Source organism: Mauremys mutica, unplaced genomic scaffold (genome assembly GCF_020497125.1).
Source record: "Mauremys mutica isolate MM-2020 ecotype Southern unplaced genomic scaffold, ASM2049712v1 Super-Scaffold_100098, whole genome shotgun sequence".
Lineage (NCBI taxonomy): Eukaryota > Metazoa > Chordata > Testudines > Geoemydidae > Mauremys > Mauremys mutica.
In genome coordinates this window covers 570,026-621,349 of record NW_025423265.1, presented here as the reverse complement: position 1 = coordinate 621,349, position 51,324 = coordinate 570,026, and the positions used below count along the sequence as shown (strand labels likewise).

The 51,324-nt window shown below is 50.1% G+C and overlaps 2 protein-coding genes across 2 annotated transcripts in view; one reads left to right on the top strand and one right to left on the bottom strand.

Moving 5' to 3' along the window:
• Window positions 1-1,622: 1,622 nt before the first annotated feature.
• On the bottom strand, window positions 1,623-23,031 carry LOC123358861 (kinesin-like protein KIF17). The gene is made up of 6 exons (XM_045001016.1): window positions 22,583-23,031; window positions 18,620-18,766; window positions 17,480-17,581; window positions 12,047-12,236; window positions 3,920-4,372; window positions 1,623-1,711 (listed from the first exon to the last, which is right to left on the bottom strand). The coding sequence occupies exons 1-6, from the start codon at window positions 22,811-22,813 to the stop codon at window positions 1,623-1,625; spliced, it is 1,212 nt and encodes a 403-aa protein (XP_044856951.1). The 5' UTR covers window positions 22,814-23,031.
• Window positions 23,032-45,194: 22,163 nt separating this feature from the next.
• The window catches only part of LOC123358860 (kelch-like protein 40), a 38,799-nt gene continuing 32,669 nt past the window's right edge, over window positions 45,195-51,324 (top strand). Inside the window, exons 1-5 of the mRNA XM_045001015.1 lie at window positions 45,195-45,394; window positions 45,797-45,876; window positions 46,192-46,292; window positions 46,782-48,439; window positions 49,255-49,325. The gene's annotated coding sequence lies outside the window, so the exon portion shown is untranslated. The remainder of the gene's footprint in view (window positions 45,395-45,796; window positions 45,877-46,191; window positions 46,293-46,781; window positions 48,440-49,254; window positions 49,326-51,324) is intronic.

The window sequence follows — 51,324 nt, the reverse complement described above, 5'->3', positions numbered from 1 at the left end:
CGCACCGGCGGTGCCGGTGGGCGGATGGCAGCATCGACTCTGTCATCAAAATCAGATCCCTCGCCGTTGAGAACCGTCTCCGGCGTTGGACGGGTATTAAGCTCTACCACAGGTCTAGCCGAGGTGAGCTGACAGGCCACCAGACTCGATGGCCCTTGTTAGGGACCGGAATCGACGGTGCAGACGTCGTCGGTGCCGTGCTGCGGGTGTCGGTGGCCGGGCCGGTCCGATCTTGGATGAGCTCTCTGGCTGCGGGTACTTGCAGGTGGCACGGGAAGCAGCAGGAAGTCTTAGACTTTCTCAACCTCGGGGAGAAGGGGGCATGCAGGCGTCGAGCTAGGCTCGGGGTGCCAGCGACGGGTTGGTGCCGAGGAGGCCTTGGGCCGTACCAGGCACGGTTTCCGGTGCCAAGGAGGTGATTCTGTTCGAAGAGTGACCAGCGCTCGGTTGCTGAAGGCCTGAGGCTGTGAGCCGCCTCCATGAGGAGCATGCTTTAGCCTATAATTGTCCCGCTCCTTTATTTGTTCCGTGGCTTAAATAGCCTTGCAAATGTGGCACTTTGCTATCAGGTGCGAACTCCCCAACGGACACTTCAGGACAGGAGTCAAGTAGTGTGGGTCTCCATGTCGGGCATGGACCTGCCGGCAGGCCAAGCACGGTTTGTCCACCTGGTGACCCGGGCATGGGCCCCGACACCGCGGCATGTTCGGGGAAGGGGCTATTCCCCAAAACCCTTCTTCATAACTAATAATTATACTAAAATTATTACTATAAAAGTAATAAACTAAATAAGTATTATATAAATAAGTTTTTAACATCTCTATACACAACAAGGGAAACAAGAGAAACTACGAGTAGCTAGGGAAGTGGAGGTCAGCTAAGCCGCGCTCCACTGTTCCAACGAACCGTCGAAACGGTGCTTGGTATGATGGATACTGAGGGACGGTACTGGCGTCGGCAGGGGTATGTATCCTCAAGTGCACATAGCGGCGCCAACTCCAGGGGGTGCCTAGCTGATTTCCCACCGAAGTGTTGTAGGTGTTCAAATTATTCTTCCGTCGAACGTGCACGCGGCGCGTCGCCGCACACCTAAACTGGAAATCGATATGAAGCAAAGAAGCCACTCTAAAGAAGAACCGAAAGGTTTATTCTATATCTCGATTATATGATCACCTAAGCAACCAGCAGCACTGACGTCACATGGGAGATTTAGTCTAACTAACGAAGCTAGTTAGCGAGGCTCACGGAGTTTGGGCTCAATAGTTGGTCAGATCAGATTCACTGAACCCTTGACTGACAGGAGATTCCACACTAGAATAGAGGGAGTGTGCTGAAAGCTAAGGCACTTCTACAATGCAAATGGACCCAAGCTGGGAACCCAGTTCCATCCATCTCCAAAGCAATATGAAACAATGTTGGGAAACGGTGGTATTGTAACATGGTCTCCAACAACACAGGTTTTGTCTATGGTACAAGACCAAAGATTGAGGTGCGTGGGGAGAGGTGTACCAAGAAGGTCACACAGTACCCCCTTGCAATACAGTTGTGCTGAGGATTGTAAAGGTGGACAACCCCCAGCAGGAAGTAACTTGGGGGTCACGCTCCCTGGCTTACTTCTCTGATCAGCTGCTTCTCTGCTCGACATCTGGCTGGGGTTCAGGTAGGAGAGCTGGCTTCACTTCCAGCTGAGCAGTCTCAGCAGGTAACAGACCTAAGGAAAGGAGAAAGATTACTCACACATACAACAGAGGACTGTCCACAGATCATTTGGCAACTAACCAACAGAAAGAGGCTAACAGTTGATAGGGAATGTGTCAGCTAGACCAGGGGTCTCAAACTCAAATGACCACGAGGGCCACATGAGGATTAGTACATTGGCGCCCGAGGGCTGCATTACTGACACCTCCCCCACTGCTGTCCTCGGGCCCCGCCCCCACTCACCCCTTCCATGAGGCCCCGCCTCTGCCTCACCTCTTCCCACCCCTTCCCTGGGCTCCATTCCAACCCCTTCTCCGAAATCCCACTCCAAACTCCGCCCCCTCCCTGCCCCCCAGGGAGTGCAGGAGGGGTGGTGTGGGGTGTGGCAGGGGCTCAGGGCAGCGGATCGGGGTGCAGGGGGGTGCGGCAGGGGGCTCAGGACAGTGGGTTAGGGTGCAGGAGGGGTGTGGCAGGGGATCAGGGCAGGGGAATCGAGGTGCAGGAGGGGTGCGGCAGGGGGCTCAGGGCAGTGGGTCGGGTGCACGGTGCAGCAGGAGGCTCAGGGCAGTGGGCTGGGGTGCAGGAGGGGTGTGGCAAGGGGCTCAGGGTGTGGCAAGGGGCTCAGGGCAGGGGGTTCGACTGCAGGAGGGGCTTGGGGAGTGGGCTCTGGCCGGCACGCACCAGGGGGGCCTGCCCTGCCCCCATGCTGCTCCGCTTCCGGGAAGCGGCTGGAATGTGGGGGAACAAGGGCCAGGAATGGGGAACTGCAGCCAATGGGGGCTGCTGGGGGCGGTGCCTGAAGTAACATCAACACCCCCCCCCGCACCTCTCTTCCCCCACATTCCTTCCGCTTCCCGGAGCGGCGTGGGGGCCAGGCAGGCAGGCAGGGAGCCAACCCTGCCCCCCGGTGCACGTCGGGCTGGAGCCGCTCTAGCTAAACACTGAGGGAGGGCGGGGGGGGGGGGCTGCGAGGACCTCGCGGGCTGCAGAAAATAACCTTGGGGCCGCATGCGGCCCACGGGCTGCATGTTTGAGACCTCTGGCCTAGACATTCCTTTAAATTGTGCTAATAGGATACAGTCCACACTGATAGAGAATGCTCTGTGCTGGGGCTGCACCTGAGAGAAAGTCACTGCTGTGTGGAAGGACAGAGTTTTAAACAGCTTGGTTCCAGGTATGTAAAAGGCTGAAGATAATTCTAGTCTAGTCTAGATATTATTACTATTATTTTCCAGGATGTAACTGAGGGCTACAATGGTATGATCTTTGCCTGTGGCCAGACTGGCAGTGGGAAGTAGTTTACCGCGTAGGACACTCTAAACCCTTCAACACAGAAAGACATTGTTCCCTGGACACTGGATCACATTTCTGAGAGCAGTACAGATCTGCAGTGATGTGAAAGGGTTATGGCAGTAAATGCAAGAGTGAGAGATGCTTGGAATACAGTGCTAATTGGAGTCTTCCTGTCCCTGGTTTTCATCTAGCTATTCACTCAGGGCGGGGGATCATTCTCACCCCCATTTTACAGATGAGGATATTGAGGCACACAAATGTTATGCAACTTGCCCTAGGTCAGACAGAGCTGAGAACAGAACCTAAGAGTCTTGATGCCTAGTCCTCTGCTCTAACGGCTGGAGTGCTGCCTCTTCACCCAAGCCTAAAGCTACAGGATGCAGGCAAGATGTCTGGTTAAATGGAGCAGTGATCTTGTGAACTTGTGCTTCTCAAGCTTCATAGCCCCTATGCAGCTCCCTTCCCTTACTTATCCTCAGAGAGAAAAGGCAGGAGTACCACTTAATGTGGCCACCTAACATAACCTCAGGCCCAGGAGGGGAGGATCAACAGTAGGGAGGCAAAGCGGGCATGGACATTGCCTGCTCTCTTGAAGGTTGGTGCTGGCTGGGGCAGGGGAAGGAAGAAAGGCCATAGAGTCTTAGCCCCTACATGAAAGGCTGCTCCTATCCAGGAGTATGGAGGATGGGTCCTAGAGGCTGCTCCCCTCCCTAAAGTCTCCCCCCATCTGAAAACAGACTGCTCCCATCCTACCCCTCCCCCTCCCACCCAACTCAAAGGCCAAAGCTGCTGGTGCTGGGCTGAAGAGAGCCTTCCCCAATAGGCAGAAGGGAGGTCGGGAGAAATGCCAATGTGCACTCTGTATATTTAAGGTGTAATTTTCTGGCCAATGATAAAGCAACTCTGGAGCAGTTCAAGGGCATCATACCTGACAAGTTATTTGTGTTCATCTGTTCAGCCAAAATGGCCTTCAGCTTCCTGATCTCCTCCTGATACTCCCTCAGCAGAGCATCTTTGGGATCCTCATTGATACGGGGCTTGTTCTTGATGTTCTTTGCCCGGTTGGCGTAGCGCAAAGTGCTGAGGCTCTCGTCGTAGTTGTTATCAGCAGGAGACAGGCAGGCCACCATGAGGGTCTTGGTGTTTCCTCCAAGGGAGTCCTGCAGCAACCGGGTCAGCTTTGAGTCTCGATAGGGGATGTGTTTGCACCTGCCATCTACCAGGGCTGAGATGACATTGCCCAGAGCTGAGAGAGAGAGATTAATTTTGGTGGCTTCTTTGAGACGCTCCCCTGTGGCTCCGGTTTTGGACTGCCTCTCGCTTCCAGCCAGATCCACCAGGTTGAGTTTTGCAGCCCTCAGGTGATCCTGCCCTCTCTCATCTGCAAGAAAACAATGTGGGATTGGGTTCTTTTAAGAAGAAGCAACTTCACCAGACAAGGACCAGGCCTTTTGCCCTTAGGCATTACATATCAATTTGGGCCCTAGACTTCGTATGCACATAGGCCCCGATTCAGAAGAGCACATATACTCATGCATAACTTCTAACACAGGCTTGAGTCCCATTGAAATCATGTGCTTACCTATTTTGCTGAATCAGGGCCTTGGTTCCCAGAATACACAGCAAAACTTCTTGAACCGCTTTAGATTCTGATCCCGTGAGCACTCTCACCTCCCATAGGCTTTAATGGAAGATGAGGATACACAGAATTTTGCAGAAGACACTCAGCACCGTGCAGGATTGGGACTCTTACCTTGTACAGGTTCTTTCATACAAACTATGTCCCCCAGGATGTTTCATGGAGTTAAATGATCAATGCCAGGCAGGGAGAGAGAAGTTAAAGGGGTGGAGATAAGGGAGAATGGAAATGAGAGTCAAGAGTCAATGGGGTAGGAATTCAGCATGGCTGGAAGAAACACATGGGCAGTACAAGCAGCAGAGGATGTGAATGGCCAGAGAGGAGGATCCGCTCAAGTGGACTACCGGAAAAGGCTTGGGGGAACCAAGAAGCCTGGAAGCAATGTTTAGTTCAATTTCCAGCCTACAGCTTCTCTCTAGGCCTGAATCAAAGCTGCCTCAGTGTATGGTGATGCTCATAGGGCTGCCTGTGGTGCACAGACACAGGAAGTGCCCCTCACCAGGGAAACAAGCACTATCAAGACGTCACCATGTGGGTTCCTGGCATCCCAAGGGGGGCTGCAAACACTCTCCAAGGTTCAAGTTTCACTGCTTAGAAGCTGGTGAAATGACTCAGCAGGAGGAGAGACGTGCACTGTCAAAGTCTGCTCCTCCTCAACGGACAATGGAAAGTATAAGCAGAAAACAAGAAAACTCCCCAGATTGGGATTCAGCCCAGTCCCTTGAGCCTGGGTGCGGAGCCTGACCTTCCTAAAAGGATTCTGCCCCCTTTGCCTCCTAAGCAACTAATTTACAGCTCTCCCCCTGAGTACCACTGCATGAGGAAGCCAAGAGCTAAGCTGAAGTTAACACCTTGTTTACCAGGGACCAGGAAGTGACCCTCCCCTCTGTAACATTTCCTTCCTACCTTTCACCCCACAATAATGCTAAGTGTAATGGGCTCAGGAAGGAATTCCTCCCCCCACGCCCATGTATTCTGTATTTTTTTTTTTTTTGGAGGGGAGGGATCACCTTCCTCTAAAGCTTCAGCAGCAATGTCCATAGCTAGAGGTGGGATAGTGGACAGGGTGGGCCAGGACTCTGAGGTGACTGTGATGTTGCACTCCATATGATTTTATGAAAATATGCTAATGAGTGTGAATATAATGTAGCTGGAATATGCTTCATGTAAAAGGTCTCTTGTAGGTATCATTACAAAGCTTATAATCTACTGAGTGTAGCTTATAATCTACAGTTTGTATAAATGTATCATTCTTGTATCTGAAACTAGAAATATGAAACATAACTCTGAGGTCCTATTGTAAGTATGCAAAGTGTGGGCCATTAATGGTGGTTTGGAATCTGATGGCTCCCATCAACTAGAACAATTGGTTGTAAATAGCTCTGCTTACTTGCAAGCCTTCCTGTGAGTCAGGCCAGGAACAATGAAGGCTTGGGGTCTCCCAAGACATGTGACCATGTCACCTGGTACCGGAATCCATCTTAAACCTGATGCTTTTCCATTTAGAAGGATGGCTGGGGACCCAAAGAGACAAAAGATTCCTGCCTTGTGCCAAAGCTATATAAGGGGGGTGGAACAGAACAAAGGGGCTGCAGTCATGAGAAATTCCTTAGCTACCACCTAAGCTGGAACAAGAACTGTACCAGGGGAAAGGATTGGGCCCAGACTAGACAGGAGTCTAGTCTGTGAAAGAAGCTTATTGGAACATCTCTGAGTGTGAGATTTATCTGTAAGCAGTTTCTTAATGTCTTAGGCTTAGACTTGCGTGTTTTTGTTTTATTTTGTTTGGTAACTTACTTTGTTCTGTCTGTTATTACTTGGAACCACTTAAATCCTACTTTTTCTATTTAAAAGAATCACTTTTGCTTATAAATTAACCCAGAGTAAGTAAGTAATTCCTGGGGGAGCAAACAGCTGAGCATATCTCTCTATCAGTGTAATAGAGGGTGGACAATTTATGAATTTACCCTGTATAAGCTTTATACAGAGTAAAATGGATTTAGGATCCCAATGGGAGCTCGATGTATGGGTGCTAGAGACAGAAGCACGTCTTAAGCTGTTTTCAGTTAAGTCTGCAGCTATTTGGAGGACTTGGTTCAGACCTGGGTCTGTGTTTGCAGGAGGCTAGTGTGTCTGGCTCAACAAGACAGCGTACTGAAGTCCCAAGCTGGCAGGGAAAACGGGTTCAGAGGAAGTCTCAGCACATCAGGTGGGGTCTCAGGGGGAGTCTCTGTGACCGAACCTGTCATGGTGGCGAAATCAAGCAGGATCTGTGCACAGCTGATTGATTTGAAATGCTGGTAGTGATTTTAAGTGAGTTTTAAATGTGCTGGCTGGAGAACAAAGTGGTTATCAGTTTGTTATTTTCTGTTTGCTTATTTTGGGTAAGGGAAATAGGGACAGAAAAGTCGGCAAAAATAAGTAGAGTGAAGATCAAAAGAAGCTGAAACTGCACAAGTTGCAAATTGCCCAGAAAGTCTGAACACTGGGCACTGGGCAAGTCTCTGTTAATTAAGAAGCCCCTGAGCTGAGTGGGTCTCTCTCACTTAATCATTATCCTGCCATTGTGGGGCCTCAGGCACTGGTGCAGCTCAGTCCCGTGGAATCTACACCTGTGGCATAGAACAGGCTAGTCTCCTGTGGGCTGTAATAATTTGGTGTAATTTCAGATGATGGGTTTAGTGTGCTGGTGCCAAGTGGTGTTGAGGGCCTGTGATATACAGGTCAGAGTAGATGATCTGGTGATCTTTTCTGGCCTTAAACTCTAGGACTATCCTCATGACTGAGAAAAGCTGCAAGCAGTTCCCTGCAGAACCTATCAGCTTTGCTGCCAGTCTGGCCAGGGGGATTTCTCTCCAATGTGAGCCACTCCTTCCCCATCCAGGGCACGGGAATGCTGCCCACCCCTGCTAACTAGGGACTGAAGGATAAAGGTGCAGGGTGAAAACCTGGCCCCAAAGACTTCAGTGGGCCAGAATTTCACCCCAGAACTCCAATGTGCTCGGATTCATTCGGGGTGTATTGAACCATTTGACTCTCAGCACCTCCATAAATTACCCCACTCTCGGGAGCATACAGAGCACTCTGAGCCAGAAGGAAGGTGTTTTTAAAGGTACACATTTGTCTCTTTTTCAAGTAACTCACTAGGTGGAAAACAACTGTCTTAGTCCCTCCCTAAGCCCCATTCTGCCAGTCAGCATCTGAGGTGCTAGATAAATAGCAAATAATCATTCAATGAACTAAGGAAAATAAAACAAAAGGAGGGTGATTCTCCAGTGAATAAAAAGTAGGCTAGGAAGTCAGACTTTGCAAACTCTACCTATGGTAGATAATGTAGCCCCTATTATCACAGTATCTCAGCACCTCATGATTTTTCATGGATTCATTCTCACCACCATGAAGCTGAGCAGGGCTAGTATCCCACTGTACAGATGGGGAACTGTGGTCCAGAGAGACTAAATGACCTGTCCAAGGCCACATAAGAAGTCTGTGACGGAGCAGACAATTGAATCCAGGTCTCCCATGTGCCAGGTTACCACCTAAGTGCTGGATCATCCTTAATTTCAAACATCCCTTTCCCTGCTATTCCCAGCCATCACAAACCCAGGTTTAAGAGTAAAACTGGCCACAAGCCACTAGAACAGCATGAGGCTGACAATGGAGTGCATCAAGGGTTCGACAGGGTCAGCACTACTGTGATGGCCCCATCAATATCTGCAAAATCTAAACTTTCATTTCAAAAAATTAGTCTCTAGCCATTAAGGCTGTGAAGAAAACCTTCCAAATGTCAACAAAGCATAAACTGATGCACCCTGTGAAAGCTGACTTCTCAGTTAGACAGACAGAAACAACAGCTCCAAGAAGTTAACTGCCTATTCATCACAGTGGAGTGTTGACACTGAACCCTAATGATTATGACATAAAGCACTGCTAGCTATTTCATCACTGATCATTCTGGCAGAAACATCTGGCAGCTCAGGGATTGTGGGTGAAACTGGGGAAAATAGGTGGAGTTTGAATATAGTGCCACCCCTTCTGACTGTCCTTTCTGAGCCCTGGGGCAAATGGACTCTCTGAAGAGTGGGGGTTTGTAAGTAGCAACCGGCAATTAAAATTTAAGTAGTTGTTTTGGCTCCTGCCAGTAATTGTACCCAAGGAGCTTGTTTGTTTCAATCAATACAACTACTGGGTTAGTTTCCCTGGTTAACAAGTCCCCAGACTCTTGCTAAAATGCCTGCAAGCAGGTTGGAAAGTCAGGCTGTCACTGTCTAATTCTCTTCTAGTCCATCAACTAGTTCTGGCAGCAGAAGCATGAGACAAGTCTATAACTTCTTCCCTCCCACCAAATCAAGGGGGAAAGCACCCGTTCCTTTGAAGGCTCAGAGAGGACTAATGCAGTGTTTCTCAAACTGGGGTCGCCGCTTGTGTAGGGAAAGCCCCTGGAGGGCCGGGCCAGTTTGTTTACCTGTCACATCCACAGGTCCGGCCGATTGCGGCTCCCACTGGCCACGGTTTGCCGCTGCAGGCCAATGGGGGCTGCTGGAAGCGGCAGCCAGTAAGTCCCTCGGCCTGCGCCGCTTCCAGCAGCTCCCATTGGCCTGCAGTGGCAAACCGTGGCCAGTGGGAGCCGCAATTGGCCGGACCTGCTGACAGGACAGGTAAACAAACTGGCCCGGCCCTCCAGGGGCTTTTCCTACACAAGCGGCGACCCCAGTTTGAGAAACACTGGACTAATGGGAAGGGACCTGTGTATTTCATAAATCTGCAGCCACAGAATCTACTATTTGCTGCATATTTTCACTCTGGAATCTAAACGTGCATTAAAAAGTCTTTGTAGATCTCATGGTTGTGAAGGGAATCTTAAAAATATGAACTATAAGTAAGTGATGCTGTGTTTCTTCCCAAGACTGCAGACAGTTTGATCTTCCCCATTCATCTTAATGGGGGTCCAATCTGAAACCTAAAGATGACAGTTTAAATATCAACTTTGTTAACTATTTGACTGACGGTCATTTAAGTAGAAACATCCAGCTAATGTGCTTATTCCACAATCCCAAATTTGCTCCTACACCTCCCCAATTGCCCCAAACTCAGACTGTCCAATATACAGCTGCCAAAATATCATATTTCACCCTCCTCTCTCCTCCATCTTCTACTATGCTGCTCTGGATCGCCAATAACAAATCTTGAGGCATAAAAACTGAAAACATGAGCAAAGTGTAAAACAAATGTAATTTAATTTCAAAATAAATAGCAGAGGCCACTATACTGTTTGGATTATGACTGTCGTGTTAAAGCCAGTAAAAACATCCAATCTCAAATGTAAATGAAACGGATGCAGAATTTCCAGTCTGCTGCACTACAGCACTGCAAAATCCAGAGACACTGAAACAGAATTTAGGCCCAGCTTGCCATGGAATGCAGGGGGCTTCCCTAATAAGTTAATTAAATGACAAGCCATTCTCACCCTGTTAGTTTGGGCTGCAAAAACAGAGGTACCACTTTTTGAAAGCCTCTAAACAAGACAAATAATTCCAACTTAGACTGCAACCCCAGCCCTATCTGGAACACGAGAGGAGAGTAAGCATTTACTTTTGATTCTTAGGCTAATGTCAGGATTTGAGGGTCCCATATTATAGAAGTTGGTGAAGCAGGATCTGGTTCAGCAAATCAAGGCACGGTTAACACCCACGTGATAGCTAATTGGGTTATTCTGAGGGTCACTCCTCATTCCCCCATTTTCAGTAAATGTTTGGTGAGTAAATTCTCTATACATGGAAATGAGGGACTATCAGCAGCATCTGCAATTACAGTTGGAAGACATTGTGCAAATTTCCCATGAATGGAGAACAGATGAAGGAAATAAAACCAGACTATTAGCACTCAGCAGAGGCCAAGGACTGAATGGAGCATGGGAGACTGAACTCCTCTCTCACTCCTAAAGGTGGCCCTTCAGGTGTGTCAGGTTGAGACACACTGGCATGGTGATATCTAGGGGCAACTTGCCCTGTTTCTAGCCATACTTTATTGAGTAAAGAAAGTCCAGTGGCTAGAAGCCGAAGTCAGGAAAATCCAAACCGGAAATAAAATGCACCTTTTTTGGACAGTGAAAGTAATTCGCCACTGGATTAGACTACCTAGGGATTCTCTTTCCCTGGGATCTTTTAACTGAGATTAGGTATCTGTCTAAAAGATATGCTGTAGTTCAATCAAAAGTTCGTAGGTTCAGTGCAGGAAGAACTGGGTGAAGTTCTCTGGCCAGTGTTAAGCAGGAGGTCAGACTAGTTAGAGGTGTGCATGCGTACTGCAGTGGAGCACTCATAAGGACAAAACATCTCGAAGAACTCAAGTTACAGAAAGGTAAGTAACCTCTCCTTCTCCATGTCCAGTGAAGGCAGGACAAGAAGTAATTAGATTAATCTGCAGCAAAGGAGATTAGATTAGATATTAGGAAAAACTTTCTAACTATAAGGATAGTTAAGTACTGGAGCAGGCTTCCAAGGCAGATTGTGGAATCCCCATCATGGGAGCTTTTTAAGAACAGGTTGGACAAACACCTGTCAGGGACAGTCTAGGTTTTTTTGGTCTTGCCTCAGGACAGGGGGCTGGACTTGATGACCTCTCCAGGTCCTGTCCAACTCTACATTTCTATGATTCTGATTCTATGAGAATAATGGCCCCTTCCAGCTTTACAATCTATGAATTCCAAGTGCAAGTGTGGCCTTCAGGCACCGGGGCTGTCAGTCCAGCAGCTCTCAACAGCATCAAATAAGGATTTTAGAAGAAAAACAGAGGGAAATATGCTCCCAAACAATGTGTAGGACACTTGTCCCCCTCCCTCCACAGGTGAGCAAGGGAAAAGACATTTAAAAAATACTCAGTCACTTTGCATTGTAGTGAATGTTGGTGCCAAGGCACAGCTCTCATTCTAGACCTAAAATCATTCAAGACTAGAACTGGGAAAATTTTCAGCAAATAATACAGTCACTGAAAAATGCATTTTTCAAGGGCTCTGAAACCGTTTGCAAATGTTGGTCAAATTTAACAAATTGTTTTGGCCAAAAAAACCAGACAACAACATTTTTGAAAAGGTCAAAATACCTTAGAAAAAATCAAAACAAAACATTTTGAAAATGTCCATTTGAACAGACATTCAAAACATTTAATTTGGACCCACATGGAATGTTTTCAGTTTTTGTTTTGGTGAAAAAAACTCAAAAAAACCATTCAGTTTCATTTAGAAACAAACCGATTTTTTCCCCACAGATACTGTGGTTCAGCAATAGAACAGAAAAATCAACGATTTGCTCAGCTGTATTCAAGCACCAGTTTTTATTCTGGGATTATCCACCAGATTGCACAGGCTGGTTCTATGCTCAGTCTCCCAAAGGCCTGACCCAGGAATCTGGCACCTACCTACAGCATAGATCTCCATGTTGATGGTGAAGATGGAGTGGGAGCGGGAAGAATCCTTGTTCATCAGGGTGTAGCCCACTGCTCGGTTTCTCCAACCCGTCTCCATGATGCGCTCGCACTGGGCCACGCTGTGCACGGTGTGCAGGGAGAGTCCTTTCACATACACCCCCTTCTCTGGGTGCTCCTTCAACTGCAAGCAGGAAGAGCACAACACAATGATCAGAACGGTCCCTTCTGGCCTTAAAATCTATGGATCCATGAACACAGGTTACAGTAGGACCACTAGACTCTGAAACTCCACAGACCACTCTGGAAACTTTCCAGGAGCCCGAGGACTGCACACGCTTTGCATATGAAAAGAGGAAAAAGCAGTTATGTGCATAATGGGACACTACAGCAAAAATCTCATTGCCAGCTACAGAACAGCACTCTGAAGCAACTCCTGAGGGGTGCTGTGCACCTGCTGAGCACCCACATCTCCCACCAACTTGGAGGTTGCACCGTGCTCAGTAGGTGCTCAATAATTAGGCTTTGCCCCATCCCATTACACAGCTGTAATGTAGCAGGCAGCTGTATTTGGCTGTAACCAGGAAACAGACTATATGGAACAGGAACTAAAGTCAAGAGTTTGTTGCTTAGCTCAGGCATCTCCAGTGTCACATGGTGCCCTGCTCCCCTACTCTGAGCTGCCCCATAGCTGCGTCTTCAACTTCACAAACATTAAGAAGATATGTCAAGGTTTTCATCTGCCACAGCAAATGGCTCGTGTCTCTGGTTATAGGGAGTTGACTACATCAAGAGTTTGAGGGCTTGTCTTCACTACCGTGCTGCAGCGGTGCTGATGTAGCACATCTGGTAAAGATGCATTACGTTGACAGGAAAGTACTTTCCCATCAACAAAATTACTCCACCACAATGAGAGGCAGAAGCTATGTTGTTGGGAGAGTGTCTCATGGTGACATAGCGAAGCGTACACACAGCTTTAAGTCAATGTAACTTATGTTGCTCGGGGGGGGGGTTCACACCCATAAACAACATAGCTTACATCGACTTAAGTGGTATGTTGTCATAAACATACAGCTAAGGGTAGCATAAAATCCCTCCATTACCTGTAAGGGGTTAAGAAGCTCAAATAACCTGGTTGGCACCTGACCAAAAGGACCAATAAGGAAAGAAGATACTTTCAAATCTGCGGGGGAGGTTTTGTTTGGGTTCTCTTTGTATTTCTCTCTCGGACAGAGAAGGACCAGGGAAGGAAAAAAAAATCTCCTAAAACCTTACCTGAAATAAGCATCTAAGATTACAAAAATTGTAAGTAATAGCAAGGAAATGCATTAGATTATCTTTTGTTTTGGCTTGTGACTTTTCCCTATTCTAAGAGGGAGGTTTATTCCTGCTTTTTGTAACTTTGAAGTTGAGCCTAGAAGGGAATCCTCTGTGTTTTAAATCTTATTACCTTGTAAAATTACCTTCCATCCTGATTTTACAGAGGTGCTTCTTTTACTTTTTTCTTTATTATAAAGTTCTTCTTTTAAGAACTTGATTGGTTTTTAGTGTCCTAAAAACCCAAGGGTCTGGACTGTGCTCACCTGGTTAACCTATTGGTTGGTATATTATTGTCAAGCCTCCCCCGGAAAGGGGGTGAAGGGGCTTGGGGGGATATTTTGTGGAAATAGGAACTCCAAGTGATCCTTTTCCTGAATCTCTGTCTAACTCACTTGGTGGTGGCAGCAATACCGTCCAAGGACAAGGAAGGGATTTGTGCCTTGGGGAAGTTTTTAAACCTAAGCTGCTAGAAATAAGCGTAAGGGGTCTTTCATGTGGGTCCCCACATCTGTACCCCAAAGTTCAGAGTAGGGAGGGAACCCTGACATATGTAGACAAGCCCTGAGACACAACAGTGAGGGATACTGATATTAGGTGTTTTACTGATCCCCTCTACACCACATGGGCATCTACACAGCATTGATTAAACTCTCAAAATCCTGCCCATCATGCTCAGGACAAGTATAAAATCTGGGTGTCAGTTTTTCTTTGGTGACTCCAAAGTCCTGTTCTGGAGAGAGATATCCCCAATACATTAAATCTCTAATAGAATCCTCCCAGCAACTAAAATTCCCGCAGAGGGGACTTTTCATAAAAGATGTTATTAAAGTACATGTTTTTTCTTTTATAGCCTTGCGTGATCCATCAAATCCATCACAGGAAAAAGTGATCAGAATAGCCCACTAGGATCACAAACACCACTTAGGCTCCATTCTCATTGGGGCTTTTAAATGTATTTGAAATCATTTGCAAACAGTTATGGCCATCATCATTTGAGCTGACAACTAGGACCCTATCTACACCACAAAATAACTGAGTCGGGGGACCAAGCTACAACATGGTTATCCTGATGTGATTTCAGATATGTGACAGATGTTAGCCACCTTGCTTAATGCACTGCTGGAAAGCACTCTGACACTACTGTGATAAATGCACCATAAGAACCTATCTAGAATAGAACAGAATCAGGTTATGAGAGAGTTAAAAATTGTAGTGTAGGTAGGACCTTAGCCATGTTCCCTAACCAAGCTAAAGCCTTGGGCTGCCTGGGTAACCGAGTTACAGGATCAGGGTTAGGTCAATCTATACCAGGGGTAGGCAACCTATGGCACGTGTGCCGAAGACGGCACGCCAGCTGATTTTCAGTGGCACTCACACTGTCTGGGTCCTGGCCACTGGTCCGGGGGGCTTTGCATTTTAATTTAATTTTAAGTGAAGTTTCTTAAACATTTTTAAAACCTTATTCACTTTACATACAACAATAGTTTAGTTACATATATTATAGACTTATAGAAAGAGACCTTCCAAAAACGTTACAATGTATTACCGGCACGCGAAACCTTAAATTAGAGAGAATAAATGAAGACTCGGCACAGCACTTCCAAAAGGTTGCTGACCCCTGATCTATACTATAGCTTTTAACTGTGATATATCAGGTGACTGGGATGGCTAAAGTTAGGAGTGCTGTGGAAGCTTAGTCCCTGGCGAAGTCCTCACCAATGCCCATCTCTGATCGGCTGAAGGAATGGCACTGCCTTGCATGGGAGGAAGCTGTACTTAGCCTACTAGGGCGGAATAAGGACATTCCACTCACTTGACACTGCACTTCAACTGAGTGTGATGTCTTCCAAGCAGAGCTCAGTGAGGCCTGTTCTCTGCAGGGCTTTATTTCATGGCAAGTGACTGTGAGTCCCTGGGGTGCAGGGGTGGCCAGGAGTCACCAACATTAAAAGGAAACAAATACAATTAATAATACTAATGGGATCTCAGAGGAGAAACATGTAGGGCTGCAGGGGGCAGAAGATCTGCCTAGGCTTTGGGTCTCCACAGGACACTGACTCACTTAATTATTCTGTTAAAGCAGCTACAGCCAGAAGCTGTCACCAGCGTGTGTTACCGTGGAAACAGTTCTGCCCAAGCACTGCCCTGCCTGTGCCAACAGCAGTCATCATGGAAACCAATGTCATTATTGATGTGGAACAAAAAGCAGGAATGTGCAGGAGGCTCTTTCTAAAATACTGAACCCTATTTCTCCCTAAACACACACACTCTCTCTGCAGAGGGAGGAAATGGGGACCCACCAGGGATTTCACCCCTATAGGGCCAGGCACATGCTAAAGTTCTGTCACAGTTTCAACATTTCTGTGCAGCAGATGGTGCTAGTACCTTGGTTTTCCTTATACTGACAATCTTGCTGGCATGTAAATTAGAAGAGAAGACATGCAGCTCCCCACAAGAATGCATGGGAAGGGCAGAGATTTGCAAAGCTACTGTAAAACAACAATCAAAAGAATTATTAATTGTATTAATTTTACTGTACTACATCTTTGAAACTTCCTGCCTTTCCCATGCATTCCAATGGGGGAGTTGTACCTCTGCAGTATCCTGTCAATAAAGGATCAGCCATTTTTAAAGATAAGAAGATCATCCACAGTCACATTAGATAAGATTAAAAATGGATAAGGGACAGAAACCCTCCTGCTTCAGTGCATGAACCAGACACTAACTTATGGGCATCAGGAAGAAACTTCCCCTATGTGCAGGCTATTCTATAATGGTCCACTGGGGACCTCTTGCACTTTCCTCTGAAGCATCTGGAACTGGACACTGTAAGATAGGACTTGCCACACTGGACAAGATCAATGGTCCATCCAGTTAGGTGTCCTATATTCCTAACTAGACATAACCTAATGTTCTTCAAGGCCCCTACAAATCCCTTCTCTGGCTCCCCTCTCCTTCTAAGTTGAGCAATTCAGCCTCACTTTAAGGGTTTGCACAATCCCCCTCATTCTTACATCTCTGTTTTCATTACATCTTTCCCCTTCCCTATGATCTTGTGTATCCTCTCTCCTGACCCCTTCTTTCCATGTGTCCACTTTCAGCATCCTAACTCCTTTCATGTCTCCCTGTAAAGTTGAGGCAGATTCCCACCTCCTAGCCCAAAGCTAGGACCTTGGGTCCAGTCCTGCAGCCCTTATACATACTGGCTAATTGATAGACCTCAACAAGCTCTTCTAAATGGGGACTCATCACGCAATTGGAGCCTTTCTAGTGGGGCTCCACACAGGGATCTGTTCTTGGTCCAATGCTACTCAATATCTTTATCAATGAACTGGAAGAAAATGTCACTGCTGGTAAAGTTTGCACACAAAAATTGCTGGAGTGACAAATGATAATAAGGTCAGTTCTACAGAGCTATTTTTTAACCCCAGGACCAGGAGTTGCCACTCCGCCATGGCTCTGGTCAAGTCCAGTGGCTACCGGTCAGGGCTCCACCTAAAGTGTCCCCTTTAAAAAAGGAAAATGCATGCATGCATGCACTCACCCCTTCCAGGGCCTGGGCTCAGATCCCACGAGAGACTGTGTGTGTGGTTTTGTAATTATTTTTGTATTGCATTTTAAATTGATGCCAAAGGTGGCAGGAACCAGTCACAGGCATTCTTTTGTACGTGTTCAGTTAAATTCAAATACCTACGTAAAATAACAGAAGTAAGTTTGGTCTTGTGAGTTGCATATTCTAATAGCCACCATCAAGAATAAAGAACTTTGAAATCAGTTGCGGAGAGCAGCTGAGTCTAAACTTTTGTCAGGGTAAAAACACATTGATGATAACTTTCAACATTGATTTGAAGCACACTCTACTTTCATGTACAAGAGTGTATTCAAACTGGGTCTCAGACAATAAAGGAAAGTATGAGATTTGGGGGAATGGGACCAGACTGTAGATAAAACTCACAGTTTTTGTCACATCCCAAATGCTTCATGTTTCAGTTTCTGCAAAAAGTTTCTGCTGGGTTCTCCCGCATATCTATTAGGCATGCCTGATAGCAGTCAAAGCAAATTAAAGCATATCCTCATTTAGCCATAATTACTTTATGATCTCCTCACCTCCAACTTTTGCTTGGTGTCAGCTCCTAGCAAATCTCTTATGTCTTCATTGTAGATCTCCAGGTAAGAGACTCTCACCAAGAATTTGGTGTTTTCAGCACACTGTACAAAAACAAGAGATGGGATTTTAGGGGAAGTTTTTCAAAAGTGCTTAAGGGAGTTAGATACCTAAACTCCAATTGACTGTCAATGACAGTTGGGTGCCTAACCCCCCTTGGCTTTTTTGAAAATACTTAGTCTGCAGATGAACTATTTAGTTCACATTATATGGGACCTTTCAGATTGTAAACTCCTGCCATACAATACATAGACACTGAGAAGTGTAGACCTAGTGTGAGGGGCTCGTTTACACTGGTAAATACACAGCATCGAGAATATTCAGCTTGGAGTAAAAGTATCTTGTCCTTTTCTAGCACCCTTCAGCAGAGGGCTTCATAGCACTTTATAAACATTAATGACTTAAGCCTCACAACTTCCTAAGATTTAGGCATTATCCTGGTTTTACTGATATGGAAACTGAGGCCGAGAGAGAAACACCAATTTGCCAGAAGTCACACAGTAAATGTGGTAGAGCTATAAACAGCACCTGAGTCCCAAATCTCAAGGACTCTGTTGGACTCTACATATGCCCATTACTGAATCATACACACTCAGCCAACCAGAACTGCATTCAGTGCTCATGTACTCATCATGTGAAGTTCTTGGCAAGTTGACAGGAGGTCTCCTGTTACCCTACTGATAATTTGGGGGTGGGAAGAATGCGGCTAAAGCACTGAGGAGGAACTCAAGAGATCAGAGTTCTATCCCGGCTCAGTGACAGCCTTCCTGTGTGATCTTGGGGAAGTCACGTTCCCGCTCTGTGCCTCAGTTTCCCCATCTGTAAAATGGGGGATAATACTTCCTTACCTTGCCATAGGGTTGTGTGGATAAATTCATTAATGTTTGTGGGGCTCAGATATTATGGCAGTGAATACTGTAGAAAAACCTATTAATAAATAGCTTATAACATATAGACCCAGACCCTCAAAGATATTCAGGCACATAACTCCTATTGAAATCAATGAGAATTAGGTACCTAAATAGCTTTGAGGATCTGGGCTACAGTCCCTGCTACAGCAGCCATTTCATGTCACTACATACCTGTACGCTCTCAAAAACGTGTTCAAATGCTCTGGGAATTATGCCTTTCTGTGTAGGAGGGTCCACAATGCCCTGCATGGTAAATGACTTCCCACTGCCAGTCTGGCCATAGGCAAAAATGGTGCCATTGTAGCCCTCAGTAACACCCTGGAAAATTCAAGAAAAAAATAAAGATAATAGCCATTATCTTCGTCCTTCACATGTTTTGAATCAAGCTACTAAGATTCTATTCTATCACCTAACAGTGCTTTTATAGGGAAGGCGAGAAACTGCTGGGTGAGCAAAGAAATTGCAATGTCATCTGTAGGTGGATGGAACACAAGCACCTGAGCTGGAATTTTGAATTTCTTCTGGAAAGTCCCATGGGATCTTTATCTCTACAAACCAAGGACTTGGTTTTACATCTCATCCAAAACCCAGAAAAATAAACCTGAAGCGGAAGAAAAGTAGGGGCAAAAGACAAGCTTCCTAGCTTAGGCCATAGACTAAGAGAATAAAATAAAATACATTTCACTGCTGTATAAATGCACTGGTTTCTCTAAACCCCAGGGGCTGACAGAACAGAGGTGGTCAAAACAGGAAGGGCCCATTGATTATAGTATAGAAAATTAGGATACTTTTGCTGCAGATCAGAAGATACTCTGAGGACCGGAGAAACAAATGGAACTCCAGCTGATTGTGGCTAAAAGGGAAGTCTTAATCTTAGAATAATGATAAGAATGTTATTTCTCATCTACTCACTCAAATTCATCCTTTGCAAAGCTGGCTAAAGGAGGGAGTGACCCAGGGCCGGGTCCAGGCACCAACCGAGCAAGCTTGTGCTTGGGGCGGCAGATTCCAAGGGGCGGCTTCCCTCCAATCCTTTTTTTTTTTTGCTTCGCCGCTTCGGCCGCCCCCACAGGTTTTTTTCTTTTTTCTTTTTGTAGGGGATGGCAGTGCGGAGGAGGGGAGCGCCCTGCTGGGAGCGGTGCTAGGTCTGTAGCAAGCCCGGCAGGGCAGCCTGCGTCCTTCCCTGAGCGGCACAGAGCCCTCCTGGCAGGCGGCGTGGCGAGGGCCCTGCTGAAGAAAGCCCTGGCTGCCCCCCTGCTCTCTCTCTCTCCTCCCTGCTAGCCGGGGTGCGCACTCCGCTGCCCAGGGCATGTCTGCAGTGGCTGGGAGTCCCCCTGCACCCACGCTCTGGCCGCCCCGCAGGGTTTTTTTTTTCCTTCTGTTTGCCGCTCCGACAGGCCTGCCGGGTTTTTTGGTTTTTTTGTTTTGCCTGGGGCGGCAAAAAAACCAGAGCTGGCCCTGGAGTGACCTTTCCTTCCTTCCTTCCTTCCCATCTCAGCAAGACATGAAATAGATATAACTTTACGAATCACCACTGGGTGACGGATTTACTGGTTTTTAAAAAAACTGAATGCAAGATTCCCCAGATGCAATGGCAATAATAACAAAACAGCGATTTTGAAAAAAATGAACCACATGCCAATTCACCAGAGACTGAAACATGGTTAGGGAGAGAGGCTGCGAAGAGCTGTAAATGAGGAAAAGGGCAAAGCCCTGGTGAATTGCTCAGCCCCCTGCTGTGAAGCCCTCCCAGACCCCTGCTGATTGAGGTCATCCCCTCCTTTGCCAGCTTCAGAGATGCCTTTGAGTGAGCAGAGGAGAAATACTATGCTAACGTTCTTCAGTTTACTGTAGTGCAGGGATTGGCAACCTTTGGCCTGAAGCCCGCCAGGGGGCATGCTGGTTTGTTTACCTGCTGCATCCGCAGGTTAGGCCGATTGCAACTCCCACTGGCTGTGGTTCGCTGTCCCAGAGCGGCAGTGGGGGTCCAGGTATGGGGGCTTCCCCTGCCACCCCCCCACGCTTCTGTGGGGGACCAGGGTTGGGGCACTGGAGCTTCTCCCGCCCTGCCCACCTAGCACTTCTGCTGGAGGGCAGGTTGGGTGGGGTGGCTTGCCCTGGTGCCCAGCAGCTTCTGCTGGGGATGGGTGGTGGTGTGTGTGTGTGTGTGGACTTCCCCCACCCTGTTCTGCTGCCGTGAAGAAGGGTCAGGGTGCGGGGGCTTCCCCAGCCCTGCCCGCCTGGCAGCTGGGCCTCTGGGCTTCCACCGGTGGCAGCGGATTTTCCGGGGGTCCCCCAGTTGGCTGGAACTCCTGGGCACAGGCCCCATTGGCCCAGTGGCTAATCCCGCCACTGGCTGCCAGTATTAAAACATCCTTGGAATTTCTAAATATTATAGATGACAATTTCCTAACTCAAAAAGTGTTGCAATCAACACAGGAGGACTCTGTATTAAACCTCATCTTGACAGATAAAGAGGGATTGATCACAGAACTAAAAACTAATGGTTGCTTAGGTACAAGTGACCATGAATTGGTCACATTTATAATGTGCAAACAGAATAAAGTCCAAACCAGTAATATGTATACTTTGTGCTTTAAAAGGGCCACATTCACAAAGCTGCAAACAATTATCTGCCAAATCAGCTGGGAGGAAAAATTTAATTAGAAAAATATGATCGATCATATTTTGGAATTGTTTAAGAATACTTTATTAGATGCCCCAAAAGCCACAATTAAGGAAGAAGATCGTACTGATTAAAAAACTGACCTGGTTTAGAGGGGAAGTGAAAGCAGCTATAAAAAATGAAAAAAATAATACATAATAAATTAAAGAAGGGGGAAGTTGATAGTAATATATATAAACCAGAAGTTAAGAAAAGGGACACACAGAGAAATCTATGGCAAGTATATTTAAGCAAAGTTAGAATGAGTTTTTTGAGTATATTAGAAGCATAAAAGAATCTTGACCATGGTATTCATTCATTGGTATAAATTAAATGGTAGAATTTAAATGGTATAAATTCAAATGGTAGAATTATCAATAATAATGTAGAAATTACCAATAAATATTTCTGTTCAGTACTTGGGAAAAAACAGATGATGTAGTCTCATCATATGATGATTATTACACACTTTCCATTCCACTACTAGATCTCTCAGGAGGATGTTGAACAGCAGCTACTAAAGAGACATTTTAAGATCAGCGGGTCCAGATAGCCCTTTTGGCTGCAAGTTGTCAGAAGAGTGCAAAGGACCTCTAATGTTGACTTTATTTTTAGAAGTTTATGTTTACACAGTTCTGTATTTGCTTTTTTTTTTTTTGTCTCTGCTGCTGCCTGATTGCATACTTCTCGTTCCAAATGAGGTGTGGGGTTCACCGGCCAGTTCGTAACTCTGAGGTTCTACTGTAGATGCAAGGAGCTCAATCTATTTAGTGTAACAAAGAGAAGGTTAAGGGGTGATTGGTTACAGTTTGTAATGACCTACATAGGGAACAAATATTTATAATTGGCTGTTCAGTCTAGCAGAGAAAGATATAATACAACCCAATGACTGGAAGTCGAAGTTAGACAAATTCAGATTGGAAATAAGATGTACATTTTTCACAATGAGAGTAAATAACCATCAAACAATTTACAAGGGTCGCTGACAATTTTCAAATCAAGATTGATTTTTTTTCTAAAAAATCTGCTATAGGAATTATTTTGGGGAAGTTTCATGGCTTTTGTTATATAGATGGTCAGACTAGATGATCCCAATGGTCCTTTCTGGCTTTCAAATCTATGAATCAAGGAGACAGTGCAGCATGAAGTCACATTCAGTGGGTTTTCTTCAGAACCATAAAGATTAAAACTTTGTAGGATTTTTTAATGAAAGTTTAAACTCTGCCAGGGCTGGCTCTAGGCACCAGCAAACCAAGCACGTGCTTGGGTCAGCACAATTTCAGGGATGGCATTCCAGACCTTTTTTTTTTTTGCTTTGGCAATTGCTTGGGGTGGCGAAAAACCTAGGGCCGGCCCTTAACTCTGCAGTAATTGATGGAAAGGCCTTGCCGGCCACTGCCAATCTCCCAAGCCACCCATTCTCCATGGAGAATCTCTGTGGCTCATAGATCACTTTTGGCCTCACTCACCTCTACCAGCGGGTAGGCAATTTCATTGTAGATCTGTTCAGTGTTGTGGCTCTCATAGTACGCCCCGTCGAAGGTGAACTGCTTCGGGGGCTCGTCAGTGGCCCCCGGGTTCTGGATAAAGCACTGGCCCCGGGGGCTGTCCATGCCGACCACGGCCTGGCAGCTAAGCGCCTTCTCTCGCTCGTTCATGGGCCGGCAGCGCACTATGACCTTCACCGCCTCCGAGGCCATGTCCGAAATCACCGGACAACCTTGCCGTCTGCAGAGGCGCTTCCAACGGCGCGGGACGGCTGGAGCGAGCCCGGCTCAGGGGGCACGATCCCAGCTCGCCCCAGTGGGGAGGCAGTGTCAGAAGGGCAGGGGCAGCTGTGTATGGCGCTGGAGAGAGCCTGGCATGGGGAGAAAGCCTCGCTCAGGGCAGTGGGGCGGCACTGGCAGGAGTGTGGGAAGGGCATTGGCGAGCTGGGGCGAGCCTGGCATGGGGGGGGGGGCGCCAAGCAGCGGGCGGGCAGGGGGCAGCTCGCCACGGAGCCTGCCCGGGCCCCGCCCGCTAGGGGGCGCCAGGCGCTGTGACGGGACCGGGCTGGGGGGCGGGGCAGCCCGCGCGATGGCCCCAGGGCTGCCGGTGGGAGGAGGGAACCGGGCGGAGTCGATCTCGACCAGGCCAGCGCCGGGCCGGGGCAGCAGCGCCGAGCTCCGCTCCCCGCCCCCGCCGCGGCGTTCGCCGTTACCAAGGGGCCCAGGGAGCGTCGCGCAACGGCGCGCCGCACTCTCTGCCGCAAGGCTCCCCGCTCCCAAGGGGCCGGGCGAGGGAGCGTCACCCAATTCCCATCCCCGCTCTCTGCCGAAATGCCGCGGCAGGCCCCTGGTCTGGCTGAGCAGAGCCGCCCCCTGGGCTCTACGGGGAGTGGGTGGGGGCGAGGGGCTTCTCCAGGGAATGTCGCAGCCTCCAGCTGTGGGGTGCAGCAGGGCACAGGGTGGCAGTGGCCAGCGCAAGGGGCAGGCGCGGCGCAGCACCCCCTCAGGATGCTGGGTGAAGTCTGGCTTGTCTAGGTTATTTGGGGGCTAGGAGGCCACAACTCCAATTAAAGAGCTGCAGGGATAGCCCAGGCCACTTCCCTCCAGCCTAGGGTGCCCAGACAGCAAGTGTGAAAAATCGGGATGGGGTGGGGGGTAATAGGAGCCTATATAAGAAGAAGACCCAAAAATCGGGACTGTCCCTATAAAATTGGGACATCTGGTCACCCTACTCCTGCCCTGCTGGGAGCAGTCAGCACTCCAGCGCCCAGGGAGCGAGCACCCTCTGCACCAGCGAGGGCCTGGCGAGCTGTCATATGGGCCACACTTTAGCCACACTCCTGCTGTGGTGGCACAGAGGGAACCTTCCCTCTACATGCTGAAGGGCATGTGGTGCAGAGTCCAGTCATTTATAGACCTTCTTGTCTGAAGGAAAGTACCTTCATGGCAGCTGAGCAAGCTCCTTTTGAGATCTGGTCAAGAGGAGCCAAGTTTGGCCACCCACTTTGAAGAAGGGGAGGTTACTTACCTGTACAGTAACTTGGAGTTCTCCAAGATGTTTTGTCCATAGGGTGCTCCACCTCCACATGTGCATGTCCCCGTGCACTCCTGAACAGAGATTTTTGTCAGCAGTGGCCATGGGTCCGTACCATGCAATGTCTGGCTGTCAGATCAGCTGTGTATCACTGAGAAGCTGACATGAAAGCCATGTCTTATGAAATCTTGGGCAGTGACTCCATAGTTAACCCTGAAAGGTGGCTTCCATTCAAAGCTGTTTTTCATATTCTCTTTGCACTTTCAGAAAAAGGTTCTATGTGGTAGCATAGACAGAACCCTAGCACGGCACCCACCCTGCCTGGAGCCTCTGGCTGCTATCACACTCTTACTTGGGAATATCTGCACTGTAAGTGCTACAGCTGTACCAACATGGGTGTAGCACGGTAATGTAGACACTAGGTCATACTAGGTAGACACTAGGTTTTTTTCACAACCCTGAGTGTTGTAGCTAGGTCAGCCTTAGGTGTAGATCAGGCCTAAGTTAAAGCAGAGCACAGGGAAGCAATCCTACAGGTCTGTGCCATACAGAACAGCGGGGAAGAATGGGGCTTTGGGAAGTGCAGACTCATTGGGCACACAAAAAAGTAGCCAGGGAGACAGGGCACAGGCACAGTTACAGTGTAATGGTAATGGTTGAGATTCACAGTGCAACCCATAGAGCATCAAAAAATAAAATAAAATAGGGAGCCCCAGGCAGCAGAGACACTGCAGGAGTGGAACTGAACAGGCAGTAGGGTGACCAGATGTCCCGATTTTATAGGGACAGTCCTGATATTTGGGGCTTTTTTTTATATGGGCTCCTATTACCCCCCAGCCCCTGTCCTGAGTTTTCACACTTGCTATCTGGTCACCCTGACAGGCTGTACTAGAAGGAGCTGGTGTATTATAGTAGACTAGGACTATAGAGCAGGCTGTCCTTTGCCCTGCTGAAGCACATGCACGGGCCATGGTCTGATGCTTCTCCAAACACGCTTCAGCTCTCGTTCTTACCAATAGAAAAATAAAGACAAATTCCATCATCCCGCCACCCTTTGGTACAGAGCCCTGATCTCATTATTAAACCAGTTTCCCACTAGACCCATCTTCTTGACGGGCACCAGTCGGCCAGTGTGCTTTCCCAAGCCCAAATGTCAGGAAAGAGAGTTAGCCAACGCTGGACTTGGTACCTTGAGGAGTGCTGCCTGCAAGCAATAGCTTATGCAGCTGGCCCTCAGAACACTGTAGGTCCCAGTTCACCAGAGCTATTCTCCAGCAAATGAAGCAATTAAAAAAAGGATTAAAAAAAGATTAGCATTTTAAGGCAGATTTAACTGTAGCTAATACTAAGTGAAACAAGGATTAGGGAGATAGCGAGAAACTCCACATTTAAGGTCTTTATTTAGTGCTACTGCACAATGAAGGTAGCAAGTATCTAATGGGCCTGTATTAAAACAAATCCAGGGAAACTGTGCAGTTACTTAGACCAGTTGGAAGATAAAGCCAGATTTTCATAAGAACTCAGGGCCAGATTTTTCTTGGGCTCAGCCCTCACATTTGGGGCCAGATGCTGAACAGAGCTCAGCTTCCCCGTAACACTAATAGGTAGGTTTTGAGGAAACCTGAGTCCTCATTGTATATGGTCCATCCATTACCATAGCATGTAAGCACCTCTTAATTTTTAATATATTTATCTTTATGAAATGCCTGTGCAGTAGAGCAGTACTATTGTCCCCGTTTTACTGATGAGGAACTGAGCCACAGAGACATTAAGTGACTTGCCCAAGATCACAAAAGAAACCTGTGGGCAAGCGAGAAATTAAGCCTGGGACTTGGGAGATCCAGGTTAATACCATCAGCACTGGGCCATCCTTCCTGTCTGAAGGAAAGTACCTTCATAGCAGCTGAGCAAGCTCCTTTTGAGATCTGGTCAAGAGGAGCCAAGTTTGGCCACCCACTTTGAAGAAGGGGAGGTTACTTACCTGTACAGTAACTTGGAGTTCTTCAAGATGTTTTGTCCATAGGGTGCTCCACCTCCACATGTGCGCGTCCCTGTGCACTCTTGATCAGAGATTTTTGTCAGCAGTGTCCATGGGTCTGTACCATGCAATGTCTGGCTGTCAGATCAACTGTGCATCACTGAGAAGCTGACATGAAAGCCATGTCTTATGAAATCTTGGGCAGTGACTCCATAGTTAACCCTGAAAGGTGGCTTCCATTCAAAGCTGTTTTTCATATTCTCTTTGCACTTTCACAGAAAGGTTCCTTTGGGGCTGACATTTTCCCTACTTAGTGTTAGTTCCAAAAGAATTTCTTTGGAAAGACTGAATTTAATTGAAACTGATATTCACTGAAAGACTGAATTTTTCATCAGTGTTCTAATAATTTGCCCACTCATGAATAAAGAATGGTGTGTGGTGCAAAGTTCATATTGTTCTGAAGTAATCCTGACTGAGCGCTTATGCAAAGGCCAAATGCACAAAGGCCGGGTTCTCAATTAAACAATATTTCAAAGGCATAATCCTTTATGTTGGTAGCTCTGACAGGGGTTATGAATTAAAAAAAAATATTTCTTCCTGTGTCAACTATGTTTGTAAATTCTCAGAACTTCCAAAAGTTATAACCCTATGGCCAATGGAGCATGTAACTGCTATGTGCCCAACAAGTCAGCCCTCTTGGGAGTTATAAGATCAGTTTCTTAACTTTTGTATACCACATACCCCCCCAATATTCTTTCCTGTGCACCTGCTGAACAGGCAATGTCTCCACTCCGCTCACTGGTTTCCAGCCCACACGGAGCAGCAGTGGGGTAAGGGCAGGAGTGTACTTTTTCCACAGCCATGTTGGGGTGATGCCGAGGCAAGATGGAAACAGACAGCCCCCCTTGGTCACCCCAACAACCAGCTGGCTTCTCTTGCCATAAGCCACACCCCTTAGATTCCTGTGGTTCACCCATGTTTCCCCTCTACAAAGCTGCCTCTGGTTCTCTCCAAGCTCTCCCATTGCCCTGGGGCGAGGGAGGGAAGGAACGAGGTCCTGCCTCCCCATAACAAATAGGGGGACCCACCTAGGGCAATTGGTTTATGGTTTTATGCATATTTGCCAGCTGTTTATTTTGTCCAGCGTCGCAAGAAGCTGCACATCACTTGGCATCTCTCTTTGGAGCAACATTAATTTTTACATGGATTTCGCAGAGGTAATTCTCAGGAACTGATGGGTGGACTTGGTGGAATACAGATGTTCCCCTGCTCCAATCTAGATTCTGCCATTTGAATGCGGCAGATCAGAGATGGGAGGCTTGAAGGTTCTGGGGGAGCACATTGCAAAGCCATCACATGCTGCTGCAGCTTCAGAGACATTACCTTTCTCCCCTGCGCCTTCCAATGGGGGAAAGAATCTGACCCTTGGATTGGAGTTTCTGCCTAGGTCCTACATGTAACACTTTGGGACCTGGTTGTCCTTGACATGTTACTCTAAGCCTGGAGAGGACTCACCTTTGGACTACAGCAGCAGTGGCTGCAGAGGCTCAGGATGCCGCTTCCTAGAATGCCTGGAATCAGGGGCAACAGAACAGGCCAAGGGGCCATGGCCCATCCACTTTTTGCCATGGGCCCGCCCCCTGCCCCTCCTTTTACTCCTGAGGCTCTGCCCCCTGGCCAGGCCAAAAGCATAAGCTGGAGCCTGGCCGGGGTAAGAGTGGCCCAGGGAGCCTGGGCAGCTGTGGGGAGCCGTGAACCCTCCGCCTGCCCTGAGCTGGGAGTCCGGGGGGTGGGGACATGGGCTGGTGGCTGCTCTTGGGTGGCCCCCTGCCCGGGGCAGATGGAAGGCCTGGGCTCCCCTTCCTGGCTCCAGCTTCTGGGGGACGGGGCCTCAGGGGAAGAGGCAGGGCAGGGGCAGGGCCATGGAGGGGACAGGGGCTCGTGGCCCCCCCCCCACTATTAGGAGGACTCTGTCACCCCTGCCTGGAACGCAGGGCGGCGATAGAACACACTGGAAGCTACTACCACAGCCAATCAGAAGCCAGAACTCAGAGACAAAGCATTTGGCTACGTTTTGCTGGTTGCTGGCTGCTGGTGGAGCGGAACGGAGGGAGAAGCATTGCAGCCTGGGAGGTGCCCATTCAACTTCCCATTGATCTCTGGTGGGGGCTAGTGGGTCACTGACGTGTGTCAGCTCAGCACAGACCAGCAGCCTAGAGACTAATAGAAGGTGTGACTCCTGCTCCAGCTACTGAGAGCCAGCCCAATTGTCCATTGGACTCCAAAGCAGGGAGCCTCAGCACCATCCTGCCCTTGTAAGAAACCCCATGGTTGTTTGTTTTGCTTGTGAGTTTTAAGTACAGCATGGCATCACTCGGGGTGAAAGTAACTTAAAACTCTTACCGATATGGGGGCCTGGCAGAAGGGGCGTGGCTGGGGGGGGTCAGCCTCCCCCAGCCAGCCCTTCAGTGCTGCCTGGCCCATGCCGCCTGGGGCTCTGGCGGCGATTTAAAGGGCCCGGGGCTCTGGCTGCTGCTGCCTTTTTTAATATTGCCACCTTACCACTCCTCTGGAATTTCACCAGTATTCCAAGATGTATTAACAATTTATTGGGGGGCAAGGGGAATTTCAGGGTCTGCAACATTCTGTCTCTCTCTGCACCTCTCTGTATCTCTCTCAGTCGTTCTTCTCAAATAGATGTAACCCTTCTGCCGGGCCGAAACGATAGCAGCAAGGGCTGGGTTCAATACATAGGGGTCCCTTCCCCACAACATAATGCAAATCCAGCTCGAGCCCCCACCCAGTGACCTGGGAAAATCTTACACTCACCCCTGGGCGCCTCGAAGGGGCAATACTTCCCCTCTCGCAAGCACAGAGTCTTGGTGTAGCAGAAAAGGTTTAATTACATAAGATAAACAACAACAAGCATTAAATCTGGAAAATACCTTAATTAGAGATCATGGGTCAAACCGTGAGCAAAGACCCACCCCAGCAAATTGGGCCGTGTCCTTCTTTCTGGGCCCTTGAGTCCAGCAACCCCCCAAATCACCCACAGTCCCAAAAGTCCCACAATCCAAAAGTCTCTGTCCCGGGTCAGTGCAGCCCCAGAGTTCAAGAGTCTCTTTGCAGAGGTCCCCCTCCCCAGCCTGGGTAGAAAGGGGCACCTTACGTGGGTTCGGGGCCAACTGCCCTGCCTCGTCATGGGGTTCTGCTTCCACTAGTCGTCCCCGCAAACAGCTCAGCTCCGCTTGCTCTGTGGGCTGCTCCGCTCTGCCAGCTGCTCTGGTCCACCAGCTGTCCTGTGAGCCACTCCAGCCGTCCTCACGAGCTGCTTGGCTCCACTCACCCAGTGGCTGCACAAACTGCTCCACTCCGCTCTGCCAGCTGCTCTGCTCCACGGTATAGCTTCAGGCTCCCCCACTCATAAGCACAGTACTCAGTGCTCTCAGCTCAGCAAGTCCAGCTCTTCAGTGATTTCAGCTCTTAGTGAGTCCAGCTCATAGTAGGGGGAGCCCCAGTGAGTTCAGCTCAGTAACCTGTATCTAGATTCTTAAGGGAATCAAAAGTTAACTCTGACATTCCACAGTGGAGAGAGGCACAGGTGGAACTGGTGCTTCTGGCTCACACAAGAAGCCTGCACCACCCAGTACAGATCTCTGTCCCCAGCCTCTCTCCTTTCAATGGGTTTTGGAACTCATGTGCCCCATCTAGCAAGTGCTATCCAGCTGACAAGGAAACCCCCCATCACAAGACAACTTTGTAGTTCCCCATTTACCCAATCGGGGTGACAACATTTCATTGCTCCTGCCCCAATAACAACGAAATTGGGGCTCCCACAGCTGTGAAAACAACCATCCCATACTGCTTTGCGGTATGCTAAGTGGGGTGGGAGTGCCCATGCAAATAACTGAAATGCTAATGCGAATACTGGAACCTGCCACTCTGCACTCCCCATAATCTACCACCAGATGTCAGGGTAGAGCTCATCCTGACTCTGCTTACATCCTCCCCCCAGCCGAGAATTTGTCGTCCCGACAAATCACATTCCCTACTGTATCAACTTACTGGCCCCCATCAAACGGCCTCAGATAGCCCACTTTAGCTTCCACAAGCCTGTGTGCTAAATGTATTGGCTCCTCACTAGTCACCCCAGGTGCATCATAAGTTAACCGTTTCACTGGTCTTATTACCCTGTCTCGCCTATTGAGAATCTCTGTTGCTGTGGTAGGGGGGACATCCTCTGGAGTGACAGATGAGGAAGTTTCCTGTGAGTTCCCCTCAGATACTGGCATAGGCCCCTGCATTTCTAGCAGTGGAGGGTCGAAGGTGATTGGGGCATCTTCCATCTGTATGTCGCCACTGTCCAATAATCTGTGTAAGTCATCACATGGGGGTTCCACCAGTGGCTCAGGGGTGTCAGGAATGGGCCTAAATACTTCTGCCATAGGGTTTAGGGCAGAAGAGGAGGTGCTCTCTTTGGATTCAGCTGATTGAGACTGCAATCTTGTCTTCATCCTAGGATACACCATGGTTGTGTCTTCCTCCTCAGACTCACTCTCAGATGTGCTGAGTAGGGGTAAGTTAGCTGCAGGAGGCCGGCTGTCCACGTTGGAAGGTGGCTTTGGTACAGCACCTTCGTTCTGCCCAGTTGCCCTGTTGTGGCCCATCTGATAAGGGCTGCCCACCAATTCCCCCACCGGGAGCAAAAGGTTTCTATGCACCGTCTTTGTGTGCCCTGGACCCTCTTCAGGTTTGATCTTGTAGACCGGCAGATCTCCTAGCTTTTCCATCACCAAGTAAGGTATTGCCTTCCATCTGTCAGCTATCTTGTGTTTGCCAGCAATACCCAAATTTCGCAGCAGGACTCTGTCCCCTGGCTGGAGCTCTTGCAGACGTACCCTAGCATCATATCGATGTTTGTTGCGGTCTGCATTCTTCCGAGCTGCAGATGCAGCTAAGTGATAAGCATCCCGCAGCTTTTCTCGTAGTCGGGATACATATTGCTGATGAGTTTCATAGCTATCTCCATCCTCGGATACGCCAAAGCACAGGTCTATGGGTAATCTTGGTTCTCGCCCAAACATCAAGAAATATGGGGTGACTCCCGTAGCGTCGTTCTTGGTGGCATTGTAGGCGTGCACCAGAAATGCAACATGTTGGCTCCAGGTTGCCTTCTGCTCTGGCCGCAAAGTCCCTAACATATCTAACAGAGTTCGGTTGAACCTCTCTGGCTGAGGGTCACCCTGCGGGTGATACGGCGTTGTCCTTGACTTTTTAATTCCTGCTATCCTTAGCACCTCCTTTAGAAGGTGACTCTCAAAGTCTCGTCCCTGATCCGAGTGTATCCGGGCTGGGAATCCATAAACTGAGAAATATTTTTCCCACAGTACTCGGGCGACAGTGGTGGCCCTCTGATCACGTGTGGGATATGCCTGCGCATATCGCGTATAATGGTCGGTCACTACTAGAATGTTCCCAATATTCCTCTTGTCCACTTCTAAAGACAAGAAATCAATGCAAACCAGCTCCAGAGGTTTGTTGCTGGTGATGTTCTTCAGATATGCAGCCCTCGTGGGCAGAGTTTTCCTTTGGACACATCGAGCGCAGGTCTCACATTTCCTGCGAACATCTTCAGCCATCCGGGGCCAATAGAACCTACTGCGGATAAGTTCCAGGGTCCTCTCCATCCCTAAATGTCCAAAGTCATCATGCAGGGCCCTCATGGCCAGGCCTCTGTACTCTTTCGGCAGCACTAGTTGGTTCCGTTGCCTTTGTAGAGGGTCTGTGGTCACACGGTGTAGCACTCCCTGAATCAGTTTTAGCTTGGTCCATTCTCTCAACAGTAGTTTGCCCTCTGGGGTAGGTGGAACAACCGCAGCTGGGCCTCGCCCCTCCCTTTTGGCAAGCAGCACATCACGAATGGAAATATCTTGCAGCTGGGCTTCCTGCCAGTCAGCCGCATTGAGCACGGGCAGGGGAGATTGGTCCAAAGCAATATAGTTCACTGAAGCAGAAGGCACGCATTCAGGGGGCAGGCCCAAAGCTTCAGCAACGCATCCATGAAGGCTCTCATGGGTCTCCGGCTCTCGGCGACTCACACTGCAAATAGCTCTCACTCCATCCGTGGGTATCACAGCAACTCCTGGTGCTTGTGGACGCCTGGACAATGCATCTGCATCTACATTGCTTCTCCCTGATCGGTATTGAATGCTGAAGTCATAGCTAGCCAAAGCGGCCACCCATCTTTGCCCTGTAGCATCCAGTTTAGCACTTGTTAACACATAAGTCAGTGGGTTGTTGTCTGTCCACACCTGGAACTGAGCACCATACAAGTAGTCTCGAAATTTCTCAGTGATGGCCCATTTCAAGGCCAAGAACTCCAGCTTGTGGGTGGGATAGCGGGTTTCACTATCAGACAGTCCTCGGCTGGCAAAGGCTACAGGCTTACGCTTGCCTTCCACCTCCTGGTACAGTACTGCTCCCAGACCCTCCAAACTGGCATCAGTATGCAGGATAAATGGCTTGCTTGGGTCAGCAAAGGCTAGGACAGGGGCATGAGTTAGGCAAGTAATGATTTCTCGAAAAGCCCTTTCACATCTCTCATTCCACCGTGGCCCAAAGGGTTCGAAGGGGCCATAGTGTCTCTGCACGGAAGGCCCTTTATTCTTGGTCTTAGATTTGTTCTTGCTGGACTGATATCCCCTGGTAAGATCATTGAGGGGTTTTACAACTGTAGCATAGTTTTTCACGAATCTGCGGTAGTAGCCACTAAACCCAAGGAAAGTCTTGAGTTCTCTGTAGTTGCTTGGACGGGGCCATGTAGTGAGTGCTTCTATTTTATCAGGATCAGTACTCACACCCTCTTGGGACACGATGTGGCCCACATACTTCACTGAGGTCCTGCAGAATTGGCATTTGTCAATGGAAAGCTTCAAACCATACTCCTCCAACCTATCAAGCACTTTAAGAAGTCTTTCCTCATGCTCTTCCAAAGTTCTTCCAAACACAATTAAGTCATCTAAATAAACTAACACTTGCAGTAAATTCATGTCTCCCACAACTTTCTCCATAAGACGTTGAAATGTGGCAGGTGCTCCAGAAATCCCTTGGGGCATGCGTTCGAACTGATAAAACCCTAATGGGCAGATAAAGGCTGTCTTCTCCTTATCTTCTTCACCCAGAGGGATCTGGTAGTATCCACTCCGAAGATCCAACACAGAGAACCACTGACTTCCCAGCAAACAGTCTAAGGCATCTTGGACTCGAGGCATTGTGTACTGGTCAACCACAGTACGGCGGTTCAGGGTGCGGTAGTCAATACACATCCGGATTTTCCCATTCTTTTTACGTACCACCACAATGGGCGAGGCGTAGGAGCTGCGGGACTCGGTAATGATGCCGTTTGCAACCAGCTCTTGAAGATGTTGTCGCACATCTTCCATCTCAGAGAGCGCAAGCCTCCTAGATCTCTCTCTGAAAGGTCGGGAGTCATGTAGTCTGATGTTGTGCTCTACTCCTTTTGCGCATCCCACATCCCACTCATGCAATGAGAACACCTTGGGTCTTTCACAAAGTTTCCTCCTCAGGCGATCTTTCCACTCCTCGGACAATGGTGAATCTCCAAAGTCAAACTTTGCTGGGTCTATTGTCGGAACTTGAGTCTCACACTGGGGTTTTACAATTGATTCAGGCTCGAAGAGGTCTGCTATCTTTTGTCCTTGCTTCACAACAACATCTCTACTTGTTTCATTGGCAATCAGTATAGTCACCTTTTCCTGGGCTTCAGCAGGTAGGGTTATGACTCCACTGGGGACCAGCACTCCTTCCGGGAGCTCTCCTTCAACTGGCTGCTCTATCATTGCTAGTGCCCCTCTACTGCCTTTCAGCCTGGTACTCATGACAAGCACTTCTTGCTCTGTCCTTGCGGGCACTACTAAGGGGGTTGTGCCCATGTACTTCAGTGCCCCAATCGGTAGCTCAGATGTCTCCTTTTTAGCACTCTCAATTTTCCTATAGGCTTCAGCACAAAGCGTGTGGATCATCAGGGTACTCAGGTACTGGTCCCCAGCCCGTCGTCTGCAGTAATCCGCAAGCACCTTGAAGAGACTGGAGTTGGTCCCTATCAGCACAGACACATCAGAGGTCCCCTTAGGGTCAGGGCATATTAAGGCAGCTGTGTCTACCTCTTCCCTTACCCCAGCAACCTCCTCTGGGAATTCCAGGTGCACTATGACATACCCTTGGTAGGGGTATTCATCCATGCTGAGGCCACACAGACCAATGCCAGTCAGTGGCTGTATAGGCAGGTGCCTAAGCATCTGTTGGTAGAATGACTGAAATATAATAGTCACTTGAGATCCAGTGTCAAGCATGGCTTTACACTCCGCCCCTTCAATCCTCACCATGACCTCTGCTCGCGGCCCTATCAGTCCTGCAGGGATCCCAGTTGGACGGTCTCTTTTGGGGGAATCTTCAAATCCTGTAGGTCTAGGTGGTCTCCGTCCCCAGACCTTCTGGCCGCTACTGGGTCTCTCCCAACTGCTCCTCAGCTTTTCATACACTAAGGAGGGGTTCTCTTCCTTATGGCAGTTAGCAGCACTGTGCCCATCCTGACCACACCGGTAGCAAAATAATTGCCCTTTCCCCCTTCGCCGGGGTGGGACAGAGGCTCTAGATACTGACTTCTCCATTGTCACAGTCTGAGGCTCATTATTCCTGGAAACCTTAGCTCGGTCAATGATGCCTTGCAGCTCAGCTATCCGTTTCGTCAGGACCTGCATTTGTTGGGCAAGTTCCTCTGTGGTGCTCACCATCAGTACACTGGCCATTTGCAGTGGCGTTGTGCTGCCTGGTTCCAATGTTTGGGCTTCCCAACACTCGCTGGCAGTCTGCCTTTCTTCCTCTTCTCTGACCTCCTTTATCAGCTGGGAGTAACTTGGGGGATGTTCCTGCCGTTCTCTTAGTCGGAGATGAAGTAGGATCGGGTTCTGATATTGAGTCCCTCTTACAACTTGAGCCAGTCTGGTCTGATCCATCTGCTCAGCAGTCACTGCTCCCCTCATAACAGCTCTTTGAAGCAGTCTTTCCAGCCTCTGTATATAGGCTGAAATTTTCTCACCCCTTTGCTGTCGGGAACCAAGGAATTTACAGTAACTGTCTTCAGGGCTCTCTACGCTCCCAAAGGTATTATCAAGGGCCTTTAGGCAGTCCTGCACGCTAACCCCAGGGTCAATTAGCTTCAGGGTGCGAATTACATCTAGTGCTGGGCCACTAAGGCTCTCTATTAGACATCTTCGCTTTTCTAAATCGGGTACGGCCCACTCCCGCAGCATTTCAGTGGTATGCTCCAACCAGGGCTCAAACTCCTCTTTCCCATCAAATAACCTTAACTTACGACACGAGTTTGACGTAGCATATGCCAGCACAATCTTTTCCAATATATGCCCCAGTGCTTTTGCCCAATCATAGGCTGCGGCTGCTGCCCCTGAGCTAGAGGCTGCAGGACTGGGGCCCATCAGACCCGACATATTAGCCATTATACCAACAGTAATTTCCTCAAAACATAAACACAATTATTTCCCAATACAGTGAAACACTCAACATGTGCTTGCGAGGGGTACTGACCCAGGGATCCCGGACGAGCCCCCAAAAATGTAACCCTTCTGCCGGGCCGAAACGATAGCAGCAAGGGCTGGGTTCAATACATAGGGGTCCCTTCCCCACAACATAATGCAAATCCAGCTCGAGCCCCCACCCAGTGACCTGGGAAAATCTTACACTCACCCCTGGGCGCCTCGAAGGGGCAATACTTCCCCTCTCGCAAGCACAGAGTCTTGGTGTAGCAGAAAAGGTTTAATTACATAAGATAAACAACAACAAGCATTAAATCTGGAAAATACCTTAATTAGAGATCATGGGTCAAACCGTGAGCAAAGACCCACCCCAGCAAATTGGGCCGTGTCCTTCTTTCTGGGCCCTTGAGTCCAGCAACCCCCCAAATCACCCACAGTCCCAAAAGTCCCACAATCCAAAAGTCTCTGTCCCGGGTCAGTGCAGCCCCAGAGTTCAAGAGTCTCTTTGCAGAGGTCCCCCTCCCCAGCCTGGGTAGAAAGGGGCACCTTACGTGGGTTCGGGGCCAACTGCCCTGCCTCGTCATGGGGTTCTGCTTCCACTAGTCGTCCCCGCAAACAGCTCAGCTCCGCTTGCTCTGTGGGCTGCTCCGCTCTGCCAGCTGCTCTGGTCCACCAGCTGTCCTGTGAGCCACTCCAGCCGTCCTCACGAGCTGCTTGGCTCCACTCACCCAGTGGCTGCACAAACTGCTCCACTCCGCTCTGCCAGCTGCTCTGCTCCACGGTATAGCTTCAGGCTCCCCCACTCATAAGCACAGTACTCAGTGCTCTCAGCTCAGCAAGTCCAGCTCTTCAGTGATTTCAGCTCTTAGTGAGTCCAGCTCATAGTAGGGGGAGCCCCAGTGAGTTCAGCTCAGTAACCTGTATCTAGATTCTTAAGGGAATCAAAAGTTAACTCTGACATTCCACAGTGGAGAGAGGCACAGGTGGAACTGGTGCTTCTGGCTCACACAAGAAGCCTGCACCACCCAGTACAGATCTCTGTCCCCAGCCTCTCTCCTTTCAATGGGTTTTGGAACTCATGTGCCCCATCTAGCAAGTGCTATCCAGCTGACAAGGAAACCCCCCATCACAAGACAACTTTGTAGTTCCCCATTTACCCAATCGGGGTGACAACATTTCATTGCTCCTGCCCCAATAACAACGAAATTGGGGCTCCCACAGCTGTGAAAACAACCATCCCATACTGCTTTGCGGTATGCTAAGTGGGGTGGGAGCGCCCATGCAAATAACTGAAATGCTAATGCGAATACTGGAACCTGCCACTCTGCACTCCCCATAATCTACCACCAGATGTCAGGGTAGAGCTCATCCTGACTCTGCTTACATCGATAAAAGTTCATCTGTATTCTCTCCGTCTTGGCCTCTACGGATCCCTCCTGTTGGCTTCTGACAGGTAAGCCTGACTCTACATGTCTGCCAATACCAACTCTCTGCCTGGGCAATACTTGATGTGTACACTGTACCTCTGCAGACACCACATCATCTGTTGTAAGCACTTTCATGCACTGGGTAATGGCTTTCTTCAAATGCTTTTGAGAGGTCTGTGGTCAGATTGTATGTCCCGTAAGGGCATTGGTGTATTTTTCCATTCCAAGAGTATTGCTAACAATTCTTTTTCAGTTTGAGCAGATCTCTTCTCCATCATGGACGATGTTCTCCTTGCAAATGCAACAGGTTTTCCCCTTGGCAGCAAGGTATCCCCTAGACCCATCTTGGATGAAGCTGCTGGGGTTCCTATGAGTTGTAATATTTCTGTAATATTCTGTAATATTTCAGAATGGGAGCCTTCCCAATATCTCTTTTACTTTCCAGAATACTTGCTCATGTTGGTCTGTCCACTCTCATAAGGAGTCCTGATGTGACAGCTGTCTCAGGATCATGAATCTCTCAGAGAGATGGTTGCAAAATTTAGCGAAATAATTGACCATTCCCAGAAATCTCTGGACTCCATTAACATCCCTGGGTTTTGGTATTTCTCTAATTGCCCTCACTTTTCCTGGGTGTACGTTCAGGGTTTTGGGGTCAACAAATGTCCAAAATATGGCAACTTGGTTACTCTCAACCTGAGCTTCCCTAAATTCAATGTAATGTTTCTCTGCTTAATTTGTAGTCATTATCTTGCTATGCTTGTTCTGGATCGTCACCTTCTCCCACTGTCAGCACATTGTCTGCTATTGTCCAGAGTCCCATCAGGCCCTCCAATGCTTGGGTCAGTCTGCTCTGGAATACCTCTGGTGCCAGACTGATTCCCATTGGCATCCTTAAGCATCGGTACATCCCAAATGGAATTGCAAAGGTTGTCATCTAAGTGGATTCTTCATCCAGTTTGATGTTCCAGAATCCATTTTTTACATCACATATTGAAAAAAGTCTCACTTTAGACAAATCTGGTAATATGTCCACAATTGTAGGCAGAGGAAAATGGTTCCATTCTAAAGCTTTGTTTAAAGGCTTTGGCTCTATGAATATTCTTATTTTTCTAGATGGCTTTCTTACCACCACAGGTCTTCTTATCCAGTCGGTGCTCTTCTCTACAGACTATACTTCCACGATTCTGTGGGTTCCACTGTTCATCCTTCAGTGCCTGTAGTAATGCAATGGCTACTTTTCTTTATGGCAATTTAACCGACTTCACACTGGTGTCAATTTATATTTTATAATCACTGTCTAGCCATCCATCGCCCAGAAACATGTCTCTATACTTCCTCTGTATCATCTTCTGGACTCAGGTAATACCATCCAAGGTATCTCCAGTCACTCTACTATCCACTTTCATTAGTTCTGGAAATGCGCTTTCATCAGGTTCATGGCTTAGGTGGCCTAGATTCCCAGAAGAGGTACTGCTGTCTCATCGTCTGTAACCACAGTTTCTGGTGCTTCCTAGAGTCTTCTTCCACTGTGTTTACCAGCAGTTTGGTCACCTACATAATTGTTTTCATACTCATTGGTGCTCTTTTCAGTTACTGTGTATACCTTGGGTTTGTTTTTCTTCTCTCTGCACAAACACTTGGCTGCAAAACTATTAAAATTGGCACAAATACAACATTTTTTCCCCATAAGCCAGACACTTCTTTCTGTTTTGCATGTTTTCTCCTACAGTATTTGCATGTCTCTCTAATGTTGTTGTCTGCTGACGTATCTGATTTTGTTTTCCCTTTCTTATATATTACATGGATAGTTTCTGCGGACTGCCCTGCCAGGGTTCTAATCTTCCCTGTGGATAGCTCTGCTGCCCTGCATATCATCAAGTTTTTCCTCTAAGTTAAGCCAGGTTCCATCAGCAACTGTTCTTATACTCATGAGTCTCATAGCCTGCATGCTATCTAGTCTCGTATAATGCATCTGACGAAGTGGGTATTCACCCACGAAAGCTCATGCTCCAATACATCTGTTAGTCTGTAAGGTGCCACAGGACTCTTTGTCTCTTATAATTGAAACTTAAAAATTTCCAAAACTGCAGCTGGCTGCTGGCACTTTTCAGTTGGTGCTGTACTTGTCTACATCCTCTGCAGCTGCTTGATACCAAGGAAAGAAATTACATCTTTCCATTCTTTCATTCTTCCTGGAGTTACAGGAGTATCAAAACAGGCTTTTGATCAAAACTGCTTCTATGGTGCATTGAGCTTGGGAATTTCCATGCAGAGTCTCACTTATCTCTCTCCAGCTTTCTCCAATCAGGTAACATTGAGGTTAAATTCCTCATTCCAGCTCTTCCATGCTGGAATTAAAGTCTTAGCTTGCCAGATGAACATCCCTGGAGGCTTCAGCCCCTCTATCTTCTGTTACCCCAGTCTTGTCTTGTGAAACAAAATGTGTACTCGCAGAAGTATTCTGCTCTGTGAAGTGCCGCTCTGAATGGTCTGTCCTGCTGTCCAGAATTTTATTACCACTGGCACCATGTGTAATGCTTTGCTGTGTCTAGATCATCTGCCATATACGATGTCTCTCTGACACCAGGATAACTAACAAACTCCAGCTTTATTGTGGCTGCTTGCAACATGGCTTCTTCAGCCTCATGGCTTCTCTGACAGTCCCCCAGGCGGAGTCCTTCCAGCCAGTTTCCCCCAGGAAACAGTATGCTGTGAAAGTCTCTGCTAGCACATTTGCAGTGTTACAATGGGCACTGTCATGGGCAAACTGTGATCTGAAACTGATGAAACAAGGGAGAGAAGTGGCCTAGACAAATTAACATTGGTGCTGACTTTTATTTTATTTGTCCCTGGGGGTGCTCCACCTCTGCTTGGCCGAAGGCCCCACCTCCACTTTGCCCCATCCCCCCGAGGCCCCACCCTTGCTCTGCCTCTTCCTGCCCCCTCTCCGCCCCCTCCCCAAGGCCCCCACCCACCTGCTGCTCTCTGCCCTCCCCAAACCTCTCCTCCAGCTGCCAAACAGCTGTGACTGGTGGGTGCTGACCACCCACTATTTTTTTTCTGCTCCAGCCCCGGAGCACCCGTGGAGTTGGCGTCTATGTGAATAAACACTAAAATATTAGTTTAGCAGCAGTATCCTGTACTAGAAGGTCACGCACCTTGTTGGTAGGCCAAGCTGGCAGGTGGTGGCAGGGGCAGAAACAACGTCTCTAGCCCTCAACCTGTATCAGTTGCCTGGGATACTGCCACTCAACCTGAACTTTATTGTCAAGTCATCTGAGCTGCTTCTCTTCACTGTTTTATCACGTTTACATCAACAGTTCTCTCTGGCCGCAGACCAAACGGGCACTGGTCACATCAAGTCAAACAGTTTTCCCTGCACAAAAGCAAATGCTCTTGCCTGAGCCAGGCATAGTGTGAAGGGAGCAAGAGTGCAGGTCGCCAGCCCAGTTCCTACTCCGCCAATATCGCTGAGATCTGAAGCAGCTCCTGCTATTCCAGCCTGGATCAGATCCGTTAAATCCCCTGAGCTCAGAAGGACAGCGGATGGCTGTTCTCTGGGGCAAGAGTCCCGACTGGTTTCCTGCTGGTCGCCATCCAAAGCTGTAAGGAGGTGCACGTGTCTTTCCCCTTCTGACAGGGCAGGAGGCTGCACCTCCTCGCCGCTTCGCAAGCAGGGCACAGCTCACAGCCAGTGAGTCCACCTGGTGATTAGTCCAAGTAACAGTTAGTCCTGCCAAGTCCCTCAATCAAGGCAGTTAGCAGGCCTGGCCAGCAATCAGCCCAGGCCTTAATTAGTCTTTCTGCCCCAGTCCCTCAATCAGGGCGTTTCAGGCTGAGTCCGTGCAATATGGCCCAGCAATTCAGGGTGGGGAATTAGCTCCCAATCGGGAGCGACAGCAAATGCTCCTGGCACCCTAGCTCCAGTGGGCGCCGATTCCGGCTGATTCAGGCCGCCTGGCCTTTTAGTGTGGAGGTGCCCAGGGTAAAGGGACGCAGGTCCTCCCACTCCACTATGTCCCAGCCCAGGGCCCTATTAGTGGCGGGGTAGTTCACCACTAGGTCAGCGGGGATCCACCCACAACACAGTAGCCAGTTCACAATAGTTCCACAACCGAACCCTATTCAGTGTCCCTGGGCTCCTTCCTATCCGCCCCAGTTTGGGGCACCTGGGTTCTGGGGTTGTCCTCGGTCTCCCCTGGGTAAACAGCCAATGGCAGCCCCGGCAGTTCATCGGCGTTGCTGGTCTCCGGCAATTCAGGTAACTCCTCTCGTCGGGCAGCCATCTCCTTCAGCTCTAGGCTCCGGCAGCAAGGAAGAGAGAGACATCCTGCTCCTCTGGCAGCTCTCTTCCTACTGAGCTAGGAGGCTGGCCTTTTATAGTCCTGCTTCCTGTCCCGCCCCTCTGCTTTGGGGGAGGGGGGGCGCAAGTGGCCTGTTTCTGCCCACTAGGGGCTGATTTCGGGTCTCTCCCCTTCTGACAGGTGGGAGGCCGCGCCTTCTCGCTACAAAAGCCGATAAAACCATGTCTTTGGGTGTGGCACCAAGAGCACTTTCCCCTGGGTGAATTTCACAGCCTCGTTCAAGAGCAGGTAAGTATCAGAACCCATTTTACAGATGGGCGCTGAGCCACAGTGATAGGGAGTGAGTTCCCCAAGAGGCCACATTTCAATAATGAAACCAAGCGTGGAACCCAGGAGTGCTGACCCCCGATCCCCTGCGTCAGGCACTACGGTAGATCCCACCCTCACTCTAAGCCAGGAGGAGAGGGAGTAAGGGCTGCTTGCCATTCCCAGCTCTGGGAGGCAGTGTGCTGTGGGGGTTAGTGCAGGGACCTGGAAAGTAGGACTCCTGGTTCCATCCCTGGCTCTGTCACTGGCTCCTCTAGTGACCCTGAGCCAGTGGCTGCTCCAACCCAGGCCACAATTTCCCATCAGAGGGACTGGGTCCCCATTCCCTACAGCCCAGAGGTTGGGAGGCTTCAGGAATGGGTGTCAGGTGCTGGGGTTCATGAGATGGGGGGGGTCGTCCCCCCACACATGGGGTCAGTGTTCTGGCCCCGTGCTGCTGGCCTGACTTTACCTGTCCCACGGCAATAAGCCCTGCTCTGTGTTCACTGACATTGTCGTCTGCACCCCGCCCTGCTGGCAGGCAGTGTAACCCCCCAGGGCAGGGCCCCCTCCAGCCCGCACTGGGGTCGGAGAGCGAGGAGAAGGGAGGGGGGCAGAGAGTGCGTCAGAACATCCGCCCCAGCACTCCATCTCCTGCAGCAAGTGAGCGCCATTCAGCATGTCCTTCAGAGTGGGTGCTAGCCATTGCTAGCCAGGCGACCCTAAGCAGGAATGTCTTTGCCCCCCCCCCAAAACAGGCAAGTTCTTATAATAAAAAGCACATGGGGGGGCCCTTGAGCTGCTTGGGGCCCTAAGCAATTGCTTAGTCTGCTTAGGCCTGGCACCGGCTCGTTTCCTGAGTCACTTCCCCTTTATGTCCGGGGTGGGGCAGAAATGGGAGGGGGCATCCCCCCAATGAGAGAGTGATTTCCAAGCACAGCCCCCTGGAGCCTTTCACTGGGGACATGGGCAGAACATTCCTGCAGGGTATTCTCCAGAGCAGAGGTGGGCAAACTACGGCCCGCGGGCCACATCCGGCCCGTGGGACCGTCCTGCCTGGCCCTTGAGCTCCCGGCCAGGGAGACTAGCCCCCAGCCCCTCCCCTGCTGTCCCCCTTCCCCCGCAGCCACGCAGGCAGCGCTCTGGGCGGCGGGGTTGCGCGGTCCTGCCAAGCAGAGCAGCAGTGTGTCTTGCTCCAGCCAGGCGGCGCAGCTGCCAGACATGCTGTTCTGAGCGACATGCTAAGGGGGCCGGAGGGTTGGACAAGAGGCGGGGGATTCTGGGGGCAGTCAGGGGACAGGGAGCAGGACACAGTTGGATGCGGGGGAGGTTCTGGGGGGTGGTCAGGGGATAGGGGACAGGAGGGGGTTGGATAAGCGTGGGAGTCCTGTGGGGGGACCTGTCGGGGGTGGGCGTGTGAATAGGGGCATGGGGACAGGGAACAGAGGGGGTTGGATAGGCATGGGGACCCGGGGAGCCTGTCAAGGGGCAGGGGTGTGGATAGGGATCAGATCAGTCGGGACTGGGAACAGGGGGGTTGGATAGGGGGTGGCGTCCCAGGGGGCGGTTAGGGGACAAGGAGCAGGAGGGGTTTGGATGGGTCGGAGGTTCTGAGGGGGGCAGGAAGTGGGAGGGGGCAGATGGGGGCAGGGGCCAGGCTGTTTGGGGAGGCACAGCCTTCCCTGCCCGGCCCTCCATACAGTTTTGGAACCCCAATGTGGCCCTCGGGCCAAAAAGTTTGCCCACCCCTGCTCCAGAGCCAGCTCCAGTGTGTTTGGAAATGTCCCAGGTATACGGCTCCCAGCCCTTCCCTTGTAGGAGGCTGTTCCCCAGGCTGGGGGGCCAGACGCTGCGAGGGGCTGAAATCAGTGGGAACCCAGGCACTCCACAGCCCATGGCTGGGACCTTCTGAATCGGAGCCAGGGAAGTTTCCCAGATGAAGCCCGGACTCCTGGGTTCTATTCCTTCTCAGGCTTGTGGGGATGGAGGAGTGTGGCCTGGGGCTGGAGGAGGGAGCTGCTTGTTCTGACTAACTGCAGGTGTCAGTCCTTGACCCTACTGCTCTGAACGGATGTGACTCCCCTGCTGTCCCAGCACCATGGGACGGTGCGGGGGAGCTTTGGGAGCAGCCTGTCCTGTGAGCTGCTGCCACGTGTGCAGATCCCAGTGCCCACCTGGAGGGCAGACAGTCCCATTGGCAAAAGGCTGTGTTGCCCCAGACTCACAGCTGCTCCCTGCTCAGTTCCAGGATGGATGTGCTAAAGTGGATGCTGAGGAGGAAGGCTCTGCAGGTGGCCCTGGAGCCAAAGGGAGGCAGCTGCCAGCGGTTCCAGTAGGAGAGCGGCCTCCTTTGTCCCCCATGATGGGGAAGCAGCTCCTGGCCAGTCCAGGAGGTGGACATGCCCGGCCTTCCTGAGCAGCAGGAGACCAGCTCCTGGAGCAGTGAATGAAGTGGGTGGGGGGAGGCGTTCACACAGAGATAGGAGGTGGCCCAAGTTCTGGCTAGGCAGACAGGACCCAGCCCATGACAGGTGCCAGGCAACACATCCCTGGGTTTGCTTCTGCTTCAAGGCCAGCCCCCAGGAGCCCAGCCCCAGTGGGCCAGCAGGAGGCATCACTCTGCCCACTCCCTGGACACCTCCCCGCCTCCCCAGGTCAGGAGAGTGGTTGATCCCAAGGGGACAGTTGCAGCTCCCTACCTGCAGGCCACTGCAGGTGAGCAGAACCCTGGGCATGGGGAGAAGTAAGAGACTGTTCACACCCTGTGCCTTGTTGCTCTGTCAGAGTTGTTGGGGGATCCCAGCCAAAGGGGCTGGTCTGAGCCATGCGACCCTACTGATGCCAGCAGGATTTGCACAGCTGCCCCCTGCAGCAGGGCATGGTGGGGGGCTGCTGGCAAGTGGGTGGTGGCATCTCCCAGGGAGGACATGAGAGTGCAGAGCCCTCTGTGGAAGAGGTCTGGAGCAGAGGTGTCTGAGGGAGAAGCAGTGTGAGACCCTCTCTGCCACAGGGCCCATACATGGGAGAGGGGAACATTAACCCATCTCTCTCTGCCGTACCCTGTCCTTTCCCTTCCTTCCCCCAGCAGCAGGAGTCTCTCCATGATGCAGTGATCCCCAGAGACCAGTCAGAGAAGTTGGCCCCAGAGGACGACAACGATCTGACCATGGTGGAAGCTGGCTGGAGGGTCGTCATGGAGCATCTCCAAGGTGGAGACAAGATACAAACATTGCACAGCGGAGCGGGAACCGAGTACTTCCTGCCCCTCATCCCATCCCAGCTCCCTACGGGGGCGCTTGTCCCAGATGATCTACAGCCCCAATGGGAATGGTTATCCCCTAGGATCCGGGACCCCTAGAAGGATGTGTTTGTCCCATACAGTCGGGGGTCCCATCCCTGCACAGGCCTTGTCCTGTTTCCTGACTGCCTGTGCTGGAGGAGGAGCTGGTTATGGGAGCTGGGGGAGGGGTTTCCAGCCTTCCCCTGGAGCGTGTGAGCCCAGGAGCCAGTTTGCATGGCTGTCCCCATCCCACCCTGCTAGTTTCAGGACATGGCGGAGCAGATCCAGTTCCTTTGTGCCAACCCCCGCATGTGCTTCACCACACGGAAGAGTGGGCAGGACAACCTGGAGCTGCCCAGCTCCAAAGCTGCCCTGGCAGAGGGGATTGCAGTGAGTAAAACACAGCTCCGGGCACCTGGTGGGAATGCAGGAGACATGGAATGAGAAGGGGCCTTCCATGGGCCATGGGGCAGATCGGTGGGGCTAGAAGGGGCAGAAGAGGGCAGGGCCTGCCTGGCTGAGGACTGGGCATCAACGAAGGGGAAATTTGGGGCATAATCACTAGGGGCACGTGAGGACTCATGGGGCTGGTGGACAGCTGAAGGAGAGGGTGAGGAGATGTGGGGTGGCTGGGAGGGGGTATGTTTGACAGGAGGGAGGGATATGGGAGGACAGGGCCCAGCTGTGCTGGGGAGATCCCGCTGGCTGTGTCAGGGTGCTGGCAGCCTCCTCTCTGGGAGTGCCTGGGGGTTAGTGGGGCCCGAATCTCACACAATGTTTTGGGTCTCGCAGGAGCTGATTGAGTTGCTGCCCTTGGACTCTGCGCCCAGCTCCGTCCTCTCCAACTCCATGGTCACCATGTGCAACCTCAGGTACCAAGACCTCCCACCCAGCTCCCCACACCCCGGTGCAGCTCACACCCAGAGCCAGGAGTCATTGTGCCTCCCAGGTCACCTCCCAGTTGTGGCAGTTCCCTCCTTTGGAGGCGGGGGTATGTGGAGGGGATGGTCACTCCCTCTTTGCAGGGCTGGAAATTTCACTGACCCCAGCCAGGTCACACCCCTGCTTGGTCCAACAGTTTCAATTCTTGCCAACCCGTGCCTAGTTCCTCACAGTTTCATGCCCATGTTAGTGCCAGGCCCAGCTCTGCCCTGGAAAGTCGAATACTGGCTCCTCTCTCCTACCAGCGAACTGCAGCCATCTCAGGATCCAGAGCTGGAGTCTCACTCCTGCAGGCCACCATGCACAGTGTGTCACCGTGGCCACGGACAAGGACCATCACATCCAGGTAGATCCCTGCCCTACTCCTCCGTGCCAGGAGCAGGAGTGGCCTCTGGTCCATGCTCCCTCAGTTTGCTGGAACTGCTGAAATGAGGGGGCGGGGAGAGATGGGAAGAGGCTGGAGGGTAACAGAGGGCTGGGGGGTCCCTTCCTCCATGGGAGATTCCTTTACCCTCCTTCAGGAATCCCTTCCTTCCTTCCATGTTCTGTGCTTTGGAGCCTGGAGTCTGTCTGCATACCCAGCTCCCATCCATGGCAGCTTGGCTATGCCATGCCGTGCTGTGTGCCAGGCCTGGGGCAGAGAAGCACTAAGAACCAGGACTGAGGAGCCAGCTGTCATCCTGCCATGAACAGTTGAGAACTATGCAGAGGGGTCAGGATGGGGGAAGCCAGGCTGAGTGTGGGGTCCCCCCAGGGCTCCCCTTGTACCCATCCTGTGGCAAGTGTACTCCTGGGTTCCATGATGCTGACCCATGTCTCTCTCTCCCCTTTGCAGGCATTGCACAAGACCTTGGCGGAGAACCTGGATATAATGCTGAGGAGCCTGCTGGCAGCGTCCCCCAATACTGACTAGCTCCAGCACATCTTAGAGATGAGCATGATGGGGATGGGCCAGGGAATTCTGTGGGGGGCTGCAAAGGAGAGACTGGAAGATCCATGTTTCCAGGGTGTCCCCCTAGCTGGGATCCCATGGGGCCAGCTTGGCCAGTATACTCAGTGCCTGCAATGCTGTCCTCCTTCTGGGAATAGAGGGAAGGAACCTGGCTCTGCATGGCTGCTGCAGCGCCTCCTTTTGGCTGGATGTGGTGTAGCCATTCACAGCATACCAGGCTGGCTTGGGGAGCAAGAGCCTCAACCCTAGTGAGATCCAGGGGATGGTCCTGAGAGAAGAGTCACTGGCTTCTTCCTAGGAAGACCCTGAGATACAGGAAGGTCCTCGGGGAATCAGCTACTTTTCTCCCAGGAACACTGAGACCCTGGGGGGATTGTCCTCACCACCACTCACTCTGTGACTCTTAGGGCTTCAGAGCAGGGAGGGGGTCAGGGGTCTGACTCCTGCCTGATGAGCTGTTCATGAGTCAGGGGAGCAGAGAGGGTGAGACCAGCCCCAAGACCGAATATTGTCCCAATCTACAGTGACTGGCAAGTCACAAAGAGTGTCCTGAGTGCAGCAAATCCCTTCTCAAGCCCTGAGATCAGTGAGTCGGCCATTTCCACCAAGCACAAAGTCTTTAGCCGCTGGAGGTCTCTTTTATACAGCATGTGGGCCTGCCCTTTCACCATGACCTGCCTCCTCCTCCCACAGCACATCGGCTTCTGCATCCACTCCAGAGTCACCCAGAAGAAAGCCAGAGCCATAAAACCAGCACTGGCCTGCTGCAATACGCCAGCCACCTCCCAGGATTTAACACAAGTGACCTTTGACCCTGAGCGTAGGCAGGGCTGGCTCTGGCAAGACTGTGGGAGCTAGGGGCTCTGGGCTGGGATGCAGTCAGAGCTGGGAATCAGATGATCAATAGGCAAGTTCTTCTTCTCCTGGCTAGGTGGTGCTTCCTGGGTCTAGGGAACTGTTCCACAGCTGCTCCAGCCTGATTGTGCCTGGCCGTGGTTCGTTCTTGTTGTTCTGGAGCAGCTGGGGTGTGTGTGTTCTCATGCAGGGCTCTGCCCTAGTTCCTCTTCTCCAGGCTCTATTCAGGACAGAGGGAATTAGGGCTCTAGCTCCTTTCCCCATGTGCCCCTACACAGAGCCTGGGAAGGCCAAGACTCCTGGCCTGGGATAGACTGGGAGCTGAAGGTGAAAGACTAATGGATTCACCCTCCTCTTCCTTCTCCTAGAACTCCTCCGAGTTCCCCTACACAATTAACTCTTTACTGTTGGTGATCCAGCTGCAAGCTGCTGAGACTGAAATCAAAGACTTGCCGTCCGAGTTTGAGCTGGAGAAGTTTGATTATCTCCCCACCATTCGCCGAAGGAGCGGGACTGCTTGCTCTTTCAGCAGCTTCTGGATCAGGTACAGCCCGTCATGTGGCATGACAGTAACTACAGCAACCTAGATAAGATCAGACACGAGTCGGTCTGGGATGAGGACAGCGGCTGCTGAAAACTCCTGGAGCCTGTCATTCAAAAAACCAGCCTCCCTGCAGTTAAGAAAGGTATCTTCATTGTACTCCCATCCACGCAGTGTATCCTTGGCTCACTAGGATGGCCATGTGTGTTGCATTCAGATAGTATTCACTTATAACACAGTTGTCGGCTCATGTGTACAGAATAGGCTGTCATCTTTCTGTGGGAGCCTGGATGATCTAGCTAAACGAGGACAAAAGCATCTCTTATGGGGACTACCTGACTATTTATTTTGAAGGGGCATCATTGATTTGAGTGATAGCAGGGAATCTTGTGCTAAACTGAACAGAATAACCAGTTTCTGATTAAATACCACAAGCATCTCTGGGCCAATTCTTTTCCTTCAAGGACCTTGAAGCACTTTATGATATTAAAGAATTAGGCTTCACAAACCCTCATCAGGTAGGTGGTATTAGACTGGTTTTAAAAGGGGGGAAACTGAGGCACAGGAGGACATGACTTCCCAATGTGCCATAGTGAGTCTGAAGTAGAGTGAGGGCTGGAACCCAGGATGTCTGACCCCCAGTCCTGTGCTTTTTATTTAATTCCCACCTGTGTATTAGCTGTCTGAGCCAAAGAGGTGAACAATTTTTCCCTACAAGGTTGAAATATTCACTGCACAGACCTGCAGGCCTCACATGTAGTTGCATTGGCAGGTGCATAGCATGTGCCATCCACTGGATAAAAAAGTGTAGTGCGAGGGTCCTTCTAGTCCCCTATGGCTCAGTAAGCAGTGATCTGGGGTGTCTGTAAGCAGCAGTGGGGAACAAGGGGGACAGTCAGGAAAATCTGGAACTGATTCGGTGCTGCTGGTCTTTTAAGAAATGCCTTTGTTCTCTCACAGCAGTTCCATCACTGCCACAGACTAAGCCAGCCAGGAAGAGCGCCTCAGGCGAGAACGGAGAGCTGCTGATGGTAAGCTGCACGTCTCCGGGACCTGAAGGAGCCTTCTGAGCTACACAGCTCTTCCTTCTGGAGGAAATAGGCAGAGGGCTGAGTGGCTCCAGAGGGACTCGTACCCAGCCATCACTGGCATTAGAATAAGGGTGTGTGTAAAGCAGAGTAAATAGTGAAGCAGTGAGCTGGCCTCACAGTCCGGTGGCCAGTCGGGAGTGTAGGAGCCTGGCCAGCAGGGGCTGGGAATGCTGGGAGTCCAGCCCCTGAAGAGGAGAGACAACCCGGCCAGAATGATAGACAACACAGCCCTAGAGCAGTTCCGAGACTAGAAGGAACTGGGCTCAAGTCCTGGTTAATTGGTGCCATCCTAGTTCTTTGACAACCACAAAACGCTCCTTTGCTTTGCCTCTCTGCCCAGGACACAGGGGCCTAGGACTAGGATAGTGTAGCAAGTGTGGACGGAAGCTTAGTCCCAAACTTCTATGGGGATAATTGAAACCTGCCTCATGGATCAATTGCTGATTTCCCCCTCCCACCCATGCAAAACCTTAGTAAATGGGACCAATCCTATTGCCCGCAGTGGTTGTGTGGCCCCTACAGGACCCCTTGGCAGGGCTTTTGGACAGTGGATTTGCATGGTTTGCAAACCTGCTGGCCATGTATCTACTGCAACCTTGGAGAGAGTTGCCAGAAAGCCATTCTGTGCAGCACATAGAGTCCTGCACCCACTCTGTCCAGTGTAGCAGAATTGCACTTGTGTCATTACATTTTGGACTTTGCTTACAGGTATTGGGGGTGTGTGGGGCAGGATGTAGCCCAATGACTGTCCAAATTATACCCAAGACTGTGTGTTCTGCAGTGTTACTGTTGCCCAGATTGGATCACATGTTCAATCACTTCATATTATCTCTAAGTCTCTGGCCCTAGCTCATGGAATGGTGCTTGGCTGCTTTCGAGCTGCAGCTGAGGGGAGTGATGCTCACAGCATATTGTGATCCCAGCAGGAAGAAGACCGCTACAAACTGATCTGAGCAGGAGTGACAGTGAGAATATTGCCAGTAACTATTTCCGGCCCAAGCGAGCTAGCCAGATCCTCAGTGCTGATCCTACAAAGATTCTTCATAAATATCTGACACGCCTTTCCTTTTGTCCATTTGCCAGTATCTCCTCCAGTGGGGTGCCATTCCATCTGCCAAGCTCAGCATCTCTTATACCCCTTAAGATGGTTGAATGATATGAAAGACCCAAACAACTGGCTGATGCGCTGGTACCCATTTCTCCAGCCCTACATATTCCAAGTTCAAGATAGGGCAGGCAAAGCTCCCCAGAACACTGACTTTTTCTCCAGGGAACACGGGGAGCAATGTGATGGCCCCAGCTCTTCTGGCTCCATCTTGGGGGAAGGTTGTGTGATTGGGTGCACAAACCCCACACTGAGCAACAAGGGGCTAAGGAAATATGCTGGCCTAGCCAGCCCCACCGCATCTGTGGCAAATGCACCAACATGAGGAGGGGGTAAAAGGAAGGGGAGCAGCTCATTTTGTGGCGGACCAGGGAGGAGAGCAGACATGCTTTCGGCAGCTCCAGGAGAGACGAGCTGAGGGAAGTCAGAATCTCCCCCAAACAACCATCCAAAGGTCCCTCCCTGAGGAAAGGGAAGGCCTGCTGCAGGGACAGCCTGAGAGAGAAGCACTCCCCTCTCCCTGTCATATGAACTCTGGCCTTGATTGATCCCCTTTATTTGCTGTTTGGACTACCTCAGCAGGGGAAAGTCCTTGGACTGAGCTGGCCTCGGGAGACTGGGCCATACCCCAGGAGGAGGCAGTTGCGATCCAAGAGGAAAGGAGAAAGACCTCACTACACGTAGCCGCCAGATGGTGCCTTGGGGTGAGCAGGCAACCCTCATGCTGCTTTACCCCAGACAGTGACCATGGGACTGTTACAGGGAGGTGGTAGGAAGTGACCTTAAGCATCCTGAGCTGTCAGAGCACTGATAGTCATAAGGGCCGGCTCCAGG

Bases quoted from the DNA above. Each gene is read 5' to 3' on its own strand.
- LOC123358861 (XM_045001016.1), bottom strand. From the start codon at position 22,813: ATGGCCTCGGAGGCGGTGAAGGTCATAGTGCGCTGCCGGCCCATGAAC. The intron at 12,237-17,479 runs GTGAGGAGATCA...TCCTGCTTGCAG, and splicing joins ACACCAAGCAAAAGTTGGAG to TTGAAGGAGCACCCAGAGAA. The intron at 4,373-12,046 runs GTAGGTGCCAGA...GTTTTCTTGCAG, and splicing joins CATGGAGATCTATGCTGTAG to ATGAGAGAGGGCAGGATCAC.